Here is a 70,296-nt window from a genome sequence, read left to right on the forward strand (position 1 = left end):
TGAATCAAGCATCCACTTATCGAAGATCTTCTCAGACACCTCTGTCACCGAGAAACATTCGTCCGCCTCTTCTGACACATATCCCGCCTCTTGCATCTCTTGTTTCTCCTTGTAGCCTTCGTTCTTTTGCTTCAACTTTCTCTTTGGACAAGTCGCTTTAAAGTGGCCAAGCTCACCGCAACTAAAGCACGTTTTCTTGAAAGAGCCTCTAGATTTGGATCTAGATTTCCCGCCCTTTCCCTTTCCCCTTTCATTACTCCTCCCCCTCGTTACAAACAACCCTTGTGCTTGTTCTTTGTCTACTCCACCCGACGCCATACTGCTAGTAGCAACCTTACGAAGGTCATCCGCTAATAGCGAATTTCTCGTCTCATCCATGGTTAGACTATCACCAACAAGCATCAAAGTTTGAACAAGGTTCTCATAGGATTTAGGTAATGAAAGTAACAATATGAGGGCTTGGTCCTCATCCTCAACCTTAACATCAATATCCTTCAAATCTGAGATAATCCTGTCAAACCTATTCACATATTCCTGAATAGAAGAACCCTCTTCCATTCTACATGTGAATAATTTGGATTTTAAGTAGACCCGATTCGTTAAAGTTTTCGTCATGAAACTGCTTTCTAGTTTTAACCATACACCCGCCGCCGTTGTTTCTTCGTCTACTAGGAACGCCACGTCCCTCTCAAGACACAACATAATGGTAGCCCGTGCTTCGAGGTCTAACTCTTCCCAATCCTCATCTGACATATCTCCTGATTTCTTTCCTGTCAACGTCTTGTGTAATTTCTGCGAGGTTAACAGATTCTTCATCTGCATCCGCCAATAAGAAAAATCGTTTTTCCCATTGAACTTCTCTATCTCATATTTCCCTGCTTTGACCGTACCACTTCTCGATCCCATCTTCTCTTCGTTCAATCTCAACAAGGCTCTGGTACCAATTGTTATAACTGAAAGTCGCGGAAGCTATAGAACCTATCCTAGAAATTGATCCGATTATGAAGATTAATCGAAAAGCTAAGTCAAAATCAAATATGCGAACAGAATTTAACGAGGTTCGGCTTTAAAGCCTACGTCCTCGGGCGAACAAGAAATCTTTATTGAAGGATAGATGAAGACGACTAACACAACCCGCAAGTTCGTCCCAAGATGGTACCGTATAGAATTTAACCTTCTATACTAGATCTTCGACGACCGAGAAATTTAACACCGCTCAAAACTATGAACAAAAAATTTCTCTCTCACTTGCTCTCTCTCTTTAGCTCTCTCTAAAGAAGAGTTGTTGTTGTTTGTGTTGGTGTGTTGATTACAAAGCACTCAACCCCTATTTATATATATTATAAGCCAAAAAATTGGAAACTGCCTATTGAGCCAAAAAATTGGAAACCATCCCAATTTTTGGAAACTGCCTATAGCTGCCTCTTAAACCTCCTCTTCAATTTTTAGAAACTGCCTCTTACAATCGAGATTGGAATCAAACGAGAATTCATACAGCGGAATGCTACAATCAACTAAAATTTTAGTTACTGTGCTTCGTTAATGCATTAGTGACATTCTCTCTACTTTTAATTTTAAATTATTAAGACTTATAAAGAACAGTCTAGGAAATATGTAGTAATAAGAGAGGGCACATCAATTTCTCGATCAAAACTTAGATTATGCTGTGGGCAATAGCTTTGCTTTTTGAAGGCAGACTTTTTAGAACTATGGTCAGTGTTAGTGTGTTACAAGGTTGTGTAAGCTCAACCTTCTATGTTGGTAAGGATAGTTTTTAAGGATTTTTTAGTGAGAGGCCCAAAGAATGGAGGGTAAATAAGCATTACCTCCAGGCCAAAAAAAAAATTAGAACTCAGTCCAAATTGTCAGGACAGCTCACAGTTTTCTGGTTTTTATTTTATTTATCCCTCTTTTACCCCTCCACCGGAAAGTTCTGTGTTTTCTGACAATCTGACGGACGACAGCGAAACAATTAATTCCCCGTACATGACGTCATGTCAGAGAAACATTCAGATTTTCTGAAAATTCAAAAATGGCGCCATTTTTTGACGAAATTTCAGCCAATTTTTTTGGATCCCTCCCATTATATTTTGTTTCAACTCCTTCTTTCTTCTTATTTATACATCCAAAAATCATCTTCATCATTCTTATTTTGTTTTTCACATTTTATCTTCTTCATCTCTTTCAATCTCTAAAAACATAAATTTTCTTTTCGTTCTCTCTCTAAAAGTTTTATTTTCTTATTTTTGGATGTTCATCATTCTTTTTTGTTTCACATTTTATTTTCTTCATCTCTTTCAATCTCTAAAAACATCAATTTTCTGTTCTTACTCTCTCTAAAAGTTTTATGTTCTCATTTTTGGGTGTTCATCATTCTTATTTTGTTTCACATTTTATCTTCTTCATCTCGTTCAATCTCTAAAAACATTAAAGTTTTCTGTCTTTCTCTCTCTAAAAGTTTTATGTTCTTATTTTTCTTCTTCATCACTCTTATTTGTTTCACATTTTATCTTCTTCATCTCTAAAAACATCAAAGTACATAACCAAATGTCCAGTGCACAGAACCATTTCCGGTACAGGAGAAAATTCCCAGTTCAAAAGTGTCCAGTACTAAACCAAATGGCCAGTACATAGAACAATTCCCGGTGCACAAGAAAATTTCCCAGTACAAAAATGTCTAGTACATAACCAAATGGCGTGTACACAGAACAATTCTCGGTACACAAGAAAATTCTCACTACAAAAATTTCTAGTACATAACCAAATGGCTTGTACACAGAACAATTCCCGGTACACAAGAAAATTCCCAGTACAAAAATGTGTAGTACATATCTAAAAAATGACCTGTACACTAAATAGTTCCCGGTACACAAGAAATTTTCTTTATACAAATCAATGAAATACTACAAAAAATGAAGAAATTTGTTGAGATTGGAAAGAGATCATAAATAAATCTAGAAAAAAAGAACGAAATTTGTTGAGATTGGAGAGAGAAATATGTGTGGGAGAAAAAAAAATAAAATAAGAAATAAATCTGGAAAAAAGAACGAAAATGGCAAGTTGGTAAATTTTGTAATGGCAATTCTGTAAATTCGTGGAAAGTACAAGGTTTAATGTCAGGTGCATCAGATTATTTTTCAAAAAAATTCGCATTTCCCGGGAATTTTTCGGTGGCAATTTTGTGAATTTATGGAAAGTACACAGTCTGATGGGAGGCGTGTCAGATTATTTGTCAGAAATTTTCGAGTTTCCCGGGAATTTTTCGATGGTCGTTTCGTAAATTTCAAAAAGAAGAAGGGTGTTTCGGAAATTCCACCCCTAGCCTGATTTTTTTGGACCTGCCCCTCATTCTTTATCTGCAGTGGGCCTGATACATATTGTTGGACTGATTTTGGGCCTTTTGCCCAACCCCTCTTCTACTTTTAACACTTGGGCATTCCACAACTTTAAAAAGTGTCACATTTATCTCATTATAAGCGACACTATACTTCAACCTCCAACTAATACACGATAGCATTAGCATACATATCACCTAATTAATAAGTAGAACCTATTGTGGTAATTGAAATTTTTCTAATTTTCATATATTCATACAGTATAATCTCGATTCATGAATAACCTCGCCAAATAAATAATCTCTCCCGTACCAAATTAGGTGAAGGGGCTGAATGTATTAACCAACAAAAAAAAATTAACCTCCTTAAATGTATTAACCAACAAAAAAATTCAATTAGCACAAAAGAAAACTCTCCCACATCATCATGCAGTGGGTAGAAGAGTTCCCCATTTAAGAAGGTTTTTTGATATAATTTCTAAAAAATTTAAGTGGCACTCTAAGTGTTAGAGTTTGAGTTTCCCATTGAAGATGTTCTAAATAACCCACAAAAAAGCTTGAGTCCTTAAAAGCCCCACACAAACATAAGTAATTAATCACTAAATTCCATATACTTTAGTTTCACCAAAACACCTTCCATCTTTAATTCTTTTAGGGTTAATTCTGTTTTGGTCCCAATTTGTGGTAAACTCGTTGTCTTATGTCTCATAAATATATGATAGCTCGATTTGACCCCCAAAAGCCAAAAGAAGGAGTACAATTTTATCTACAAGTACTTCTGAGGGCCAAAATGAAATTATTCCTCAAAAACTTTAGAGACATTAAAGCCACCTCATATCTCTCTCTCTCTCTCTCTCTCTCTCCCTCTCTCTCTTTGACGCAGCGGAAAACTGATAAAAAGCCTTAGAACTCCGTCTAAAGACTATTGAACCGAAATAGATAACAAGAAAACTAAAATACTGAATTTTATTGATTGAATGAATGACTGAAACAACTTCTAAGCCCTCATTATATAGACTTAGGGTTTCCTAATCTTGGTCAAACTCCAATAGAAACTCCTAAAAAAAATAAAATACTAGAATAGTAGAAATCCTAAAAAAATAAAATACTAGAATAGTAGAAACCTAAACTGAAAACAATTACCAAAAATAGAAAAAAAACTAGTAAAAGTCCGTTTTGAGGCCCTAAACGATGGAATTTGCCCCTCAAAGTGGGCCCGTTGTGACGAAGCGACAACGAATGACCGGAACGCTATTTCGCACCATCCCTCAAAATTTCGTCCAATTCCGACACCCGTAGCTTCGATTTTGGCCGTTTTAGTCTGTCACCCTTGTATTTGGCCGCTACGATCTCATCCATGTATTTCTCGGCCAATTCCTCTACATCACTCTCTCTCTCTCTCTTCCACTTCTCACCTTTGTCTTCCATTTCTCACCTTTGTCTTCCACTTCATCTCTCTCGCCACCTCATCTTCTTCGATGAAGGTCGTCGGCCAGCTAAATTTACTAGTGACCTTCAAACTTTAATTTTATTATTTCTTCTTTATCTTTTTCTCTTCTTCTTCTTCTTCTCTCCGTCTCTTCTCGATCTCTATGTATATATCTGGCGAAAGGGGAGGAACCACTTCGTCGGAGATATATAAGAGAGAGAGAGAAGAAAGAAGATAGAAGGACAAGGAAGAAGAAGAAAAACAAGAAGAAGAGAAAGCAGCAGAAGAGAGAAAGAAGAATAAATATAAAAATAAAGTTTTTTTTTTTAGTTTGAAGGCCCCCGAAAAATTTGGTCGGACGACAACCTTAGTCTGAGAAGATAATATGGTGCGAGATAGATGAAGTAGATGAGAAGGTTAATGAAATGGAAAAAAGAGGGATAGATGAGGTGACTTTAATGTTAATAAAATTCTTGAAGGATTTCTTCCATTTCGGCCCCTAATGGTACTTCTGGAAAAAGTTAAAAATAACTTGGTTTTTGGGGGCCAAATCGAACTGGCAGACTCTATATGGCTAAAACTGTGAGTTGGTCATAAATTGAGAGCCAAGACAATAGTGACCCTTTTTCTTTTTGTGCATGTATAATTTCTTAAAATTGAAGTAACACATACATACAATGTTATCAGCGACGATCCAAAAATTGGTCATCAGTTGACTAGGTCCATAAGTCAAGAAAAATGTCAAAACCCCAATGGGTCAACACGTGTCAAGTCACCTAGGGGTGAATCCGAAAGAGCTCTACTACTCAAGCCCAGAACTGGGAGGTCAACACGAGTATCTTAGGCTCCTAAGGCCTGCTCTAACTCTAAATACAATCAGGTTTGCCCTGGATTTTAGAGAAGTAAAGGAGGTCAACTAAAGTGGATCCAATATCTTAATCACGAACCATGAGGGTAAAAGCTTGCCTATTGTTTTGCGGACTTAAGTCTTAATCTAATCCGAGATCTCGGACCAAAAATATCTTAAGTGTTTAAAGAGCGTAGGATACAAGAATTTCGTGGGAAAGAAACTTCTCCACTAAAATCTACAAGATCAATAATAAGATCTATTTGAAATACCCAATATCCTTGAACCAGGAAACTTGGTTTAATCGAAGATATGAGATAAACTCAAAGAAGCAAGTTAAATCTCCCACGCAACAAAATAGTACTAGTTTTAATCCAAGATGGCGAATTTTTGCCACCTCAACACAGTCACCAATCAACAGTCAGTCCTAAATAAAGCAACTGACACGTCTAAAAAAGGCAGAATCACGAGTTGAATCTCAAGCTAATACAATAAATGAAGATCCAATTTCTAAATTCGGAACTTCATATTCATTAATTTAACTGTAAGAACATCTTACTAACTTGAGCATCAGAGAGGTTTTCGAATTTTATGCGGTTTCACCCCCACAGTTCGTGAGGACCAATTCGAGATTCAACAAATCAGTCCCTTTATCTGAATGATAACCTAAAATCAAATTTAGACATCATCAATCAGTAGTGTCTATACATAGTACAGTGTACTTAGTCCACACCTGCATGTATTCCTAATATATAGTCTCACAGAATGATTAAGTTTTCATAAGAATTAGGCCCATTACCCTCAAAGTATATTTATAAATTAAATGTAAAAACACTAATTATAAGAAAAACATAAAAATGTAAAAAAGTTACTAGCTAAATAAATAAATATTTATTTAAACAACCTCACCAAAATGAATATTTTTTCTGTCTAGGTTTTAATTTGATACCCAAATTCTGGATCATACCACTGAAATTATCTATCTTTGACATCTTGGGATTAGAATCTTCACTATAAGTCTATAAGATAGTAGTGAATATATGTAGTTTACATGAGAGTAACTTTTCTTTTTCTTATTTTTATTTTTGTTAAAAAGCAAGTAAGTTTTTTTTTGTTGAAAGTTATAGGAGAGTAATTGATAAAGCAAAATAATTACAACTTCAGTAAAAGATGTGAAACCTGCCTGGTTAATTAAGAGTCCATTAATACCTTGAGTAGGAACCTTTGTCACCAGTACATTCTTAAAACCTCTTTCTTTTTACCAACAAAGGTACTTCATTCACATTATTCTTGTCATGTTATAAGAAAATCCTGCTTTTGAAGTATAATTGGTCAAACTGATTCATGATATCTATTTAACATAATAATAATCTTAAATTATGAAAAACCCTAGCTGTCCCGAAGAAAAATTTGAAGTTTTCTTTAATTAGAAGTAGAAACTATCTAGGGGGGAAACGTAGAAAGCTTATTTTAAGCCATACATACATCAATTTTGGGTTCATATTTCAAACTTGAACCAATATTTATTACATAATTCCTCAATTTTGGGAAAACAATAAAAATTTAGAGTACAAATTTCGAATGGAGATTATGTGTTTTGACAGATGTTTGAGAAAACAAAACTTCTTCTATCTCATCTCCACCCATCTCCAATCACCATGTCCGGCTAAAATATTCGACTACTCCTCTGGCCTCTCAATTTCTTCTCTTTCTCTTTCCTCCTTTCTCCCACCACATCGGCCATTTAGCTTTTTTATCTCTCTTCTACTCCACCTATCTCTATGATTTGTTTGTATTTCGCAAAAAACCCTCGAAGGATTTCGCCAAAAATCCTCTTTGAGGTCTGGTTCCGGTGAAGGAACACTTCCCTTTCGCGGGAACAATGTTTGTGAGAGAGAGACAATGAGAGATCGATCAAGAAACAATGAGAGATTTAGAGAGAACATTGAGAGATCAAGAGACATAGATAGTGAGAGTAATAGAGAGAGATGGTGAGAGAGAGAAGGAGAGAGAGGGTAACAATGAGTGAGAGAGCAGCATATAGGAGAAGAGAAAAGAGGTGGCAATAGTGGTTGGGATGGTAGTGGTGGTGGTGGGAAGTTGTGTTTGTGAAGGTGATAAAAAAGATGAATATTAAGGGGCAATATTTGATCAAGTTAATTTTTGAGTTAAAAAATAATATGCTCCAAAAAATTGTACAGAAAACCATTAATTCCCTAGAGAATTTATTTTAGGGAAATTATTCTTTATGTCTTAAAGCAGCAGCTAATATCTAATGCATATTTTTTCAGCTTACAAAAACAAGACTGAATTTGATAAAAAAGAGCGATCCAAAAGTATTAAATTTAATTACAAAAACAAGACCAAATTTGATAAAAAAGAGCGATCCAAAAGTATTAAATTTAATTTATTAGCAAAATGTACACAACACGCACATACTCTAGTGGATGGGTTCTTATTTTAGAATTGTATTTGGAAAAAAAAATCGTACAAAGTTGTAATTTCAAAATATAGAAAAAATTCATTCTATAAAAATTGAGATTTACCAAAAAATAAAAAACAAAATTTTAAATATTAAAATAGGATATTGTAACATCTTTTTAAACTCCATTCTATCTTTTAAAACAACAATATTGGTTGTTCATCCCATTGTTATCTAGTTTTTTTTTTTTTTTGATGAGATACCATTGTTATCTAGTTGCTTGTAGTTTATGAACTTCCCCCAAATCATTTTAGGAAAAAAATGTTACTAAAAATTATAGTCACACTACCAAAATATAAACTAATTTCCAAAATTTCAATAATTTTTTCCCAAATAATACAACAAAATCATAATAATATTTGTGGGCCAAATAAAGACATATCGATACGGAATTAAAGGCCACCGACGTGGCCTAATCATCAATCACACACACAGTAACTATGACCTTCTTAAATACTGTCCGATTTAAATTCAATATAAAGAAGTCATTTAATCTAACGGCTATTATCTATCAATCAGAAGAAATGATTGTAGGGCTAAACTTGGTGGGTGCCACAATCATTACGTAAACAACAATACCACTGAATTATGTTTTCTGATGCCAACTCATCATCATGTAAAATTATGTAAAGTTATAACTTTCTCTCTCTAGAATTTTTGGATCTTTCTCTCTCTAAACTCTCTAGAGAGAGAGAGAGAGAGTCTCATCTCATGGCCAGTTCAGTCTGAAAAGTCTTTTACTGTAAATCCCAACAGTAACTATCACAACTTTTTGACCTTAAACCCACACATATACACACACAACTCAATCAGAAACTGACCTATTTAAACACAAAAAACTTACTTAATTTTCTCTCTCTATACTTTCTCTCTCTTCTATGAAAGGGGGGTGGGTATCTATTGAACATACCTTATTCATCCTTTCTGCAACTCTCTAACTCACAATAGTTATACAAATTTCTCACTCTCAATCACAACAACCCCTATTCTCTTCTTCTTTCTCTCTCTCTAAGATCAATACAGAAAGGGTACTCCTTCTTCTTCTTTGTTGTTCTTGTTATTGTTTAGTCATGTCAGGTTTATACTCTCATAATTTTTCACCAGCAAGAGCTGTTTCTCCTCAAATAAGAAACACCCCAGATATAGATAGGTAATTCTAATGAGTTTGATTTGATTAAAACTTTGATTTCTATCTTGGGTTTTCTTTGATTTTGGTTTTAATCTTATTAATTTTGATTGATTTGGGTGTTTTTGTTTTGTGGGTGTTTTTTTTCTCTGTTTTTAGTCAGTACTTGACTGAACTATTAGCAGAACATCAAAAGCTTATACCTTTCATGCAAGTTCTTCCTATTTGTAGCAGACTGTTAAATCAAGGTAATAAATGTTTTAATGGGTTTTTATTTATTTATTTTGATTTAGATCTATATTTTAGATGATTAAATGTGTTGGTTTATAGATTAATATATTCAAGATATGCTGAATTTTATATGCATATAAACTAATTTTAGATCAGATTTATTGTGTTCATCTTAATTGATTCTACTTGCTTGAGTAGTAATTAGAAAAACTTGATGCTTAAACTCAAGGTTTTTATACTGATTAAGACTTTAATGGTAATTCATGTTACTATCCGGTGGTCGATGTCTTTTTATTAGGGTTTAATTGTCCCTCTTGTTCAAGTTTGGATTGGATGAATCAATGTGGTGTTGGGTTCAATTTTTAACTCTGTTTATAACCATAGAAAATCATTTTGTAGTAGAGGATATAAAAAAAATTCGTTAAGATGGCAACCCGTAAGTGGTAGATGGTATAGACGGAGCATAACGGGTATGTAGAAAGGATGGATTCGGACTTAGCTGCAACTAACCGGGCAGGCTGAACTAAGTTCCATCACTTCCTAGTAATAGGCTCCTGAACGATACATGCTCTCGCCTTTCAGACAGATCTTCTTCGTTCCATATAAATTGCCCAATGAATACGTAAGAAATAGAGGGAAGTAGTGTTTATAATTCGAATTAGGAATCTAGACATGTCTTGAGGTCTAAGCTTTTCTTCTTAAGATAAATTTTCTCTTCACTAGTTCTTTGATTCATTTTATGTTTTGATAATTTATTTCGTTTACTTACTCTTGTGATTTGTAGACTTACGGAAATGAGATCGTCGTTCACTTCTCATATTTTAGCTTTCTTTTCTTGTGAATAGAGATTATACGGATATCCGGAAATCAAGGGTTCAATGAGTTTGACAGGATGCAGCATGGAAGCCCGAGCCCAATGGGTTCTCCAAATCTTATGTCTAATGTTGGAGGAACAGGTTTAGGTGGTTGGAATCCCCTTCAACAAGAGGTAACAAAGTTACTTTTTATTAGCATTGCATGTGTTACAAAAGAGAATCATTTCTACCATTATCGCAAGAGAGTAGCATTTTTAGCTACATGAGTAGGTTTTATCTATGCCGTGCCTCGTATTAGAATTTATCCGGAACCAAGTGACTGTATCAGTTTGGCTGCTAGGAGTTAGTCAAGATGGTTCATATTATTACCAATTTGGATATGGCAAGGACCGAAAGGCTCAAAATCGGTTCCGTTAAAAGTAATTCTAACCTATGTAACATTGACCTTTCCTACCCTCATGTTCTAGACTAGCTATATGCGAATTTTGAGTGCTCAGGATGTTATGATATTTGGCTTTTGCTTAGTAAATGGAATAAGTAATAAGTAAATTAACCATCTATAGATATCAATATGTAGTCTCAGAAACAACATATATTTTGTTGTTCATTAGGTTGTTGCGAAATTTTGATTCCCTCTAGCACTAAATGGCGATTTCACTTGAGTTTATTTAACAATATTGGTGAAATGCTGGATATGTCATCTTCATTTTAAATTTTAATTCAGAAATTACAAATGAAGATTATTACATTGAAATATCATTACCCACTCCTCCTTATATTGACCATGATGGGCCCTGGATGGACAAGGTTTTGGTCGTAACTTATCACTGTTGCTATAAGTTATCTTATCGCTGTTTGTTTACGGTATCATTTTTACGTGCCGTCTGGAGATATTAGAGACATTAGATTTCTGTTGTTATCATTTTACCTTAAAATGAATTGAAAAGTACGACAAATTGTAAGTGTGTGGACTGTGTTTGTATGATTGAGTATACATATTTGATCGCAGTGTCCCTTAGAAGTTCTTAATTGCAACTTTATGCTTTTTTCCAAAATATGGAGGCTATATATTAGAAGGAAGTTCCTATGAAACAACGCATACTATTGTTTCTGCATTGGGTTGATGACCGATAAAATGAATCGTTTTAAACTCCAAATGTAAAACTAAGGAATTTACTTCATTCTTTTACAGAGGTTAGGTGGGCCCCAAGGAATGACGATGGATTGGCAAGGAGCGCCGGCTAGCCCGAGTTCATATGTTGTGAAAAAGATTTTGCGCTTGGAAATTCCAGTAGATAGTTATCCAAATGTATGTTCTACTAAATTCAAGCCATTTATGTCAATTTCGTGCGCTTCATACAACATAATTGATTAGTTATTAGTAAGGATTCGCTTAGTAAGCGGGGAAGCTTGCAGTTTTGAGCATCACTAGATATATTGACACACTATTTATTCAAATACACATGAGCGAACTACAAATTGATTGTCGTACGAGCACTTCAATAGACACCAGTAGTGCACAAACAGGGTGTGAATATTTGCATGAATTCTACAGATACCGAGCTAAGCCTATGTTCCATAGTCTAACCCTCTGCTTTTATTATGGATATTAGTTCAATTTTGTCGGTCGCCTCTTGGGTCCTAGAGGCAATTCACTAAAGCGGGTGGAAGCTTCAACTGGTTGTCGTGTATACATTAGAGGAAAAGGTTCAATTAAAGATGCAGGGAAGGTATTGTATCTATAAGACTTAATATTATACTACTAATTAAACGGATACAAGGACATTGAAATTTGAATTTGGAAACATAAACGTTTGATTAACTTTCAATATTCTATGTTCCTTTGTTTTGTTACTCGTAGGAAGACAAGCTTCGTGGAAGACCAGGCTATGAACACCTCAATGATCCCTTGCACATCTTGGTAGAGGCCGAGTTACCCGTTAATATTGTTGACACAAGGCTGAGACAAGCACAAGAAATCTTAGAGGAGTTGCTGAAACCTGTGGTATTTATCTGCAACCTTTCCTTTCTCTCATTAGAAACATGAAACCAATTTTTATCTGACAAGGTCTCCTGGCTTTTTATCTTTTGTCTTGGATGACTATTCTGCAACATAAAATACTTTTTGTCTCTCCGGTTTTATTTGGAGTTATTTTTATCTCCATATGTTTATTAAACAATCCTATAGGAAAAAATTTCGAACAAGGACAAGGAATTTCTATATAGTGGCAACTCTAATAGGTGACCAATCCAGGCTAAATCGTGGGTATATGGGACCTATGTTATCACGGATTCATGAAATTTGGCCTGGGTCAACCTACTAATGGTTCCGCCACTTCGTAAACCTCCTTAATTCTGTTCGTATTGTCAACCAAATGTTTCAATTGTTTGGTAAGAGGTGTCTTCTATTTTTTGCAGGACGAGTCTCAGGATGTGTACAAGAGACAACAACTACGAGAATTGGCTCTATTAAATTCTAATTTCAGAGAAGAGAGCCCTCGACCACCAAGCGGTAGTGTCTCTCCTTTCGGTTCTAGTGGGATGAAGCGTGCAAAAACTGGGCGATAGAAATCTATTACTCTTCGAGCATATCTCAAATACTTGTGCCCCAACATACACCTCTTCATGTAATGTCAATATCAAAGAAACGGGGCTTTACTGTAACTGGCAGGTGAGTTTGTTAATGGGGATGTTTTTCCATATACATGAAAATGACATATTCGAATACAGACAACCATCGATATACTGGAATTTTCATAGGCCGAATTTGGCTTTTGTGACCTTGGGTTATGTTTATTTGTTGTAAACTTCAGAACACATATTGAATTTATTTATTATTGTTATGTGTGTGAAAAGTTTGTATTGACAAATGATTTGATGCGAAGATGATCCATGTTATTGTTGGGTGTATGTTCTTTCCAACTTTGCTAGGTCAAGTAAACATTAATAAGATTTTTTGTTAAAACTTGGCATGTTATGCTGAAATTTTCTCAATGAAGTGATCTCTTTAGCTACGTTGAATTATTCTTGAGCTAATTGAGAGATAGTCTTACAAGCTGTTCAGTGTGTGTATATATATATAAGAATCATTCTCAATGAAATTATATATTTTAAAGCATCTCCCATGGGACACTGACTTAAACTTAGAGTATCAAATAAGGTACTAGTGTTTTTTTTTTGAGAAACAGACGGCGACTTACGCTAGTCGTTACAAGGCATTGATGCACCATGAAGATGTGATAAACACGATAACCGCCTAAGTTAAACTTATAATGAAAGAGGCTTAAAGCCCAACAACATGAAAGAGCTCTAAGGTCCAACAACATGAAAGAGCCCTAAGGTCCGACATTACATATTTATACTTTCAATGTAACCCAAGTTCAATAACCATGGATTCCATCTCCCGTGGAAATCGAACTTAAGACCTCCAAATTGTTAGAGTTTATCTCAATACTTTGAGCACTCTTTCACGGAGCGATGACTAACATCCAGGGATTCGGTTAGTAGAGACATGCACTTGGCTTAATTCCAACCACGGATGAGGATACATTTCATCCATCTCATCCCACACGCAGTGGCGTGGCTGAGAATTCGGGGTCCGGTGCGGGAAAATATTGGGGGTCCTTCTCCGATAACGTTAAAATGCAATTTTCTTTTCCAAATAAAATACATTTAGCAAAATTCAAATAAGCTAAGTTAGAATTTTTTTTTTAATCTTAGATGAATCTAAGTTGTGTATTTCTTTTCTCCGCAAAGTTTGTTTACGCAAAAAACACCACACATCAAAACTAAATTTATTCGATGGAAAAAAAATTAACAATAAATATAATTCTTCAAAATTAGTCTTTGATTAACTAGTGATTTATCTATAATTAATAGTTGTTGTTACTACTAATAGTTCGAGAGAATAATGAATCGAGATAATAAACAAAAAAAATTGATGAGGGGGAGTGTATCGAACTTGTGACCTCATGCTTGTTGCGCAAAATATTTACCAACTAAGCTACAATTCATATTTTAAATTATTTTACATTTTGATGTTATTAGACTTAATTTAAGATTTAGGGGTCCTCGTCTAAATAAACATGCTTATGAAATAATAATGACATGTCGTCCAGAGTCATGGTGGAACCAACTTACCCAGTATCTACCTAAATGTCTGTGTTGGGCTACAAAATATTGACATTGGGCCTTATAACATCATAGCCCATATCAAGTCTTGTTACCCCATAAAATGGATAAAACAAAAAAAAACCTAAATTGTAGCTCAAGGAACTCAACCCACGAGCTTGATAGGAAGAGGCAAGGCACTAACAAACTGAGCTAACATGATCACACATTGGCTTTTAAATTATAAGTGCGTTGCTTACTTCGATTTTTCAAATATGGGGCCCTGGGGAAGTGGGGGGTCCGGTGCCACTGCACCGGTCGCACCCCCTCACCCACACCCCTGCCTACACGGACGGATATGCTTATGCTTATTTATTCGTAGGCGTATCATATTACGCCTAAGATGCTTGCGCAGGGGGGCTTGGGTTTTAGGGAAAGTGTTTTTGTTAAGAACCCACCTTCAATAGAACCACTCTAACAAAGAGACCGTTTTGATACATATGTTTATTTCTTTGAGTTATTTCTTTTTTGGCTCCCTACCTTGTGACCAGCTTCCTTTATGGCTTCCTGTTTTTCGTTATTTCAAATGTGGCCCCGTATTGTTAACACCATCAGGCAACTTGTATGGTTAATTTTTTTATTTTCACATTTGCCCTTCTTACAAAAATGATTTTATAATTCAAAATTGACCCCCTTTTAAATTTGGGTCAATTCCCAAAAAATTATAACTACTTTAAAAAAAGGGGGCCAAACTGGAATACATATAAATGTTTTAGAGAAACACCTCATCTCTCCTTTCTCCTCCACATCATCTCTGCACACATCATCATCTTCTCCGGCGAAGGTCGTCGACTAGCCAATTTTTTGGCGACCTTGAAACGTAATTTTTTTTTTCTCTCTGTACAACTCCGGCGAATGGGAGGACAAGAGATTTGATTCATGTTTGAAAAATAACCCTATTATTAAAGACCTTTGGAATATACTAACAATTATCCAACTAAACATTATACGTAATAGTATTATACAATAAAATCCAAATATAAAAGACAAACTCCCCAAATCAGAAAGTGTAAAAAGAGAGAGAGAGAGAGAAACAAACCCTAAATTTTATCGATATCTTCCTCTTCAAATTCGATATAATTGTCATCAGTAACTTCATCTTCTTCATCAACACCAGACATTCCTTCATTAAGTCTAGTATTTTCAGGTAATTCAGCATAAGCTTTCAAATGTCTGGCTTCATCAAGCATATATTGAAGAATAACATCAGCCTTGTCATCTTGATAATCTCTTAATCCAACCAAAATAATATCACCAGCTACTATAAAAAAAAAATTATGCATCTTTCCTCTAATATGACTAAGTCTTTTTGTTCCATCCATACACATAAATTCACATCTTCCATTACCAAGCATACGAAGAACTTGTGCGTATTCTTGTCCATCTTCTTCGAAAACAACTTCTCGTTTTTCATCATCTGCTTCATTTTTTCCTCTCTTACGATTCCGACCTCCTTTCCCCTTGTTCTTCGCCATCTTATCCCTCTCTCGCTAATTAAAAAAGAAACCCTAAATTTGTTTGCTCAGTTCTTAACCCTAAGGTCATGTTTGGCGATCGGGAATGGCGTGGGGAATGGAATGTGATTCTCGGGAATCACATTCCAAATCATTGTTTGGCTTGCGTGAATGGTGTGGGCTCGGGAATGTGATTTTCTCAAAGAGGGGTAATAGCAAATCCAGGGAGGGAGGTGGGTTTGTGATCTCATTCCCCCGAAATCACATATATTAATATATATTGACAAATCTATCCCTAACAAAATATTGAATTACCAATTTTATTTTTTTGTAGGATTTGGTATTAATAAATACTATTTATATTTATGAACAAAATTTAATTTTAAATAAATTTCTATTTAGGTTTACGAATAAAATTTTATTTTAGATAAATTTTTATTAAGATATTTATTTATTATCTTTAAATTCTAACCCTTTGATGTATCTTGTTATTATTTCATATCTACGAATTTGAAAAAATAATACTGATTTAAATATATTACAAGTTGATGTGTATTTTATGTAGTTTAAGTAAGGGTAAAAGTGAACTTTACAAATATTTACATTCTTATTCCTATACGAACAAAACACCTAATTAGGAATATGTCAAGAATCAAATTCTCATTCCTGGTCAGACCAAACATACAGTAATCTGATTCCCAGGAATCACGTTACGGGAATGTGATTCTCAGGAATCACATTCCCGCGCGCCAAACATGACCTACCAGTTCTTTCCTCTCCTTTTATGTTGAGTTACCGTAGGAAACACGAAGGACAATGTTTCCTGATTTGGGAATTGGGATTGATTCTTAATCAGTGCCAACTGCCAAGTCATGGAAGTTCAGTATTTAAATGGACCGGGCTCCGAATCTTGGGCTTGTGACAAAGGGAGTTTAGAGTCTCTCTATTAGGACGGACAAACTATATAACTTAGAGTGTCACTTGACTTACATAAATTTTGAATTTAAAAGTGACATGTCTATTAAGTAAAAGTATTTAGAGATCTCCGTATGAGAGAAAAAGTTTAACGTGTTTATGTGTAACCACCTAGAAAAGAAAAACTCAATTGACACTTGCGAACTAAGGGGGGGGGGGGGGGGGGGGGGGTAGTGGAGCAAGACTTTCGCGGACTCTTGAGAGTCCGCGAAAGTCTGAGGCATTCAAATCCAGACATTTGAGAGTCCACGAAAGTCCGAGGCATTCAAATCCAGACATTTGAGAGTCCACGAAAGTCTGAGGCATTCAAATCCAGACATTTGAGAGTCCACGAAAGTCTGAGGCATTCAAATTCAGACATTTGAGAGTCTATGAAAGTCCGAGGCATTCGATTGTAGACAAAATATGTCCCAGACTTTGGTGGACTTCATAGTTTGATGAATTTGTGAAGGATTTGGGACAAATTTGGAAGCCAAAATGTCTTTCAAAAACAAGAGACATTTGAAGTCCATCATGTGATCAAACAACAATAATAATATTAAAATAATAAATGTCTACCAAATGTCCATCAATGTCCACAAATATTCACAGATGTTTACGAAAGTCGAAAAATATATTTTTGAAATGTTAGTATAAATATATTATTTCATGTGATTAAACAATAATAATAATATTAAAATAATAAATGTCTACCAAATGTCCATCAATGTCCACAAATATTCACAGATGTTTACGAAAGTCGAAAAATATATTTTTGAAATGTTAGTATAAATATATTATTTCATGTGATTAAACAATAATAATAATATTAAAATAATAAATGTCTACCAAATGTCCATCAATGTCCACAAATATTCACAGATGTCTACGAAAGTCGAAAAATATATTTTTGAAATGTTAGTATAAACATATTATTTCATGTGATTAAACAATAATAATGATATTAAAATAGTAAATGTCTACCAAATGTCCATCAATGTCCACAATATTTACAGATGTCTACGAAAGTCGAAAAATATATTTTTGAAATGTTAGTATAAATATATTATTTCATGTAATTAAAAAATAATAATAATATTAAAATAATAAATATCTACCAAATGTCCATCAATGTCCACAAATATTCACAGATGTTTACGAAAGTCGAAAAATATATTTTTGAAATGTTAGTATTAATATATTATTTCATGTGATTAAATAATAATAATAATATTAAAATAATAAATGTCTACCAAATGTCCATCAATGTCCACAAATATTCATAGATGTCTACAAAAGTCGAAAAATATATTTTTGATTAGCACAAATATAATATGCATTACACATTTTGTCAATGGACTCAAGATCTTAAAATGTTCCCAGGACATTTTGTCTATGGATCAAATGTCTTGAAATGTCTATAAAGACATTTTGTCTACAAACTCTCAATGTCTTGAAAATGTCTATGAACACATGTTGTCTATAATAACTCATCCGAAATGTCTACGGGACATTTTGTCTATGAAAGTCTGTGAAAGTCCCGCTCCACTACCCTCCTTTTAATTTTTTTTGAGTTTTTCTGAAAGTGTTCCATTTGAGATGCTCTTAGTAGGTAGTAGATCCTAGAACCTAAAAGTGAGAATTGAACGTGAAGTCCAATGCAGAACTCCTAAGTCTGATGGGCGCGGACCAACCAAGTCACATACGGGGCACGTGCCTCCACAACCCAAAAAATTTGGGGACTATTTGGAAAATAACCCGAAAAAAACTTCTTCTACCATTTATTGCTCAAACGGGCAGGACCCGTTTAGGGGATCATATGACTGGTCAAACACGCCATCCAATAGGATCAAGTAATTGAACTTCACTTGGTAGGATCTAGTAATCCTACGGTTTTGATAACATTGACTGACAGTTAATAGCATGCCTGAGAAACACCATAACACATAATCCCAAATATAAATAAAGTTTCTCCAAGCATCGGAGAGCTCAATAGCCGATTTGTGGTTGCATCAAAACAAAGTTTTTAGAGAGAGAAAGTTTTTAGAGAGAGAAGATGGGGAAGATTCCGGTGAAGATGAAGTCGGTCGTGTACAGCTTATCGCCGTTCCAGCAGAAGGTGATGCCTGGATTATGGAAGGATCTGCCTGATAAGCTCACAAAGAAGGTCACTGAAAACTGGCTCAGCGCTACTCTCCTCCTTGCTCCTCTCGTCGGGACATATACGTAATCATCCTCTCTCCCTTTCCTCTATCTATTAGGGTTTTATTTTCTGGTTTTATCTTTGTTTCGTCTGGATCGATTTGAAATGAATCTAATCCGTTAATTTAGAATCACTGAAGCTATATTTGTAGATCGATAGGTTTTCAAGAAGGAATATAAAGATCGTGAAACCCTAATCTTACGCGAGAATCTGGAAATTGATTTTAAACCTTGATATAATTCTGTTGATTTAAAATATTATATAGGATATGATTTGAAATGATGAAATCCGATTGAGATTAAAATGTTGATGTTTGATATTAGGGTTATTGCGTGTGCAAGGAATCATGTGTGAACATCATATATCAAGTTGAACATATATGTCTTGTCTGATTTTCTTCGTTGTATATGATAATAGATTATGACTTTTGTATGAAGAAATTGTTCTCACTTGAAGGAACCATCAATAAATTAATTGTAATCTGATTTTGTCTTAAAAGTGAGAGTTAAAAAAGGAAATTTGGTGGGATTTTTGGAGTTTTGTCTGTGTAACCAAAAACCCCATAACACCAAAAATTTTGGTGAAGGTTCCTTTTTAGAGTGAAGCATCAGGGATGCTCTTAGTGTCTAAGAAGATGTTGGAATTGCCCAACTTCTTTTAGCTAATTATACTTTCGTGTTGTTGCAACTATCAGTAAATGTCTTGATTTGGTTCCAGATGCATTAGACATTAGTAAATGATTTAGCTCTCTAATTAGTTTGTTTTTGATATACGGTATTGGATAAGTCGATAAGACGCGTAAAAATAACTTGCATTCCGGATCACTTATTTTTGTCCTCTAATCTTTTACGTAAAGATTTCAACTTTCCTGTTCCTTTTTTCATCCATTTGTTTCAGTAACTATCGTGTCTTTCGCAGTTAAATCATATCACTTGACTTCCGCCTACTTTAGTTTATAGGTCAGCCATATTCAGCTATATCATTGGTTCATAATAGCATATTTTCAAGTAGGAAAGGACTTCAATTTTTTTTTTTTTGTAATATGGTTTAGAGTATTAACTTACCTATCTAGTCGAATCTGAATTGAATGTTTGGTTTGTAGCCCCCTTCCTTTATCGTTCATACTACACCATAACACGGGTATTAAATCAAGTTGCAATTGCATATGTTCCTTTTCTCTTTGACTTTGCAAGGTAAAAGTGGTGTTTACTCCATTCTTTTTCAAGGAACCATCTTAGTTTTCATTCCCATTTGAACAGAACACGAAGATCTAAAATAAAATTTCAGCTCGTTTTTCTGCAATTTTGCATATACACGAAATAAGCATTTTCTTTACCCCACTGTGGAAGATCCATACCAGAGGGCATCTGCGAGTGTTGCTGTGGAAGCTCGTTTTTCTTTACCCCATACGTCGTTATTGTATGAAATGACATTTTAAACGATTTTCTTTTGACGTGTAGGTACGTGCAGACCTACCAAGAGAATGAAAAGTTGGCCCACAGGTACTGAAGTTCGGCAACGAAGCTGTCTGCACCATCTGTGATATGGAGAGATGAAAGTAGTCCGCAAAATTTGTTTTCTTGCTAGTTGATAGTAGATTCTGTTCTTCATTTGATTGAAGACTCTAATGTTACTTTCACATTACTATGTTTGATGAGGTTCTGAAGAAAACTCAGTGCTAATGCCCTACTTTAATCTTTCAATAAAGTTTTGAGTGCTTTTCATTTACATGCTCTGTTTATGTGATACCTCTTAACTGTCCGGGTCGAGTTAAACCTTCTTAGTTTGAGTCGGAAGTTATTTCTATTGATATTGTTTCTCTAGTTCTTCACTGGTAAGTTGCTAATCCTCTGAACAATAGGGGTTGAACCATGTATCAACATTTCCTGTATAAGGACACGATGATCTGGACCCTCACCAAATTTGGTAAATTTACTATTAAATCCATGTACAATCACTTAAGAACCAGTTCATTTGACTATGAACCTATTGAATGGAACTTCATATGGACGATCCCTACGATTCCAAGAATTAAACTATTCATGTGGAAATGTTGTACTAATAGCTTACCCGTTAGAGATAAAATTGGCAGATATATAGGCAATATATACAATTGTCTTTACTGTGATAGTAATGAAACGATTACTCGTATTCTTCTACACTGCCAATTTTATCTCTAACGGGTAAGCTATTAGTACAACATTGGCTTTACTTTGGCATCATTACAGAAAACTTTGCTAATATCCATGACTGGATAATTTACTGGAAAACTATGGATGTGCATAACATGACTATGATGGCTAAAATCATGTGGTTTATTTGGAAGGTGAGATGAGAAAAATGTTTTTCTTCGAAAGAACATGCGCCTATGCAGGTTATCAGAATGATCCAACGATTTACAACAACTATCAACACAACAACCCAGCGCAAAAAAAGAGCTCAACAACACTACCTGGCTCCCGCCAGAAGCTCCGTTTCTCAAGTTCAATGTTGATGCCTCCTTCAAAGAGTGCACGGAACTAGCAGGAATTGGATGGGTACTACATGATGAGAAAGGAGACTTGATCGCAGCAAAGACTGACACAACCAGGGGACAAACAACAGAGGAATGTGAATGCCTTGCAATTCTTAGTGCGGTTCAATGTGCCTCAAATTACAAAATCTCACACCTTCACATCGAAAGCGACAACCTCAACTTAATTAACTACCTCAACGACAATAGACTGGAGATCGATTGGCAATCTAACAAGCTTTTGGTCACCATCAGAGCTCTTAAATCAGACTTCGAGGGCACTAGATTCACCCACGTGCCTAGAACTCTTAATGTTATGGCAGACAAACTGGCGAAATGGGGACGACGACACAGCATACGACGACTATGACACTCGAGGACTTCTATGATTCTAGATCTAGCCAGTTAGTTTTGCCTGGTGGCATTCTCTTCAACAAAAAAAAGGAGTCCTATGTTAATTTTGCTACAGTGCTCAGTACGATTATATGATAGATGATTGATTACATGACGGTTTATTTAACTTGTGTTCAAATCTTACAAATGAAAGTTAGGGTTTGGTTCGAATTTCCTCCAAATGGTGGCAGTATAATCTGATATGTGGGTTGTAAAAATAGGAATGGTGGAAACTAAAGAGAATGGGTAATCATTTTTTTGAAATCTTTACCACAAAAATACTAACCAAAAATAAGAATACTTGTGAGCAATAGGTAATGTCTTGTTAGTTCAACAAAAAAAAAAAGGTAATGTCTTGTTTATCTCCAACTATGCAGCGAAACAGAATACTAAAAGGTCGTGATAAATATTAGAATGCTTGTGACCAGTTACTCTCTTTTCGTGGCATAGAGTAAGCCATGTTTCTGCAGATTTTAAGCAATCCGACCAATCATCAAGAAAACCCACTAGCTTAGCAAAGATTTGTTTTCAACTATCCAAACATCTTGGTTGTCAAGATATGTTTCTAGAATTGGTTGCCAAGATATGTTGAATTTGTTGCTACTAATTATGGATTCATAGGTGATTGATATGGTCTTCTTTCAAATGTTCATATTATTTCATCAAACTAAGAATTGGTAAGTATAGAATCCATGTTAGATGATGATGTGTACTAACCTACTGGGGTCTTAGTGGTGTTGTCTGCCTTTCGCTTCTGGGTCTCAAGGTTTTAAAAGGTCTTAGTTTGAGCATCCAAAATAGTCTCTCAGGATAAAGACTTAGTCAACCAAGATTGACTTAGGAACATCTTTATTTTTAGACAAAAAATAAATTTAATTGTATTGTAGTCCGAAATCTTCTTCTTCGCCTCACCTCCACCACAACTTCCGACCACCACCGCTTTCAGCCATCGATCATCACCACCGCTTTCAGCCCCTGACCACCACCTCTCCCTAACCTCCCTCCTCTCTTCATCTTTTTATTTTTCTTGTGACGGGGTTTTAGAGAGAGCAAAAAAATAGTGGTGGTGGTGGCCTGAAGTTGTGGAGGGGAGGTGTGGTAAAGATTATGAGCTAAATTACAATCCCGTTTTGAGTTAAAAATAAAGATGTTTTCTAAGAGGGTGTTTGATTTTTTGCACTTGTTAAGTGATTTTCACTTATTAAGTGCACGCCGACAATTTTATGTCGTTTGTTTTTTTCACTTAATAAGTGAAAATCACTTCTAAGTAGTGGCAAAGTAAGTGCAAAAAAGTAAGCTCTAACTTGAAGCTTATTTCTTTCTCTTATCTTGTAAGTGTTAAAAACGACATTTTTATCCTTCACCTAATATAACAATGACTAATATATCTAAAGAACTTCTTTATGACTTTAGAGAAGTTCTTTCCTTTCATCACTCGTCTTTCACCAAATCTCTTTTCTTAATTCTTCTTATCACTCCTTCACTAATTACGAAGCCACCCAAACTCCATAATCCAACTTGATTATTTTGTCTGTCATAATTCTTAATCATTTGAGACATAGAATATTCATAATATAGATCTTGGTTCTTTTTTAACTAAGGATCCGTTTGATACGTTAGAAAGTCTGAGTAAGAAAACCATTTTTTCTGATGGGAAAGAAAACGACTTTCTTTCCTATGTGAAATTCAAGTTCCAGTGTTTGGTTGGTTATGGGAAAACTTAGAGCGCCTTTAAAAAATTCCTTGAAACTTTGGTTTCTCTCATGCATCTCTGTCAGCATTTCAGAAACTCTTCATTTTCATCCATTAAAAGGTTAGTGGTATTGAGGTCCCTGTGGATGATATTGTCTTGGTTGCCTAATGATGTCGAATTTAAGAGGAAAACTAGAGAAATTAAAGATAACAAATCGAAAATTAAGCAACCTGACGTGTAATGAGGAAACCAAGCTAATATTTCACACAAGACATACAAGTAAATTAAAAGCTTTAAAACAGATAACATACACTAAACAAAAGCACTTTCCTTGCCAACCCCACATCATTTTTTTTCTCATCTTGTAACTTATCTATGACACTTGCTCGAAGTCCATCTCTTGGTAGCTCAATCTGCCAACAATCTCTTTTAGATTTAATACCAGATTGTAACTGATCCACCACCTGCAAATTCACAAGAGTGAAGTTAGTTCCTGGAAAAGTACACTCCTATGGAAACAACAATATGGAGCATAAGGTAGAGAAAGAATACAAATATTAGAAGATGTGACTAGTATTCCTCAAGCTGTATACAATTTTTTCAAGATTGATCAATTGAAACTCTATATAAATGGGAAGTAGTTTGTAGATGTGCTTGGGGTTGTTCAGAGTGTTTCTACTACAATTAGTATTGGAGTAAAAAGTGACGACGAAGTAATTCCTAAGCGTGAGATAACAATTGTGGATGAAACAAAAAGTACTGTTGTTGTATCTCTATGGGGTGCTCTTGCCACCAAAGTTGGGAAGGAGTTGCTGAATATGGTGAAAGTTCTCCAATTATTGCTATAAATTATGTTAAAGTTGGAGATGTCCAAGGAGTATCTTTGTGAACTAAGACTCATATGCCCAGATGTACCTGAATCCTATGACCTCAAATGTTGATACAAATTTGAGGGCAAATAAACGCCCATGAATACTATTGTACTTCGATCATGAACCCATATTTAACCAAGATCGAACAAAAACACAAGCAACAATGTTTAACCAAGCAGCAACCAAATTCTATAATATGTGGAAGAGGTATTTGAAGAGCTCAAATAGTTAACATACATTTAAAAAAGCTCAAGTAGTTAACATACACTTAAAAGAGCCCATAAACTTATAATGATTCAGAGGGAGGGAGTCGAAAGAGAAACATAGTTTGTACATGTGATCTGCTTCTATCTCTGTGTCAGCTCATAAACTAATTTAGATATGATGAAACAATATATGATCGCGAAAACACCAAACCTTAGGAGTGAAGATAACAAGTACATGAATGTTCAGTTTGAACAAATTTGATTCCACTTTGAAGTGAGGTTGTATAACCAATTCAACCCAACTTCTTTTGACCTATTTATTCCAGCAAACTAGCAAGTACATGAGCAACAATTAGAAGAAGTAAATGAACAACAGTTAGGGAAATCTGACCTATTCCAATCTGCAGAGCTTCCTTTAGTTGAAGAACCTGGAGAATTTCGATCTGAAGCACAAATGAAGTTTTAGATTTTATGTTCTAAGTACGGCCTAGGATTAATATGGCAGAGGGAGAGGAGAAAAGACATGTTAGTCGTGTGAGAGAAAATGATATAAGTAACATGACAGAGGAAGAAGGAGAGAGAAGAAAGAGGGAGAGAGAAGATTGATGATCGAGAGATCGACCCGTTCCATCGAGAGAGAGAAAGAGTCGTTTAGCAGACCCGTGTTTTCTTATGGTTAGAGCAACTCCAATGTATAGGGGCTGGGGCTGAATTTGGGAGCCCCTTGCCTCCAACCCGGGAGCCCCGGGGCTGGGCTCCCGGTGGGGCTGAGAGCCCCATGCTCCCGGGCTCCCAGCCCCCAAAATATGGCCGTTGGGAGCTCCAACGACCATATTTGGGGTGGATCCACCCCACTTTATTTTTATTTTTTTTAATTTTTTTTAAACTAATTTTTTTTTAATCTTCTTATTATTTTAAATACTTCATTTTTAAGTATTTTTCTCTAATTTTTAATTTTTTTGTTTTTTTTGTGTTTATCTTTTTGAAATTATCTTTCTTGAATAATATCACATTTTAATTCATGGTCGAAATCTAATAATTCATAGTCGAAATTTAAAATCAAAATTTCGCACACGTACTTCACACACTTATATTATTTTGATTTGGGAGCCCCTGCTGGGAGCCCAACATTGGAATTGAGCAAAATCCCGAGGCTCCCAAAATTCAGGGGCTCCCAAAATTGGGAACCCGAGCCCCCACATTGGAGTTGCCCTTAGAAAACCATTTTACCACCTATTCTGTGGTAAAATATTTGTAAGGGTTTTCCAACCTTTTTTTCTCATAAGAATTCGGTTTTCCCAACCTTTTGTCCCTATCAAACAGCGAAAACCCAATTTCGTAAGAAAATCTCTTTTCTCAAACTCTTTTCTCACGTATCAAACAGATCCTAAATAAAATCATGAGCTTATATTATGGACTGGTGTGAAATGCTTACATTTAAATACTTTAAGTTATCACTCATTTCTGGAACATTTAGAATTAATACAAAACTAAAATTATGCACTTAGGAGTGATGAAACACTTACAAAGGAGGAAACACTTACAATTGAAATAACTTACTAAGTGCTAAAATATCAAACACCCTCTAAGTCTATCTTGATTATATCTTTATTTCGTGGAGACTATTTTAGATGCTCAAAGCCGCCACTTTATAGAAAGCCTCACGAAGGAAGGATCCTTTAATTTCTTAAGAGGTGCATCACGCGACAAACTCAAATTTCTCCTTTTTAAATCCAACCATATAAACTCAAACGCCCCAAAGAGAATTTCAACGATATAACTTTACTAACTTGAACGACAACCTGACCCTGCCATTCTATGAGTCTCTTCCTTGCTTTCTTTGGAAGCATTCACTAATTCGAAACTTAATTCGAAAGCCATATTTCGACCTAGATGCTTTCCGGATGGCGGGGAAGTGAAGAGTACCTGACGACATTCAGAGATGGATGCTCTAAAGGGTGCTAAATTTACTAGGTGAACCAATTGCATAAACACAAGGTCCACAAATATTAGATGGTAATATCTCATCAATCCTTCTCCAAGAACTATCCAAAAATCTAATGAGTATTTCTATTCTTCTTCTTCTTCAATAAACTCAAATACTCATTAGATTTTGGATAATATTTATTTAGCACGAAAAACACAACTTCATAAGAAATTTTATCCCCTTATAGGATTCAGATTTAAATGAAAATATTCAAACTTCATTCGAAATCTAAAAGTTCCAAAAAAGTAGACATCTTGCCCTGTACTTACCTCATTTCCTAGTTAGGGTTTTGCAAATGCTGGTTTGGATTGAGTTGAACTCACACATACAAATACACATATAATATATACATATACATATGTGTATGTATATTATAAGAAAGATAGGGTTGTGTGGCGGTGGGGGGTGGAGGAAGAAGTGTTGTTGTCGTTCGTTTCATAAAGAAAAAAGACTTTCCGTATAACTTGTGACTGAAGATGCCCAACCAGTGGTTGCTAGTAACTTGGATGTTTTCTTTTTCCGATCATAATGATAATAAGCATTTCCGCATGATTTTGTCGGTCCGTGTTTAATGATGATTAGGTCTGTTCCTTCAATGGCTACTACAAATGCTACGTACTCGCGATCTGCGTTAAATTCAAAATCAATAGTTTCTTCAATCCAATTAGCACTCTTGTTTTCTTCATTGTCTTGGAGACCTTCGTGTAGTATCCACAACTTGAAAGTGTTTTTAATTCTTCTGCCAACTGTGATGTTATCCAATAGAGATACACATCCATCTATCTCCAACAAAACACACGTATTGTTGATTAAAATAGGAGTCGAGATGTATCTGAACTTTTCACTTCCAACATCAAATGCCACTATAAACTTAAATGCCTTGCCCGGTCTCATCCAAAAGATGGAACCATTTGCATAAACAGAAGAATAAGGAGAAAACTCTGGAGAAAACTCAGCTGGATTTATTTCGCCAATCCTTCTCCAAGAATCGTCTTTGCCTATTGTAAATACCTCACAAAACCACCTCCTCTGCCAATTTTTTTCTACACCCCGCATGCGAACAACTTTATATACCTTAGTAATAGGATCAAATCCGAGTTGAGGGATACCCGTCATTTTAAGACTAGTTTTGTATTTTCTCTCCTCTTCTTCTCCTGTGCCCAATTGTTTTTTTTCTCGAGTGCTAAGATTGTAAACAAAAATGTCATTGTTGCTTTCACGAAAACATATCAAACCATTTATGGGTTTCATGAAAATACAAACGTATGGAACCGTTGTCTTATGATATTGACTGGTTTGTAGGCAATCGTGTAAACGCACAGAAGATAAAGAATCTTCTCCCCCTTGTGAAGACGAAGAAATGGTAATGAATAGAATAATTGGGTTACTTTTCGACTGAGTTAGATGTGAATCACGAAAATATTGATCGTGTTGAATTAAGTAATGCCAATGTCTACATACAGATTTAAATCGCATCAGTGACTTCACTGGAAGTCTGCTCAATATATCAAATAGCATATCATAATCAAGAACGATACAAGTACGGTTTTGAAGTTGTTTGCTCTCTAGGTTCCCATCCATCTTCTTCTTTCTACTACTTCCTTTGGATTTCAAAACCCAGAAATCTGAAATTTGGGACAGCCAGTGAGCTAACCCAAACATTTTTTTTTACTTCAAACTTTGAAAGTTCTGTCAAATTAGCTGTGGTTTGATTGAGAATTCTACTTCAATTTCAGATCATCTACCTACCCATGAACAGAGAAAGGTGAAAAAGGGTAGGACTTAAAAATGGGAAGGAATCATAATCTGAGATGAACAAGTATTTTTAAACGAGTCTTTATGGATATCTATGAGGGATTTTACTTGGAACAAGTACTTTGAAAGTTTTTACTACAAAAACAAAAAAACCCTAGAATTCTTACCTTGAATCTCTTCACTTTGACTCACTTTTAGCTTGAAACGAGTTGATTTTTTAACCAAATCGGGTTTAATAAGCTTCCTCACAAACAGGCAGCTTCTTCTCCACAAGGTTTTTACATGTCTGAAAGAGAGGTAGATAGGGTTGTTTTGATCATTAAAATTAGAGGGGGGAAATTGGGTTAAGGGTTTAGGGTTTTTGTTTTGATCTAGACCGTCGATCCTGTTCGACGGCCCAGATTAAAAATAAGTACAAGGACCCAGAATCAAACTCAGTCAAACATAGGACCGCAAAGAGAAACGTTCATATCTCATCCCACGAAGAGCGCCACCTCAGTTTTTCATTCCGACGTGGCGTGCCACGTCAGATGAGGTCTAGGGTTGGTTCAGGTTTTCCGCCCTCCCTAGCACTTTTCTTTTAGGAGTATAAAATATTTAGATCGATTTACGACCTTAATTATGATTTATGCATGACTAGGGTATATCATGTATCCTCGTGTACGAATAATTGTATCAATCAAATTTGACGCAATTTTAACCCAATGCTTCTATAGGCGTTCCATAGTATTGTTTTAAACACTCTCTCCAAACATGTCACCCTACTTTACATATTTATTATTTTTATTTATTTTAGAGTAAAACCAGAATTACATTCATAAGTAGACATCAATCTACAACATTACATGGTATGAAAATATTTATTTCTCTGAGAATTACATGAGAGCTACATAAATAAAGTTCTACACAGAACTTTCGAACGTAAAGTGTCTCATAAACGGAAAGGAATTAACAAGACAAAGACAAAATGAAAAGACCCTAAAGGTCCGTAAAATGAAAAGATCATCAAGATCGAGAATGAAAAGACCTTAAAGATCATAAAATTTATTGTACTAGAACATAAATTGCCTCCAAACAAGAGAGTCACTGCCGCCGTCATCGGAGAATCGCCACCACAGAAAGATCGTCGCGACTACGACGAAACCACCATCACTACCACGGAACCAACATGACGTTCAAACCACCGCCACCACCATACACAACAAATCAAACTACCACCATCACTTTCGTTCAAAACCACCGCCACCCCCATACACCACATATCAGACCACCATCACTATCCTTCAAACCACCACCGTATATTAGAAATTGAACCACCACTATACACCGCGACCACAATTTTTTTTGTTTATTTTCTTTTGTTTCATTTTTCCTTAAATTAGTTATTTTCTTTCTAAGAAGTACGCTGTTATTTTTTTAATAGGTTATTTTATTTTTAAGAAGGACTGTATTTTAAATTTTGTGAATGACTTCTAGACAATATCCTTTACTAAAAAAGGATGTTAATTTGTCTCAGTCTGCGTTTTTCCCTTCTGTTTTATTACATTTACTATAGTATGTCCCGTGCCCCAGGGCACGGTCAGTTGTATTAATCAAATATGACGAAAGTCTAACCCAGTGCTTCCAAAGTCACCCCATAGTTTTATTTGGTGGCCAATACGTGGACAACTGTTTTTTTTATATGGACAACTATTTTCGGGCCCGGTGCGAGTCAATTATGCTTGACTTAGTTGACTTTGATTTAATAAGGGGACAACTCCATAAAGTCTTAAATACTAACAGTTACTAACTTGTGGACCATTAACAAAATAATAGTTCAAAATTGAAAACCTAAGTTGTCTTCTTCTTCATCATCTTCTTCATCATCTTCTTCATCATCTTCTTCTTCTTCCTTCTTCTTAGTCTTATTCTTATTCTTGTACTGCTACTAAAAGTAAAATATAGTTTCTATCACTTCCTTTTGTTTTTTATCAAACCCTAGATGAATGAAGAAGATAAAACTCATCAATCTCCACTTTCCTGATTTTTTTAGTAAACTATAGTTTCTACCACTTCTCTTTGTTTTTTAGTGAACTATAGTTTCTACTACTTCCCTTTGTTTTTTTTATCAAACCCTAGATGGATTTTAATCAAACCCTACATTGATGAGGTAAGACTCTAACTTTTTTAATTTTATTTTGTGTTTTTGTTTGGGTAGTTTGAAAGAATACAAAACGATTTCAAGGCAAAAAATCGAAGTGAAGAAGAAATTTCCAGAATTTCGTGGAAAATCTACGAAAATATGCTAGATTTTCGTGGCAAGTTTCCTTCTGTCTTGCCAAATTTTCGTAGGAAATCTACGAAATTGGCAAGTCAGGTTTTTTTTTTTTTTTTTTTTTTTTTTACGAAAACTCTGAAATTAAGATCTCTCGTGTTTTGTCGATTTTCCAAGAAGCACGAGCAACTCTACTTGTTTGTAAAAAAATCTAGGGTTTTGAAATTTTTGATTTCTAGATTTTAAAAGTTTAACGGGTTTTAGGGTTTTTAGATCTGATCTTTCTGGTTAGGAATATCCTTCAACAATTTCCTTCCCTTTGTTTGATGTCATAATCTTCTCCAAAAAAGTTCTCTCTCTAGAATTTTGGGTTGATGATGAAGATGAAGTAGTAGAAGAAGACCAAACTTACTTAGGGTTTATGAGAAAAGAAGGAGGTGTTAAAATAATACATCTAATTCTAAGAGGACTTTAGTGAAAATAATAGAGAGTTGTCCCCTTAGAAACTGGTGTCCATATAAAAAAGTTAATTATTTTGGTTGTCCACATAAGATAGTTGTCCATATAAGAAAAACGGTTGTCCACGTATTGGCCACCATTTATTTTAGGTGCTCACTCCAAACATGTGGCCTGACTTTCCATACTTAATATTGCTATTTTCTGGATATCCTAATTTGTTGATATTATTTTCTTTTGTTTCCTTTTCTTAAATTACTTATTATTTTATTGAGGGAGACTTTAGTTTCTTCTTTTAACCCTTTAAATATCTTTTGTTTCATTTTTTTTAAAATTTGCTATTTTTTTTTTTAAGGACACCGTTTTTTTTTTTCTTAAATAGGTTATTTTATTTCTAAGAATGACTATATTCTAAATTTTGAGAAGGGCTTCTAAACAATATCCTTTATTAAAAAAGGTAGTTTGTCACAGTCATCGTTTTTCCTTCTGTTTTATTACAGATGGTTTAGGTTTTAAATCTTGTGGGGTTTTAAATTTAAATCCTATGGTTTTTTTATTACCAGCAAATAAGAAAAAAATTGGGGGTACAAAGGCTTTGTCAAAAATTTGATCACTTTTAGTTGACTAATTATTTTCTAATTGTCAGAGGGAAACAATTTTGAGTACAATAATTTCTCTTTTCTTTTTTTTTTCTCCACAACTCCACCATCATCTGTTTTCAACTTCGTTAATAGCCGTCATCAAACGACCATTGCAGACAAGCTTCAATTTTTTTAAGATCCACCACCACCATTGTCTTTTTCTCTTCTCCCTCATTTTCTCTCTTTTTCTCTTCTCCCTCTCTCTCTTTCTTTATTCCCCCAACTCTTTTCTCAAGTGAAGAAAATACCGCAGAAAAACGACACTAGTTTGGGGATCGTCCGCTTCGTGCGAAGGGGATCTTTCCTTTCGTGCGGGTTAGATAAAGTGGTAGAGAAAGACTGAAGAGGGAGAGAGAAAGAAAGAGAGAAGAAGAAGAAGAAGGATACACGGATACATGGAGGTGGTGGTGGACAGAGAAGAAAAAAGTGGAGAAAAATGAGAAAAATGGTAGGGATGGTGGTGCCCGAATTTTATTGTGATGATGGGAGATGAAGAAGAAGAAGTGTTTGTTTCCCTTTAAAATTGATGGCCAATATATGGACAACACTTTTTCTTATGTGGACAACAGAAATTTGGGTGTAAGTAAACTTAGTTGAGGACAACCAATTTAGAAGATATGATATTAAAAACTCATTTGTGTTTTCCTCTCCACCCTCCTCACAATCTTCACCGGCGATCACTATCAATCAGGCGACCACCATTTTCTCTGACTACTACCATGTTCATATTCATCACCATCCCCCTCTTCAACGATTATTAGAAATAGGGTTAGAAAAATAACTAAATTAGATCAAGAAAATGAACGAAGAAAAAAAAGGAACAAACAAGAAAACACATTGTTTCAATCGAGTAAAGATTGAGCCACTGGGGTCGAGAATACCGTAACTCCATGGTTTTTTATTATGTGAGATTTGAGGAAAGCATAAACTTTCCGAAAGGGACATGACCTTGATAAGAATATGAATCTTTACCATCTTCCATGGTGGATAAATAACTACTGAATCCTGCAAAATTCTGAAGGAAAAATGAAATTCATTAAATTTCATCATCAAGAACAATGAAAGAAAAAAAATCTTAGGAAATGGAAGTTTTAACGATGAAAATCTAATTATCCAATCAGAAGACAAAGTCAATGGAAACTAAAAAGGGAAATTACTGAAGCCTCCGGGTTTTTAAATGCTCTTCACCAAATGAATTAATTTTGCCGGATACCATCGTTTTCCTTATTCCATTGCAATTGTCATTTGTGCATCATGAATACATCCATGAACAATCAAGCATCGAATGTCCGTATTGATCGCAAAGTTGACAAATAACCTAAACATGGTCTAAATTGAGAAATCATAATCACATAAATAAATTAAAAGATCTAGAGTAAAAACTACCTCTTGTTGTGGTCTTGCATTTTGATACACATTTGATCAACTTAAAGAAGCCATTAAATAAAGGGAGAATTACTAAAATCCCCAGGTTTTAACAAGTCAATTACTAAAACCCCCATCATTTATTAGTAATTACTAAAATCCCCACCTTTCGGTAAATTTAACTTTGATATTTTCAACATCACTTTCTTGCCCTCTTACGTTTTACACCACCTTTACTAACAGACTTCCCCCTTACGTTTTACCCCACATTTACTAATTGATTTACGTTTTACACCAAGTATTTGAAATGAAGGGACAGGATCAAAATGAAGAGCAGAGATGACACCAAATTATGACCGTTTTTTGCTCCTTTTTTAGCCAATTTTTTTTTATTTAAAACCCATGAAATCACCCTACAAACTCCACCCCTACCATCAACAACTACTACTTTTAATGGCTTCTTCAAGTTCATCAAATGTGTACCAAATTGCAAGACATCACAACAAGAGGTAGTTTTTTTTACTCTAGTTCTTTTGATTTATTTATATGATTATGATTTTTCAATTTTCACCATGTTTAGGTTATTTGTCAACTTTGCGGTCAATACGGACATTCGGTGCTAGATTGTTCATGGATGTATTCAAGATGAACAAACGACAATTCCAATGGAATTAGAAAAGTGATGGTATCCGGCAAACCTAATTCATTTGGTGAAAATTTTTTTACTTGCAAATTTCCCGAATGCGGTGCATTTTGGTGGTTCGAGAATGAACTCAAAAAAGTTAGTTCATCGTCTTCGCCAAAAAAGTCGATATTTCAAAGTGGTTGTCATGGTTGTGGAGAACAAAACCACTTTTTCAAGAATTGTCCTTGGAATTTATATCCATGTGATAAAAACGGATGTAAAGGTAAGATGAAGTTGTTGATTTCACAAAAAGTTCCCAACGATGGCATTCCATTTTTGAAATGTTTAGAATGTGACAAAATTCTTTGGTTGTCCGATGTTATATCGAAGAAAAGCAAGTCAAAATTAGGTATCACGTTAGATGATATATGCGAAGGATTTGCACAAAAACTTAAATTTAGGTCTTAATGATGTGTCATGTCTATTCTAGTTGTTATGTTTCTAGTATTTGTAATTTCATTTGATGTCTTTAGTAGTTGTAGTTTATGTGTATGTGTTTTCTTATTAAAAAATAAGATATTCCATAAAGATGATTTACATACCAATCCAACCATTAAACTAACATCCATTTCACAAACACTACCATCCATCCGACAAATAACTAACACCCATTCAACAAAAAACTACCATCCATTCCACAAAAAACTAATAGTTAAATGTAAAGTTGTTGAACCTTGCATCTCCTGTTATGGTCTGTTTAACAGACACTTGAGTGCCATGCCTGAACATTTTTGTCTTACATTTATCTTTGTCAGCAGCTTTGGGCAATGATGTGCTACTTGATGCTCGTGATGCTGCTGCTATTGCTGTTGTCCGTAATGATGCTAATTCATAAAGAGGGCGTAGTGGTGTTGTTGCTCTAAGATTACCTGTTTCCCATGATTGTGAAGTATAATGTGCAGATGGAGTTGGAGTTGCAGACTCTCCAACTTGTGAAGATTCCCTACTACGGCAGGTGTACTCTTCTTTTAGTTACTTCCAACAACATTTACAGCTCCTCTACAGACTAATAACTATTCACCTATGGTTTACCCGACTGCCTCCTCAATGGAGGTGCATTCACTGTTTAATGGTAAGTTGCATGTTCAAAATAGGATACAATAAGAAATTAAAAACCCTAACCTCTTTATAAAAGAAGAAATCCTAGCGGCATGACGTAATAAACATCACAATATAAGACATTCATTCACATAAAAGGGCCCCCACATAAAACAAAAGTCATTGAAAAAAACAAATTAATATTAAAAACCACATTTAAAACAAAAGTCATTCTCTGCATCGCAAACCATAACTGCCAACGGGTACAAACCCCCCATAGCATCTAATGCGGTGGTTGCTAACAAAGTCCCACCATACCTACCTTTCAGAAATCATCCATCTAGACCTATTATAGGTCTGCAAGAGTTCCCAAATCCATGAAGTGAAAATTTGTATGTCACACAACAATACCTGAACTGCCTAGTTACCATATCTATACCATATTGTGCAACACTACCAGGATTTGTTTTTAGAATTTTTTCACACAACAACGGTACAAAAGCAAATAACTCTTCAAAACTCCTGTAGATCCTATCTTAAAGAAGACAACAAACTCTATAATCTATCGTGTAATCAATTTTCACTTTGTAATGCTTCCATATATATTTTTGGACATCTTCTGAGTTAAACCCAGACGGGTTCTCCCTTGTATGTTTCTCCACGACATCTGCACAAAATCCTCACTGGGTTTGGTGGAGAGGCTAAACATGATCTGCATCATCTTTCTTTCATTTTTAAACTCTCTTCGTTTTCTCCGTCCTAACCTATCGTTTTTCTATATTCTCTCTAATCTCTCCTCGTCTTCTATCTTTCTCTAAATCTAAACAAAAATTTGAGAGAAAAAAATGTTGAAAGAGATAAATAAAATCGAAATCAATTTGATCAGAAACTCTAAATCTTTTAGCTCACAATTGTGACATCTCTCTAGCAATCCATCCACCATAACACACAAATTGTTTTCAGTCATCATCATCATTATCAATCAACACCATCACATTTGTTACAACATCTTAAATGATATGTAACTCAATCCAATCCTTAACAACATCAGAGCCGACCTTTGATATTAATTTAACTGATATCAGATGCAAGATCAAGATTAATTGAGCAAAATATTGAATACGAAGCTGAAAAAGGGGATTGATTGAGTAGTCTGAACGATGAGATATTCCAATAGTTATTGAACGAAGAATATCGAGAGCAAAAACTGCATGACAGGTTGAAGAGAGTTGAGATCTAAGAGAGGGTTTTCTCTTTTGAGAGCTTTAATAATTTTTTATTCTCTCTGGAAAGACATTATCTTTTGATAATTACAATCTCTCTCTTTAAAAATCTAATTGAGATTCTCTATACCTGTAAGATTATGTTAGAACTTCAATTTTTTTTCATTACTTCATATTATCTATAGATTAAAATGTTTTGTTAGTTAGATTTTTCTAAACCAAGAAAGAAAAAATATCTTTTTGAAAAAAATATTGATTTTTTAAGACTCCCATTAATAAAGTATGTTGAAGAAATAAAAGGATAAAAAAGTAGTAGTTGATGGTGACGATGAAGAAGAAATAAGAGAAAATGGAAGAGGGAAACAAGAAATAGATTAGAAAGGGTACTTTGGATATAACAGAAAAAGTACAGTCAATGAACAGGCAATGTATGGAAAGTTCAAAAGGGAGGTCATTTGGTTATTTTTGTAAAAGTAGGGGGGTCAGAAGGAATCAGGTCATAAAATAGGGGGTTAAACAGGAATTAACCCTGAAAGATAATCCAAAAAAACCGACACTATCCCTTTTTTTTTTTTTTTGAGAATAAACCCATAACATTAAAACTGGAGTACATTACAGCCCAACAGGGAAACATGGAGGACTAAAAACCAAATGTTACAACATAGGGACTAAAAGCGAAACCGCCAACAAATGGGCGTCCTTATTGTAGACTCTATTACAATAAGACACCTCCACGTTCTTTTCCAGGATGATAACCCTAATCCTTTCAAACTCCCTGATTAGGCGCCACGGGATATCTCCATCAACGGCTGAAATTGCTTCTATCAAAACCCTGGAATCCCCCTCTATTATAAAACCTTCTAGCCCTAATTCATTTGCCAGCTCCAAGCCGCACTTCAACCCTTCCATCTCACTATAAATTGGGGATTTTGGTTGTAAAAGCTTTGATTTCGAATACATGGCTACTCCTTCACTGTTCTTGGCAATGGCCGCACACGAAGCCATGTTTTCCCTATATGCTCCATCGAAATTTATTTTGATCTTACCTATCGGAGGGGGAATCCATCGATTAACCTGCAACAAGTTGTTAGAAACCTGATTTGGTTCAAGGTTAGAAACATACCTTATTTGATCCATTGCTTTCCAGAGGCATCTAGCCAGGTCGATCTCTTTGTTTTGGAAGTGAGCTTCGTTTCATGATTTCCACCATTCCCACAGTAGGTATGTGATTTTGTACCATTCTGAATCATCGAGTTGGTTTGATGTGATGGTATTTGATAATAAATTAATGGGTTCTCGATCTCCTTGGTACAGGTAATTGATCCCAGCCATCGATGCAAGCTCTCTGAATTTAGGGCAGTCTCCAAACAGGTGAAACCTATCTTCCTGTTGATTTGTGTTGCATAGTTTACAAGTTTGAACTATATGATTCACCCTTTTCCCAATGTTTACCAACGTGGGTAGACCATCATGCACCATCTTCCATATACTAACCCTTTCTTAATTCGAAAACATCTTCATTTGTACTATAAATACAGTTCTCCTGTTCCAGTTTCTAACTTCATCGATTTAAATAATTCTTTATGTCCTGCGATTCAATTTTGAAGTTTTCTACGTAATCATGAAAAAGTTTTTAGGTTATTGTTTCTGTTGCTCTGATTATAAACCCAAGGAGGAAGTATCTCCTCCTCCTCATCATCCTCCTCTTTCTTCCAAGTTGACGATTTTTGAAAGTAAAAACAAAGAATCAGCATTGTCATTATCAACATCATCACCAAGAACAACAACAAGGGTATCATCTAGATTATCAATTCAAAATAAAGAAGTAAAAGTGGTGATATATGTTAGTCAAGAAAGAAAGAAATATGAAGTTCCTAAAAGTTATCTATCTTATGCATCATTCAGAGCACTACTTGAACATATAGAAAAAGAAAATACTAGAGAGATAACAGAAGTTTTCGAAGAAGGATCGATAACTATTACTTCTTGCTCGGTCGAGTTGTTCGACGGAATCTCAAACTTGTGAAGAATAAAGAGAAGGAAAAAATGTGTAAAGCATCAAGCTTCTATGATCCTAGGTTATATGAGCATATCTCTGATAAGTAAAATCTGAATACGAATATATGTCTATATTAGATATATAGGTTTTTATAAACAGTAAGATTTTGGGTTTCTTTATAAAATACTGTTTATTTGATATCTATTTTTGTTTAATGTTTTATTCATTAATTTAATATATAGGATTGCTAGTTCTTCATATTCTACTCCACGAATCACTTCAATAGAAGCCTTTCATTGCATATATGATATATTTCCTAATTTGATCAACTTAAATAAATAATGAAGAAGAAATTGGTGTGGAGTATCCACAGTGAAAGGACTCATGGATGAGCCATTGAGGCCGGATATGTCTAGATAACTATGAGTATAGTTGTGTATATCTTGTCGCCTCCTTTGAGTGCGGTGTACCGACTAAACGAGTTGACTCAACGAGTCTCTTTACCAAGTCCTTGATGAAACTGAGTCTTACTTTGATTTTATCGGTAGATCGAACGAAAATACTTTCGCTCCAAATTATTGGAAAAGACTAAGGAAAATACAATTCAAAATATTTCATCTTTCTAACTGATAGTGTCCATTGTCAAGAACAAGATGATTCGTTGTTGAATCTCACTATCGATTTAAGATTAGAAAGATGAATTGTATGGAATCTCAAACTTGTGAAAAATAAGGTGATGTACATGGAATCAAGCTTCTATGATCTTAGGTTATGGGAACATATTAGATAAGTGAACGTGAGATACGATTTTAGGCTGTGGACTCTTCTAATTACAGTGTTTTATTTTTGGAAACAGTTGATTTTGTTTCAATACATGGGTTTATAATTAGAGATTTATTTTTATTGGTTTATTCAAGTTCATCAAATGTGTATCAAAATGCAAGACATCACAACAAGAGGTAGTATTTTTACTCTAGTTCTTTTGATTTATTTATATGATTATGATTTTTCAATTTTCACCGTGTTTAGGTTGTTTGTCAACTTTGCGGTCAATACGGACATTCGGTGCTAGATTGTTCATGGATGTATTCAAGATGCACAAACGACAATTACAATGGAATTAGAAAAGTGGTGGTATCCGGCAAACCTAATTTATTTGGTGAAAAATTTCTTACTTGCAAATTTCCCGAATGCGATTTTGGTGGTTCGAGAATGAACTCAAAAAAGTTAGTTCATCGTCTTCGCCAAAAAAGTCGATATTTCAAAGTGGTTGTCATGGTTGTGGAGAACAAAACCACTTTCTCAAGAATTGTCCTTGGAATTTATATCCATGTGATAAAAACAGATGTAAAGGTAAGATGAAGTTGTTGATTTCACAGAAAGTTCCCAACGATGGCATTCCATTTTTGAAATGTTTAGAATGTGACAAATTTCTTTGGTTGTCCGATGTTATATCAAAGAAAAGCAAGTCAAAATTAGGTATCACGTTAGATGATATACGCGAAGGATTTGCACAAAAACTTAAATTTAGGTCTTAATGATGTGTCATGTCTATTGTAGTTGTTATGTTTCTAGTATTTGTAATTTCATTTGATGTCTTTAGTAGTTGTAGTTTTTATGTGTATGTGTTTTCTTATTAAAAAATAAGATATTTCATAAAGATGATTTACATACAAATCCAACCATTAAACTAACATCCATTTCACAAACACTACCATCCATCCGACAAATAACTAACACCCATTCAACAAAAAACTACCATCCATTCCACAAAAAACTAAAAGTTAAATGTAAAGTTGTTGAACCTTGCACCTCCTGTTATGGTCTGTTTAACAGACACTTGATTGCCATGCCTGAACATTTTTGTCTTACATTTATCTTTGTCAGCTGCTTTGGGCAATGATGTGCTACTTTATGCTCGTGATGCTGCTGCTATTGCTGTTGTCCGTAATGATGCTAATTCATAAAGAGGGCGTAGTGGTGTTGTTTCTCTAAGATTACCTGTTTCCCGTGATTGTGAAGTATGATGTGCAGATGGAGTTGCAGACTCTCCAACTTGTGAAGGATTCCCTACAACGGTAGGTGTACTATTTTTTTAGTTACTTCCAACAACATTTACAGCTCCTGACATTATGACCAGTCTCCTTGTATCTTGAACACTATCTAAGTTTGCTTGTTGACGTTAGATTAGGTTCCCCTATAGACTTATAACTATTCACCTATGGTTTACCCGACTGCCTCGTCAATGGAGGTGCATTCACTGTTTAATGGTAAGTTGCATGTTCAAAATAGGATACAATAAGAAATTAAAAACCCTAACCTCTTTATAAAAGAAGAAACCCTAGTGGCATAACGTAATAAACATCACAATATAAGAAATTCATTCACATAATAGGGCCCCCACATAAAACAAAAGTCATTGAAAAAACAAATTAATATTAAAAACCACATTTAAAACAAAAGTCATTCTCTGCATCGCAAACCATAACTGCCAACGGGTACAAACCCCCCATAGCATCTAATGCGGTGGTTGCTAACAAAGTCCCACCATACCTACCTTTCAGAAATCATCCATCTAGACCTATTATAGGTCTGCAAGAGTTCCTAAATCCATGAAGTGAAAATTGGTATGCCACACAACAATACCTGAACTGCCTAGTTACCATATTTATACCATATTGTGCAACACTACCAGGATTTGTTTCTAGAATTTTTTTCACACAACAACGGTATAAAAGTAAATAACTCTTCAAAACTCCCGTAGATCCTATCTTAAAGAAGACAACAAACTCTATAATATTTCATGTAATCAATTTTCACTTTGTAATGCTTCCATATATATTTTTGGACATCTTCTGAATTAAATCCGGACGGGTTGTCCCTTGCATGTTTCTCCACGACATCTGCACAAAATCCATAAAAGGCACTACGATTCTTCTTACCAACTCTCTTTCCGCATGTATGCACATCATGTACCCTCCTAATTTTCCTTATTTTTGTACCAAAAACTTGAGACGCATACATATGCCACGGTCAAGGTTTTACATCATGAACTTCATGATTAGGTTTGGGTTTTCCGATGCAAACACACAGTATCCTATCACCATCATTCTTTGGAAGTCTCATTTCAAAGTTATTCAAGATAGCATATTTTCTAGCCATCTTTCTAAATATGCCAACAGAAGAAAAAACTATACCTTTTTTAAATGCAACTGGAACTTGGCTTTCATCAGCGAATTCCATTTCGAAGTCATCCAACACCTCTGTATCCTGAACAAACTGACCAAACTCTTCATCTTCTTGTGCTTAATCAAATTATAGTAGAGGTTCCGGTTCATCTCCCTCATCTACATCAGGTTCTGGTTCATTTCCCTCATCCACATCAGATTCTGGTTCATCTCCTCACCCAAAAATCCATTGTGACCCCAAAACTATCTTCATCTTCCTCGTCTACACGAATATCATCTAATCCCATTACATTATCAATTATTGGATCTCTTTGAGCCTAAAAAAAACCAGAATAGGATCAAAAAGATAATCTACAATATAGTCATCAAGTGTTAACATAGTGTCGCTGAAAGTAGTACTACCACCTATTAAAAGACAAAGACAATCATTTTCAAATAATCTCATTAAACAAAACTATAATGAAATTGTAGAAGGGGAACAAAATCGATTACTTAGTGGTGGTGGAGGTATTTCAGCCATTCGTTTACGAGTATCCTTACCCCCAATTAGGTTCCTGTTAGTCAAGTATGTTAATAAACATCTTCTCACATGAATAAACTTACATCACAATTCAAAAAAGAAATTTACATTTCGTTTATCGAGTTCATAATGTCGTCGCGAAGCTTTGTCTGAAATTCTATCAAATGGACTAAATTCAATGCTAAATTTACTGATATGCTATAATTCAATGAAATTGAGAGCTTCAATGGAGTACACACCAAGCAATTTCAGACAAATCAAACAAATTTCAGGAAAATCAAACATCAATTTACTGATATGCTATAAGGCTAACTCAAACAAATTTCAGCAAAATCAAACATCAAGTCACTGGTTCATTGGAGTTCTAAACAGAGATAAATCAAGCAAATTACCCTAGCTTATCAAGAGAATCAAGTCACTACTTCGAGTTGGTAATTCGAGAGAGATGCGGGGAGACATTAATTACCCTAGTTGTTCTAACTAGAAATTGAGTACCCTAGACAACAATTCATCAAGCAATTTCATTCAATGGATTTCTGTTGAAGCAATTTCAATCGAAACCTCTAGCTTGAGTACCTTAGCTGTTCTAAACAACAATTTCATCAAACTTTAGTAATCAGTAATTACCCTAGAAATGATCCTAGCTGCTGTGAACAGAAATTGCTCAATTCGAAAAACTTGTTTGAGTTCCCTAGAGTTCTAATGGAGTACAAGAGAGTACAAGAGAGAGAGAAAAAAAAACGAACCAAAAAAAGTGGGTAGTCGCATGGAGAGAGAGAGAGTACTTTGTAGGAGAAATTTATCACTATTGGCGAGAGAGAAAGATGCCTTCATCGTTAGTTCATCAAGACTTCATCGTTAGTTCATCAAGACTTCATCGTTTCCCTTGTTGATTTCGTCGACTGGAATTACTAGTTGGGACTTGCTGGTTTCGTGAGGAAGAAGAGGGGTAAAAGTGATATACGCGCCCCAGGTTTCAATCGAAGACGCCCATTTTCTGGTTACTAAAAATCGGGTTATTTAATAAATGGGCAAGAATGTTATTTCCTATTCACTAACGGCGGGAATCTGTTTAATCTAACTAAAGGTGGGGGTTTTAGTAATTACTAATAAAAGGTGGGGATTTTAGTAATCGACTTATTAAAATCCGGGGGTTTTGATAATTCTCCCTTAAATAAATGTCAAGTTATGGTTGTTGATGCTAAGGAATGAAACTTCCCGAAATTTCACCGAAATTTCGCGAAACGTTTCCTAAAATGAGATTAGGTGCACGAAATAACACTTACAACTATTTCCTGCATAGTTTCCACTGACATGATCGAAATTTCCACCGAAGTTGTTGGAGATATCGAAATTTCCATAGAAATGATGGAAATTTCAACCAACATAGTAGAAATCTAGCAAAAAAAACGGAGAGACTAATACAAGAAACATATTCCTTCCTTCATCTTTTTTATCTTCATTTCTCTTAGATCTCTCTTGATTTTTGTGTTATGTTTTCCATGGTTTTTAAATCTATTTGAATGATTTACGCCTTGACTTAACTGCCTAAATTGATTTTATTTTAGTAACACCCTGATATAACTATGTAATTGACGATACATTCTCAAACTAACATAGTTTGTTAACTATTAACTATTATAAGTAAGAATGTTATTGTTTGGGTGTTATAGCCAAGAAGTTATTTAATTTACTCCCGGAAGTAATTGTGTAATTGTTAATACTCCTTTAAACTAATAGATTAATGTTAAACATCATTTTTATGCTTCATTATGGTTTAATAATCTTGTTATACATAATTGCATCATATTTCTATCATTTCTGTAGATTTGTAAGATTTCCACACTGACCGAAACATTTCTTCGAAACGTTTCCACTTTTGGACCGACCGAATTTTTTACCGAAACCGAAATTTCATTCCTTGGTTGATGGTAGGGGTGAAATTTTAGGGTGGTCTCATGGGTTTAAATAGGAAAAATAAAGCTCAAAAGGAGTAAAAAACGGTCATAATTTGGTTTTATCTTGTCCCTTCATTTTGATCTTGTCCTTTCATTTTGAAAACCTGGTGTAAAACGTAAATCTGTTAGTAAAAGTGGTGTAAAATGTAAATCTGTTAGTAAAGGTAGTGTAAAATGTAAGGGGGCAAGAAAGTATTATTCAAAATATTGAAGTTAAATGTAACAGAACATGGGGGGTTTATGTAATTATAAAAGAAACATGGGGATTTATGTAAAGAGCATTTAAAAACTCAGGGTTTCGGTAATTCAATAGAAACTAAAAGAACATAGTTAGTGTTTCAACAAAAAGAAAAAGAACATAACTAAGGGTTTTGCCTGACCAGTCGATCATGGAAGTCAAAATGGATAATAAACAGAGCAATAAGAGAGAAAATTGACAGGAGATGATGTGTTGGTAGTGACGAAGAGGGAAGTCGTAGTTGCTAAAGAAAATGGAAGTTTCCGATGAGGTTGGTTTGTTATCTGTGAAGATGGATCGGCACCTGTGAATATGGTGATGAAGAAGAAAAAGAGAAGATAGTTCTTTAGTTTTAGGTCCCCCGATTTAGTTGCCTCAAACTAAATTTACTTCCACCAATTTTCTACCCAAAACTTTTTTGTCCATCCTCATCACATTTTGACTTTAAGGGTGTGTTTGATATCACTTATTTCCATGGAAATAGATATTTCCACCGTTTGATACGAAGTTAATTCCATGATTTTTATTCCACAAAGAATTTATTTCCATGAAATAGTTCACTTTTAATTCCTTGCTCCTCCCTAGGAATTTATTTTCGTGGAAAATCAAAAATCAAAATAAAAATATTTTAATATATTCGGATATTTGAAACTTGATATTTATCTCTATATATATGTTCAAAATGACATTTTTACCCACAAAATTTAGCAAAATACACCTTTACTTTTACTTAGACATTGGGCAAATGACATATTTGTCCTTCTTACGCAATAACATGTTACTAAGTTGTCAAAATGACTGTTTGGCTTTATGTAGCCAAAATTACATTTTTAACCTTTCATAATATCAAATTGACGTTTTACCTTTACTTGGTCTGAATGACATTCTTACATTTATCTTGTAAAAATGGTATATCTACACTTTTATATTAAAATGATAATTATACCCTTTTGTATTAGTAAAATGTTTTTTATCCATACGTTGTCAAATTTACATTTTTATCTTGTTTTATCACTTGACATTCTTACTCTTAAGTTAACAAAGTGACACAAGGTTTAATAATTTTACAACATAGGGGTACAAATATAATTTTGACAACATAAGGTTAAAACTGTCTTTTGTAGAAACATAAGGATGAAAATGTAATTTTCGCCACACAAGGATAAAAATGTCATTTTGGCTATATAAAGAGTAAATAAAACTCTTAATTGAATATTCTATTCGTAGAAATTAATTGTCAACCAAATAATACAGTAAGGAATGATATTTCGATTTCAGTGGAAATTCTGGTCGGTTCAAAAGTGGAAACGTTTTGATTAGTGTGGAAATTTTACAAACCTGCAAAAATGATCCAAATATGATATATTATGTATAACAAGACTCCTTAACTATTAAGCATAGAATAGATGTTACTACAATCACGTAGTTAAGTCGGAGGGGTATTATTGAATATTTCATTGACAATAGTACCCAAAATGTAACATTTTTTTACTGTTAGCAGTTAATAATAGTTGAAATAAGGAGCAACCGTGAACTTTTTTTTATTGTTTTGTAACAAAATCTGTTGGTATGGGGGAGTAAATACAATTACACAATTAGGTTTCGGAGTAAATTAAGTATATCCAACTTGAATTGTTACATGAGGAGGTAAATTACTAGACTAAAATATTATTTATACTAAAAGTAAACCCCATGAAAGCTCTATAGGCACCTCACATTACTGCCATAAGCACCCTCTCAAAGCCAAAAGGTTAGAGAGTTTCATCCATTAACGGGGCGCTTATGGAAATAACTTGGGGCGTCTTTGTAACTTCCCAAAAATAAACTCTAAATAGATTAGGATTTTCCACTTTGATCGCCAACTCCCTTTACAGTTTCATCACTTCTGATGTCGTCTCTTTTCTCTCTTTAGGTTTTAGTTTGATCTTGAAATCAAAATTTCGTTAAATCTTCTTAGGGTTTGGATCGTGGAGATGAAAAATGGTGAACTTAACATGAAATTTTGTAGAAAATTGAAGAAAATAATCAGGAAATTTGAAGAAAACACTGAGAATTATAAACTTTAATAGAGTTCTATAACTAGTTCGAAATTTTTGATATTTATTGTTGTTTTTATCCTGTTAATTTTTATATATTCAGTTAGTTTTAGATTTTGGCCGAAATTTAAAATTGCGTAAATTTCGGCCGAAATCTTGCAAGAAATATTGGTAAGTTGCTTTTCGTGTCACTTGTTGCTAAAACCAAATTCGATATTTTAGTCCTTGTCACAGAGTTCGTAATTCCTCAGAATAACAAATGATTACCAAACAAAAAAACTCTTATTTCCACGGAAGGAAGACTTTCTATGGAACTCTTTTATTTCCATAGGATTATTTCCTAATATCAAACTCTTTTATTTCCTTAATATGAAACTCTTTTATTTCGATATGACATGACTACTGGATTCCTAACTACTAACCGCCAATCGCAAATGAAAACAACTGTCCCTTTGAGAATGTGGCTCAACTTATTACTAACAATGCATGGAACATGAATTTACTAAATGTCTATTTCAATAGTGAGTTATGCAGGGCAATCAACAGTATCAATCTGCAGGCTCATAAAGACGATTCTATGAAATGGTTTTAACTAAATCAGGTAAATTTACCATAAAATCTATATACTATCATTTGAGAACCAAAAACTATGATTATAATATTAAAGAATGGAACTTTATATGGAAACTACCAACGATCCCGAGTATTAAACTATTTCTATGGAAATGTTGTAACAATTGCCTTCATGTGCGAAGCAAAATTGGCAAATATATACGTAATCTCAAAAACTGTGTTTACTGTGACAACGAAGAAACTATCACCCATGTCCTGCTTAACTGTTGTTTTACTCGACCCGTATGTTTCACTTTGGTATCATTACAGATAATATAACTAACATTCAGGACTGGATCCTTGAATGGATTAATTTTGAACCAGAACAAGCAGCACTTTATGCCAAAATTTATGGTTTATTTGGAGAGCTAGATGTGATAAATGTTTCTCTGCTATAGAACAATCCCCTATGCAGGTGATCATGAACATACAAGGAGCAGCAACCAGTCTTACGCGCAAGCAAACAGACGAAAAACTTGACGCAATTTGGACTCCTCCAACGAAGCCTTTTATTAAATGTAATGTGGACGCCTCCTTTTCGACGCTCTTAGACCCGGCGGGTATCGGTTGTATCATTCATGATGACCAAGCAGGATTTATCATTGCAAGAGCAGACACTATCAGAGGGCAAACAGCGGAAGAATGTGAATGTCAAGCTATTCTCCATGCAATAAAATGGGCTGAGGACCTTAAGATATCTCACTTGCACATTGAAAGCGATAACCAGAATCTCATCCGATTTCTGAACCAAGATGGCTTGACTATAGACTGGCAATCAGAGAAACTTATGGAGAATATCAAATACCTTAGCCCCTATTTCGAAGAAATCAAATTCACTTATATCTCGAGAAAGCACAATCAGATGGACTTTCAACAAAAAAAAAAAGCACAATCAGATGGCGGACAAACTAGCAAAATGGGAAAAGAAGAACCTCCTTCAACGCACGTGGCACTCCGTTCATGAGCTTAATAATGATCTTGATGTGTAGTTTTTTTTCTTCATGTTTTCTTTCAAAAAAAAAAAAAAATGGTAGCAATCGTGGTTACACATATAGAGAGGAAAACCCTACAAAGAATAATGCTACCCCAGGGAAGAAGTCTGGATGGACCGACAGAAATACTCTATCCAAAATTCAAAACTCAAAAGGACCTAAAAAGGGCGCGATCTTTCCAATTCCCCACTCCCTGTGTACTTGGAAATAGTCTTCTTCTTCCCTCTTTCTTCAGTTTCAATCGATACTTCCACCATGGCTAAAGACAACAACAACAACTCCTATGAAGAAGCTCGGAAGCAACGTCTTCAAGACAACATGAAACGATTCGAAGTCCTCATCTCTCTCTCTCTCTTTCTCTCTAAAAATGATTATCTGTTTTGCTACTCTCATGTTTATCTCCTCCAGATACGTTTTTTCTGAAATATTTTTCAGTTGTTAATCTGTTTCTTTTGATGTGTTTTGGGTTTCAGGATTTGGGTATTGCAAAGATGTCCAAGGGTTTAATAGAGGCTACAAAATCATCTGAAAACAAATCTCCTGTAAGCTGGTTGAGTTTTTTGTGGAACTTTTCTTTAACATTAGAGTATCTATCTGGTTGAGTTTTTGATTTCATTATTATCCTTTTTATTTGTATTGAAAACTTTAATTTTGTAGAAAAATCAAGTCAAATCCAGATCAAGGACGGTCCCAACAAGTCCAGAAGCAGTGAGACGTTCGTCACGTCCACGCAGCTTAGTTACTTCTTACCAGGATGAGGTAAGGGTTGATCTATCTTCTTAAATTAGGATACGCTTAAACGTTATGTTAGAGCTTAAATTAGGGATAAGCTCGTTTTTGGGGCTTTATGCAACCTAGAAAATGTATTTTTGTGAAAAACCCTAAGACCATTTTCATAACACAAGACCATAACAAGTATTAGCACAAAACCAATTAGCAGCGAGTAATCGAGCTTAGATATTATTTAGTTGGTCGTGAGAATTTCTTGCCCATGTGAGGCTATCCTCACAAGCTTCCTAACATGCGGTGTTCTTTGCGTGTCTAATGTGTAGCACATGTGATTGTTAGACCTATCATGTGCAGGGCTCGTGAAGCCTTATGCCAGGAAGAAATCTCGTAGCAATTGGGCTTGAGCATGGGTGTCAAAAGCGGGGTAATATCAATAAAATTTTGGGGTTTGGGGTCTGCATACTTATATTTACATTAATCTAACGCAACTCTGAATGATATTATAAGTTTTAGAGTATGTTATAATAAGACGATCTACTTGATGGGTATCATCTTCACGCATTTACTCTAATAGTCTAAAGAGTAAAAACATGTTTTAAAATGTGGTAGCTGCATGTGCCTCAAGGCAAGGCGGTCTATTTCCACCTCGAGACGTACACAACTACAATAAGAAACCATACAAAACAAAGCAAAACTTAGAGCATCCTTTAGGTTTATGCAACATAAGAAGTAACAACATTTATGTTTCTTGTTTGTTAAACACTTAAGTCTTTGTATGATTGTAGCAAAGATAGAAAGACTATATTATCTTATCTTTCTACATAAATGGTATCATTTTTTCTAAATGAATTGGTGTGCGCCTATTGTGCATCGAGACATATGACTCAAGGCAACACTTCGCTTCTTCGTAGCAAACCACACTGAGGCTTCATTATGTGTTTTAGACATTGGCCTAAAGCATGTTATGCTATCCTATCTAATCTGGAAAACTTCGTAAGAAATTGAAGTCTCCTGGGTAAGGCGAGCTCAGTGGCATAGACCAGTATTCATAATTGTTGCTAATGGGTAACCAGTTGGATCATGAGCCTTGTAGTAGGTTATGGTACATCTTCATTCAAGAAACAAACTAAACTTTTCTTAAGGTGGCAAGTGCAATGTATTTGAAGGGATGTGCCGACCCTGATTTAACAAATGAGAAGAGTTAAAAAGGTTGTGCTAATCGTGGTACTATAAGTCGATCAGACAGTGTTCAAATCCTTCACCAAAATGGTGTTATTGTATAAATAACCATAGGTTATGACTACGATTTGGGTACTATGTTTGAAACAAAATCAACTAATCCTTATCATACGTTACAGTTTCATGAAGAAGATCGTCCTCTCCGTAAAAGGTCAAGGTCAACGTCAATGTCATCAACAAGGTAAAATCTCTATCTTATTTAGCAGAACATGTCCATAAAATCCATTTGTTAGCTACTTGAGTTGCTAATAGTAATTTGATTTTACTTAGTTACATAGCAAGACCACTTGACGAAATAAAGGTTGCAACTTATGAAGAACGAGCTTACGCAATGAAACGCGCTGAGATTTTTCAGAGTAATTTAAACTCTGGACATCCGTCTTGTATTAAATCGATGGTCCGTTCACACGTCTACAGCTGTTTTTGGCTGGTAAGTAACATAATAATATGAAATCTTTCAGTTTCTTTCTCCATGTAGACAGGAAATGTAAACAGTAACTTACCGCTTGTAATGATCCTAAGGGTCTTCCAAACACATTCTGCAAGAAACATCTTCCGTCAAAAGAATGGAGAATGGTGTTAGAAGATGAGACTGGTTTGGAGTATGATGCTGTCTATATTGGAAGCAGATCAGGTTTAAGTGGTGGTTGGAGAGGTTTTGCTTTAGATCATAAGTTGGATGATGGAGATGCAGTTCTATTTGAGCTCACAGAGCCAGCCAGATTCAAGGTAAACTTCCCATTTGAACGCTAACTTTTATTAACCTTCTAAATACAATTTGCTGTGAGCTCTTCTCTGATATGAAGCTTAAGGTGGTGATTAACTTTATTCGATCGCCTGAACTTGTCTGAATACTTGTTTTGCCCAGAGGTACAAGAGGCACTTCAAAACGTATAATTCAGACTCGAAATCAGTCGGAATCAGTCATTTCGACGAGTCGGGCAAAAACAAACATTTAGAAATCAACTCGAGTCAGATCTGAGTTTTAGTGAATATTTTAATGAATACTGATTCTTTTACTTTCTTGTACAGGTCTATGTTTTTAGACCATATGATGATGAGGTTGGAGATGTTGCAGCAGCAGAACTGAAACAAGCTAGAGAGACAAAATCTCTCAACTCAAAGAAAGCTAAAAAGTCTGATTCAGACGATGACATGGATGAAGAAGATGTTGCTGAAGTTACCGAAGTTAGAAAGAGGAAAGCTTCTAAACCAAAGAAACCAACAAGAACAAAAACTACAGATGGGTCTGCTCCTCCAACGCTTCGACAGACTCGAAACTCAAGAAAGACAGCTACAGTTGATGAGAACAATAGTGTTCCTATTTCTCAGGAACTATCATCAGAATCCGAAAAGGAGACCAAGGAAAGCGACAAAGAGGCTGAAAATGTTAATGAGATGGCTAAAGAAGTCAAGGAAGAAGCTGAAGAAGCCGCTAAACAAGTTGATTCCAAATCAGTTCGAAAGACTCGAAAAACAAAGATGTTTAGAAGGAGATATTAGTAGCCTGGGACGGAAAGGGATGTTCGGGGAATTGGTCCGATGCAATTTTGTTTTCCAAGTAGAGGGGAATGCGTCTCCCCATCCTGTTTTCTAAGTTCAAGTAGTTCACTCTTGTCTAGTTACTACACTTATGAGCTGCAACTATATATAGTAAGATATATATATATATATATATTTTGTTGTTCTCATTCCCTTTTTCTTTATCTACATTTAACCTCAGATTTGATACATATAGGTTTACACAAGTTCCTTTAACATATCAAATGAGACAGACACCTTCATCAAAAAAAAAAAATGAGACAGACACATTATTTACATTTTGGGCGTACTTGTCGTATGACCTGTGTGGCTGTGTCAATTACTAGGGTAGGCGTCAATGGGTTACCAATTACTAGGTAGGTGTTCGATGGGTTACTGACCTGTGTGGCTGTGTCAATTACCAGGGTAGGCGTCAATGGGTTACCAATTACTAGGTAGGTGTTCGAGGGTTACTGATATTTCCTACTCATCCAAACTGAACTAAACCTAACCGATAAAGTGCTAGATTTGGTTCATTTTTTTCTGCTTTGGCTCGGTCCAGTTGATCGATCTAAATACTAGACCTACTATATTATGTAATATAAACCAAATTGATCTAAATACTAAGTTAGGCGTCCACCGAACCAATATAATGCTTAATTCGGCCAACCCATCCTTACTCAACTAAGCGGAACCAATGAAAAGAAGTGCTAGACTTTATCGGTTCAGTTGATCGATCTAAGCACGTTTCGCCCCTAACAAGATTTATGGCGGACTATTTGTATACAAGTATACAACTGCAATCTGAATGGTTGGACTCACGGATTCAGATTCTTTACAAAGTACAAACAAGGCATTCAGAGTAAAAAAGAACTCTAATATCCTACTCTAACCAATTCGGACCATGAATCGAATTAGAAAACAACAATACCCAAGACTGCAATAAAATCATGAATGATACCAGTGGTTTGGAATTGTTGCAAGTTTATAGGGTTGCATATCTTCCTGTAGTTGTAAATCTATGAAGTTCCAATATTAGTGCAAGAATAAGAGATACATTCTTCTCATAGAAATAAACAACTTAAATGTAAAAATAACATAAAACTCATGTCTTATAAACGAAAGATCAGTCAAGTGCTGCATTCTGCTCCCATTGAATCCAAAACTTAAATAGTAACACTAATTGGTCCACAAGTACTTCAAATAGAGAAACTAAAATTTTATGTTCTTCTCTACTAACACCAAATGAGTTGTTCTAAGCCACTGCATCCAAAAAAGCTTGTCCCGGCTGACGGTTTGCCAATCGTCCATGGCATCCAAGAAGCTGCACATATTGAATGAGAGTATCATTAGTTTTCTAGTTCATTTGAATATATTATTATTTAATTGTAGCTGTATAGATGAGGTTTGGCTATTTTAATAACATTAACAACTCGAGCCAAACTGGAATTTAAGTTTCATGGATATTTATGATGATTAGTGAATCTAGAACATATACATCAGTCTTGATGGATTTTGGTTCATGTAAATGAAGTGGTTCTCGAGGGAAGTATAGTTTAATGCTACAAAAGCATATCGAGTAGGGTATAAGACAATAATGAAAATCTATGTTGGAAAACAAACCTTGGCATTGACACCATCTGAAACAATTCTGTTCTCTGACTTCCATTTCACGTAATCAGTTCGGCTGTACTTGGTGAATCCCCTGAAAACAAGTAGAACAACAAGAATAAGTTAGTGACCAAAGTAATTCACCCCTACACAGATCTCCATTGATTTAGCTTTCGAAGGAAATAAAATATTCCAAAAAGAAGTCCTAGAATTTTCTAGGAGTTGTATCAATTAAAGATTTAGCATGTGTAAATGGCGTGTCCTATCAATCGTCCAAACAAAATGACTGATAATCTAGCATAACCGAGCAGATATCTTGCCCACTTATGGATAACAATGAACAAATAACAATATCAACATATTCCTTCCAACTAGATAAAGATCCATTTCATGAATTCGTAGACAGAAGAAATACTAAAATTCGTACCATTTCCTGCTGACAATAATCTTTTGACGACCAGGGAATTTGAACTTAGCACGACGAAGAGCTTCTTGTGCATTGTTACCGTTTGTGTCCTTGCAACGAACAGATAAGAGAACCTGACCAATGCTAACCCTAGCACAAACACCTTGTGGTTTTCCAAAAGCACCTCTCATACCAGTCTGGAGTCTATCAGCTCCAGCGCACGAAAGCATCTTGTTAATACGAAGAACATGGAAAGGATGAACCCTAACTCTCAAATGGAAAGCGTCCTTTCCAGCAAACTTGGTCATGTACTTGTTGCAGGCAATACGAGCAGCCTCCAAAGCCTCACTGGAGACATTTTCCTTCTCCCAACTTACCAAGTGGACACAGAAGGGGAACTCATCAACTCCTTTCCTTTTCATGCCGACATCATAAATCCTGATCTTTGGGTCAGGAACACCACGACAGTACCTTGATTTTGGGTACGGCTTGTTCTTGATCTGCCTGTAGCACCTAGCTGGTCCTGTAATTGTGAAGACAACCCAACCCATTAAACTCCATGAAAGTTATTGTGCACAGAATCTATAGGTATACAATATAGTTAAACAATCTCTGAAACCCGAGGAATCTATATGTACGCCAAATCGACAGAAAATGAGAAACAGGTGAAACAATTAAACGAACTTGCATTTAACGACAATCATTTTCTACATTCTTCATCCAATCTTTGAATCATCAAAAATGTAATGCATAAGTATTAGAAAATCTGAAAGCTGAAACCATTTTTCCCAAAACTCAGAATCTATTATACTTAATGGGTCAATACACAGACAATCACATGAATCCAGGTTTAGGTCGAGCAGAACGGATTCAAATGAAAGATCTGATTATGCCTAAAACTATAAACTAAGCTCTTAAATAATCAAGATAGTCTCCTAAAATACCCATTTTTAGAACATGTATAGATTAGGTTTAGAAGCAAATCTGAACATAAGAAAATATATAACTGAACACAAAAATATCATCGTCACGATTGATAGTCAACAAAAACGAAAGGGTAATTTATCATTATCGACACGATTACGAAAGAGAAAATCTAAACAACAACATCATTAACGTCTAATCAGAGAAAACGAAAAAGTAAAATCTAATAAAGACATGGATTAACTCACTTCTACCCATGGCGAACTCCTCCTTCCTCTTACGGTAGCTAGGGTTTCGTTAGAAATGGAGCGAAATCGCTGTAACCCTAGAAAATTGAGGTTGAGGCTGTTAATGAATTTATATAGGGTTTACTATTTCAGAACCCTAACGGCGAGGGCTTATTTGATTGAAACATCGTGTATTGAACCGTTATAAACACAATAACGCCGTTAGTTAGATACCCGTTTACCGTTACTTAACTAGCCTGGAGACCCGGAGTACTTCTAACCCGATTACTCGATACTTAACTAACCCGGAAAGCCGGAGTAGATTTTCTCTGTCCTGGTTTTCTGACCAAATTAGCCCGGAAATAACCAACTTCTAACTCGTGCATAATTGTTCGAATTTTTCACGGTGTATTCTCCTCATAACCAGAACAAGCATTTACTACAGTCATTGCATCACCCTCAATAACACAAGGAGATTGAGTTAATTTGCGAGCCATTCGAATAGTAAGAAGCGCCGCTTTAGCCTCAGGTTCTAAGTCATTCCTGGTTGTGTCGTGCCTCGTATATGCAAATACGGAATCACCATTACTAATTTACTATAACGACAAATCAACCCAAGAGCTTCTTTCCCGTCTTTATAAGATGCATCAAAATTAATTTTGATCCCTCCATGCTTTGGGGCCAGCCATACCGATGGGTGTAGAATGTTCTCAACTGTCTTTTGCTCGGTCGTGGTAGCCTTAATCCCCTCAAGTCCTGCATCATTATCATTGCTTTCTGTACAATCTTACGACTGTTTGGAGGTATATTCTCAAAAACCATTTTGTTTATCGCCTTCCATATGAACCAAGAGGTATATAACCGCAAAAGTATGACACTTTCATTTTCATCACTAGAGATCCATCGACATAATATACTGGAAAACGATTCCTCATCCTCGAATCTTACTCCTATTGGTGGTAAAATCCATGTTTCTTTTGCCACTCTGCATCTTCGAAATATATGGTCAATATCCTCCTCGTCCTCCATGTTACAGACCGAACAAACCTTCATAGCATGCGGGGTAAACCTTAATGCTATCTTTTTTATGGGAAGCACATTTGGAGTAGCTCAACGATCTTGTCACTCTTGTGTGTGAACTGTATTCCTGTACCTCTTAGCAACATCAATTTTTTCCCCTACCAATATATATTAGTATAAGTGTATAACTCAGATTACCGACCTTCTCTTTTCAACAATGGTATATACACATTTAACTCGTTAGATGAGTGTGGTTAAAGGTAAATGTTCGGGAAACATAAATCTATTCTATTCTTTTTCCTTTTAAAATGAGCAGACTCCAACAAAATACATACAAAGTTAAATATATAGTTTAGTGGTTATTTAGTGTGTCTGGACTTTACGTAGTCTGAAATTCGAGACGTTTTCCACACATCTATATTACACGGTTGTTCCATCCGTTAGCAAATTTTTGTTGTTTTCAACAAATTATGATCATATTACATATCTAGCTCATTTCAATACTTTAAATGAGGTATGGGCAAAATCGATAGTTGGGCTTGTGTACGTGACAAATGTTCAAATCTTCTTCAATTCATATGTTTGATTAGTTTCGGTGGATATATAGAAGTCTTCGAGTATTGAGTCACAAACATTGTCTTCACAATAGGTAACTAATTATCGGGGCTACTTTATTTGCAGTGCTAAACTCTACTAGCATCAAACTAAAATTAGAAAATAAGTACTTCGGTCAAAAGAAGAAAATAAAAGAAAAGAATTAAATTCAATCAGTCACACATCTCTTAACTCGGTTGAGACCACAAAAATGTCAGGGCGACCACGATACTACATGAGATATTGACATAACCACTTTGTATGAAGGCTAGAAGCTATGTCATGATAAAACTAATTTTTGAATGATATATGAGTCTTGGGTTGGTTATATAGATCTGGTGAGAAGGGCCATCTTTGGCAGAAGCCAGACTTTAGAAAGTGGTATAGAAGGACTATAGTGCAACTAAATACTGAGTTGAATGATACATGGCTGTGAATCTTTTAATAGCCAACCTCATCACATTTTTAAATCATATGTTGCCCTATCTAATCATGTTAGTTTTTTCAACGTGTCGATTATATTTATACTTGAGAAATTTATTATTTTTGACACTATTCAATGTTTATATTTCTATATCAAATCTCTAAATCTAGCTATGACGGATTGAGACCCATTTTCTATTTCCTACTCCGAAAAGCATATCTTTTACATCTTATAGACAAATGCTATCATATCCTATCATCATTTTTATTCGAATCTAAAAAAACAACCCGAAATAAGACCGAGTTCAATTCATTGAGAGAGAATATAAAAAAGCATACAAGTTAACCATATACTACAAAAAATTCATCATTATCAGAGCATTCATATTCCCTAGCTTCAAAAGCAGTTAGGCTAGCTGAAAACACGGTTGGTCATATGCTTTAACGACCCAAGACCTGATCTAGCATTCATGGAGAATGAATGCCCATTCTTTATTACCGATTGAGCATAGAATAGTTTGATTTTCATCACGCACCCACCTTTCCCATGAGGTGCTTCCGGATCTGCACGCATAGAAAGAGGCGAGTTCACGTTCAAGTTCAAGGAAATGAAGTCTCATTTGAATACGAACTATGAACGAATCTTATGGTATGTTGGACTAAGGAACATTAGTTAAATATATATCCTTTGGCCAAACGGAACTGGTATTATGGTTTTTGAGGAAGTACTACCTCTGGCAGCTTCTTTTGGAAACAAACATCCAATCTCGCATCGAGGGTGTTCTCACATACAATTTTCCCATCTTGTGAAGCTAATACCACTCCTCCTGAGCTATTAACCATTGAAAGAAACACGAAACTTAGAAGCTATACCCACTGAGTTTTTAGGTTCTAGAATCAAGAAAATGAGTATCTATTTAAGAAGTAGATACAACAAATCTAATACATAAATCAAATGTAAGATAATAGAATGTCAAATGTACTATTACCAGAAGTTGCCATGAGAAGGCTTGTCCTTTGGTGGTGGAGGTGGGAGATAAACGTTATCGAGTGTAACTTTTGGGACATGAACTTTAGCCTTTTGAGCATATTCTTGGGTTGCTTTCTCCAAAACAGATTGTACAAGCACGCGATCAACTTCTCTACACCGTAGCAACGCTGCCGGCTCTTTCAACCGTAGCAAGCTCTAGTAAAACAACAATTCTACATGTTACCAAATGAGTCATAATCGTGTTTTGTGAGAAAATAGTCCCACATGGACCATTTACGTCTTCTGGTCATGTATATAGTATTACTTGGTCATAGATCAAAAGATTAATGCAGTACCTTAAACTTGACCATTGAGACTGACTCTCCTTAAACACTGGCTCATAAAGAAAAGGTTGGGCTAGACATATCTACTTAGGTCTAAAGTTACACACTCCAGACTCTCTAACACTAGCTGATACCATACACCATTAGGTCTAACTCTCTTTAAGCCCAACTGGCACAAAATGAAAGAATTGCCGAATACATTCACGTTTACACATTCTAATGCCCAACACTGTGGGAAACTATATTAGTTTTTTTTTTGAATTGGTAAGCGTGTGCCTCGAACCCTTGACCTCTAAGTTGGAAGACTTACCTCTTACCACTTGAGCCAAGGGTTGTTGGCGGAAAACTATATTAGTTAACATGTCTTACTTGAACAATCAAGTCTTTGAGAAGTTTGGAATATCCGTTCTTGTCGTTAGTAACCTTCAAAAGATCTTTCGCAGCTGAATCCTTCATAGAGTTCACCAAATCATCTTGTGCTTGAAGAACCTTAATACGCGATGCGTTCAACTGCATCGAATATTCGCTACATGAAAATATCAATAATTAGTAAGTACCAATGTAATTAACAAACTTAAGAAGAAATTTGGGCACAAAATGATCATTGTGTCTCACATTTTTTTACGAACTTCGACTTGCTTTGTCTTACGCTCAAACTCTTGTCTAACTTTCTTCTTTTCAGCTTCAAATAGTTGCAGTTTTTCGATGTTGAATTCCTATCAGAAGGAAAAAAAACTACTGTATACATAACTACGTAAATTCATAATTACCATACATTATAAAAGAAAAATGAAGAAAGAAAAAAAAAATGTTCATTTACGAAATCACAAAGCTAGTTTCTCACTTTCTCCTTTGATAAACTTTATTCTCTTCAAAAAGAATAAAACCTAATGGCTAAAGGTTTTATGTGTAGTCAAATTGTTGCCTACAAATAACTGCATCTAAAATTCATACGTTACCCACATACGAAAACACACGAAAACCTAAAAAACAGATCCGTCCCAATAGCGAACGAACGTCCCAATAGTGAACGAACAAGACTAGCATCCGACAGGGCTCTGGCTAATGAGTTCTCTCACATCCATATTCATATCATCTTTTCTACGAACACCATTACCTAATTATGTTGATCAAACTCATCTCTTTAATTATTACTACATGAATTTTAGAAGGTGGGATTGTTCATTTTAATGTTTTCCAACAATGTGGGATAAAGATAATTATATAATCTGAAAATCTATTTAAACCTAAAAATTTATGGAACCATTATGAGGGACAGAGATGGGGGGGGACCTCTTCAGCAGAGACAGAGATCTCATTTGCTTTCTCTTCAGCTTCTTGCCTAATGAATCTGACCATCTGTTGAATCTGCTTTGATACATCTGCATCATTCATCTTTCTCTCTCTACTTTTTTCTTCTCTCTAACTCTAGTCTTTGATATTCTCTCTTACCCTTTCTGGTTATGTTTTTGTCTTCAATGTTCATTTTTACCATGAGGTTCTGATATAGAAATGCAACTTCTTACATGATCCGAATTTGATGCATGAATTAAAGTTGAATATGTTAGAACAAGTCACATTGTCCTTACATGTCATATTTGGGAGCATCATTAGGTCCCTCATTTTTACTTGGGGAAGTTTTATAGGGCTCCCCATTCTTGTTAAAAGGGACCCTTCTTGTGAATTCGGTACGAGCCCACTGAATTCACAAGAGACCATCCGATACGAGGCCACTGAATTCTCAAGAGACCATCTGGTACGAGCCCACCGAATTCACAAGAGACCATTCGGTACGAGTCTACCAAAATTCAATCTAGTAGCATAATTTTGAGAATTCGGTGGATTCGTATTGAATTCACGAGAGGGGTCGTTTTAACAAGAATGGGGGTCCTTTTATCAAGGAGGTGGACTGATACCGAATTTCACTTGCTTTCTCTCTTCGCCTCACGTGGACTAGGCAAGTCCGAGGGCAGCCATGCTGGGCTTAATCTGTGTTGGGCTTGAGTAACACAGACTGAGGATCAGTCCGAAGCCCACGATAAGTGCCAAGAGTAAAGGTGGCCTTGAGTAAAAAAGAGGTACGCCTATGGAGGCACCAGTCATATGTTCACTAGCAATGCACACAATGACTAAGTTCCTCACACCACTAGTTTTAAAGCCCATAACTTTACACCATGGACTTGGGCTCCCCATTCAAGTGGACACTCTTCTAGCCCAATTCCAAGATGGGCTTTGGCAATCGGCTTGGATATGTTGGGTTCAAGGTTGATCTTATCATCTAGCCCAACACCTCGAATAGACCCACACCTAAACCCAAATAATGGGTGAACCAATAATGTTAGGCAAAAGTAATGCTCCAATCAATTCTAGAAATCAAACACCCATTCTACCATTGTTGATTAAACAAGATAACAATATTAGGGCCTACCTCTTAATGATTTAGGTAACATCAATATTAAAGTTAATAGTGACAACCTCCTAACCCACGAACAAAATTTTTCATGCATCATTCCAAAATCCATCTCTCTTCCATACCCATCAAGGGCCGAGTCCCCCAACCATGGATTTTACCACAATAAAAGGAAGAAAAGGAAAGACTGTCACCCCATGTGAGCCATTTAATTGTTTTGTTTACTTGTTTTGGTTGTACCCAACTAGTGGTGGTGGATTCACAATTACAGAAGGGTTCATGTTGTGTCTTTTACTTTTGGCCAAGAGTGATATCTCACCGACTTTTGTAATTCACTTTTACAAATCATTACTTTCAACATAGATGCAGTTTAGTTACTATTTGTAGATATCAAATATAATAAAAGTAATGATCTCATCAAAAAAAAAAAAAGTAATGGTAAAATTAGTTGAGTCAAGTAGAAAGTAAATCATCTTGTGGATTATAACTAATTAAGATCATTGCCGCTAACAACATTTTGGGTCCCGGTAAACGCATCTATAAAAATTAGTCGCGCTCCTTCTTTATCTGCGCTCCGAATGGTTCTGCAAAAGGCACCCTGAGCGCCGTCTCTCTCACACTCTCATCTTTCACTCGCTCTATGCAAAGATCCTTCTATTTCTTTCAACTAAATAAGAACAAATCTTGCAAGAAACCTTGATCTTATACACCATTAAATCAATTAAATCTTCTTTCTAGATTTTTCACGCACTTTTTGAATAAAAACATATCATATTCTTATACACCATTAAATCAATTACAACAAACCCCTAGATCTTGCAAAAAAAAAAACTCAAGGTTTTCAAGCTTGAAGAGAGCTTGCTTATGAAGATTGGGGCCTTAAGCACGGTTATGCAAAAGGGTCTGATGTCCTTGCTTGCTTTTGAAGATTCGAGCTTGCTTATGAAGTTCCAAGACTTAGGGTTTTCGCACTCGAAGAGAGCTTGCTTTTAATGCTTTCAATTTGTAAGAAGGATTCTACAAAAGGGTCTGATACTCTTAGACTGGCCCAGTCCGAAGCTTTGAATTGGCACTCAGAATGGTTCAAGTTTGAAGTCTTGCTTTGGCTTTCAGATTGGTTAGTTCGAGATCTCTCGGATTGTTCGAGTCTAAGACCTTGCTTTGGCTCTTGGACTGGTTATTTCGAAAATAACGCATATAAATGTCAGAGATCAAACGAGATTGACTAGACTGAATCATGATGATTCACAAAAGATCATCAGTTGAGTACGGTCAATAAGTCAAGAAGGACCAATATCTTAATGGGTTAACTGGTATCAAGTCAATAATGAGGTTGAATCCGACCCAGAAGTGGGGGGTTGGTACAATCATCCTAGGCGCCTAAACCATGCCTTGGCTCGAATGGAACCAGGTATGCCCTAGGATGTAAGAGAAGACTAGGGGTTCGCGTAAGTGTAAGTGTGGTCGATACCTCAATCCTTAAATATGGGGGTAGAAATGTGTCTAATGTTTTACCAACTTAATCCTGAATCCTATCAAAGATCCCAGTCGGATGACCTTAAGTATTTAATAAACTTGGCCTTCAATTGTCCCAAAAGGAGGAAACTTCTCTTAAAGAATCTATAAGATCGAAAACATGATCTATCAAATATCCTTGAAAGAGATAAATTCTATCTATCAAACAGACAAGATAATCCCAAAGAAAAATTCTAATATCTCATAATTACGAAATAATAATTCCAACACGTCCCAACACGTTGGATCTCAACCGGCTCATCAACACCGCATATCAACAGTCAGTCAAAAAAATCTATAAAAAGTAATCAAATCGCTTCGAAGAAGATACGAACCAACACAACGAGTAAGTCACAACTCCATAAACTCAGATTCACTCAATATTCAATATTTTAAATGCAACGACAATCTGACTGTCTTGAGCGTAGGAGCAGTTTTCGAGTTTCTTGCAGGTTTCGCCTTTCAGATCGCGAAGAATAAAACGAGATTCAACATAGCAATCTCAACATCATTGTCTGATTTCAGAAAGAAAAATTTTGACATCAACAAACCCCTTTACTAGAACGTAAATAGCAATTTCGAAGACCGCATTTAGCGGCTCCCCTACCATCATGTTCATCTTGGTGGGAGACTCAAAAGTGTAAAGGTGCAAGTAAATTTGAGAAGGTTGGGACTGATGTAGAATATTTAGAAATTAGGATAATCTTTTCTTAAATCCATATATACATGGAAAAACAGGTGTAAGAAGGTTATTTGCTTAGAAGAGTCCTCATAGGATTACACAGGGGGACACACCATGAGAAGGAAAGGAGGATAAACAGCTAATTTTGTCCAAATAGAAAGGTGAGTTGGCAAAACTCTAACCAAAAGATTTGAAGTTGGGTTTGTTAATTTTGTTGGGGAAGTCAGAACCACAAAATTGTGTGGTAGAGACATGTCCATTGGAGGAAGAGTATGGAGGCTGCTACTGGGGTACCGTGTGAAGAAGACTCGTACTGAAATTCATCATGGACACTCTCTATTTCTCTCGCTTCCCTCTCGGCGGCTTATTTAGTTAGTTAGCCAAAAACTCATGACTTTGTTTTCGTGGTATAGCTTGGCAGCTAGTCTCCGGCTAAGCTTCTAACTTTAGAAGGAAAATTTTGGACCAATTTTCAGTCCCAACTTTTTATCACAAGTATCTCATCAAAAACTTTCTATAACAAGTACAGTCATTATCTAAGGTTGGTCGTCTGATGGAATCCTATCCAAAACTCTCAAATTATCCTAACTTTTCATGATTTTCTACTTTTTGAAAGAGATGAGAAAAAGGGACCGAGAGAGAGGGAGAGACACAGTGAGAGAAAGATGCAATTGATGATGGTGGTTGCCGGATTCAGTGATCGGAAAAAGAGGGAGGAGAGAAAGATTTGCAAAAAAAAAAATTAAGGTCGCCGACAATGACAGTTTACCGGTATAGAGAAGAAATCGTGAACAAAATTTTATTCCCCATAACAATTAGAAAATATACTGGTCAACTAAAGTTCACAAGTTTTTTATAAAGCCTTTGCACTCAAATAACTTTCTTGTTTCCCTAAATGACCCGAGATTATCTTCTAAATGACAAAATCGAGACATTAAATTTTTTGTTTCTACAACGAAGATCTCTAAAATAACTTTATTTAATACACATGTCAATCCTAAATTTAACAGAAAAAAAAATAGTAAAAAGTAAAATCTCTGTTAATTTAAATTTTAAAGTTTGATAAAGTTAGCATTAGATGTCTTCTTCGAAATTTCTAGAATAACTATCTATACATCATCATTGAGTACCTACCTAATAGAGTATTTGAATCAATATGATTTTTTAACTAATTTCTAAAAAAATCTTTTGTGACACTTTATATTTTGGAATTTGAGTTCCCTATTGGAGTTGGTAACTTTTAGATGTTTTGTATCTTAAGTTTAGAATCACAAGCTTTCAACAAAAAAAAGTTTAGAATTAGATGAACAAGATCTAAACAAGTATAAGTGGCTAAGCGGAGCCAAGCCAAGGATGTCTATATTTAGTCAACTAAGTCAAGGATCACCACTTCCTTGAGTCCAAGTCATCTAGTGGTAGCATGAAAAGTGTAACCATGGTTATCCTTAAAGTTAGTGAGAAAAGAAAAGTGAAAAAATAAGGATAATTGACATTATTACATCTTATAAGGGTTAATGAATGTATCTATATAAATCAAAAGGGATCATCTAAAACTCATTAATCTCTCTCTCTCTCTCTCTCTCTCTCTCTCTCTCTCTCTCTCTCTCTCTTTCACACACAAACACAGACTCATTCTATCTCTACTACCATCATTCCATGTATGGATAACCTTGTGATGAACAATAATTGCAGACTTTCTTTAGCCATGGAGAGAACTGGACAATGGTAATTGTCTTCTGAAATTATTAGTATTATTTTCAGAATTTTGAGTGTTTAACTCTACATGTTTTTTCAACAAAAAAAAAACTCTACATGTTATTTACTTATGAAATTGATATCTTATTTGCTAATAAAATTGCAGGGTTTCTTCTCAAGAAATCCCAACAGATATTATTGTGGAAGTAGGAGAAGCAAGTTTCTCTCTTCATAAGGTATTTTCTTGTTTTTCATCAAATTGAAATAAAAAATCTTTAATTATTTAAGTAAAACTTTGAAAAAAATTAAACAAGAAATCATATTTGAAACACACAAAAGATCCATGTAGTAGAATTTTTCAATTTCATAGAAGTAGTTAAAATGGTGAAGCAAATTTCTCTCTAAGTTTCTCATGCATATTTTAAACAACTAAAAAAATATACTTAATATTTAGTAAAATAATAATATGTTTGAAGTTTACTATTTCCCAAAAAAGAGTAGTAATTAAATTTAAATAAAATTTAATTATCAACCATGATAGGAAAAAAAATTAAAAGTCAAAGCATACTTCAGACTTAAACATAATTAACGGTTTTCATTTTCGAGCCAACTTTCTCTCTGTCTGGATGGGAGTTCTCGCACTGATTAAATTAGGATAGTTGATTCTCATTTAAGCGTTTTTATCATTTTCGTTTAGTTATATCTTAATTTTTTTTTTCTATCGAAACAGTTTATGTTGGTCGAGAAAAGTGGATTCATAAGAAAAATGATAATGGAAACAAATGAACCAGATTTATCAAGAATAGATCTATCAGATATACCAGGAGGACCTGAAATATTTGAAAAGGCAGCAAGATTTTGTTATGGTGTAAACTTCGAAATAAATATTCAAAATGTAGCAGCCATTAGATGTGCAGCAGAATATCTTGAAATGACAGAAAAATATTACGAAGGAAATTTGATCTCTAGAACTGAGGAATTTCTTGCTCATGTAACAACAATGGGACTTCCCAGTGTTGTTTTAGTATTGAAATCTTGTGAGGATCTTCTTCCCTTAGCTGAAGAGTTACATATTGTTCAAAGATGTGTTGATATTGCTAGCTCTAAGGTATGTTTAAACTATTGATATCTACTATTGTTTTCTCATTGAAGATATTGTTAATGTTATGAGTCTGCTACTCGAATAGAACAATGAGTCAGATTTACATTTCGCCCTTGAGTCGAGGTACTGGATGCGGGTTGCTGACCACGAGTCGTCCCAACGAGCTTAACTTTTGTCCTGATCGAACCACAATTTTCAGTTTGAGGAAATCGATAGAAAAAATGAACATTATTTTGGATCTGAAATTGTTAATTTCGTCATTTAGATCAAAATCAATTGCCATTAGTGGAGATAACTTAAATGTGACGGCCTTTCAAATTGAACACATGTTTTGTTGAGTAAGGTCACAAGAGGTTGTTAGACCGATCGTATATGCTAACTCTGTTACCATATTATTTTTGTGGACGTCAAAAAAATAACTAAATGATAGTGAATGAAGAGAACTTAGGTATAATATTTCTAGTTATGAGTACTTTTTGTTTAATAGAATTGTTTTCACGTGTCCCCGACCATTTGATGTAGTGGTTGGATATCCCTCTTGAGTTCATGAGGTCTTAGTATCGAGTCTTGCTGAAAGCAGTTTATCACCAAGATTTATCCCATGTAATTTAGGCAATAAATAAAGTAGATCTAGGAACAGACTCCCTAGAATGGCCCTAAGGGTCTTTTTATGTGGCCTTTAGGGTCCAAGATGTCTTAATACGGCGGTTATAGTGCTCATCCAAATTCACGATGTATTGCATTTTATATTCATCTCTCAACAGTTCAAATTTAGTCAAAATTTCAAACCACAACCGCCACATCAGCTGGACAACTTCTTTTGTCAAAATCCTTGTGATTGTTACTTTGTTAGTAGTTGAATATACAAAGGGTTATTGTAACATGTGCTCCCAATATATGCAGGTATGCAATGAGGCAAATTTCCCAAGCCGTTCACCAACAAAATGGTGGACAGAAGAACTCACAATTCTCGACATCGATTCCTTCAAGAAAATAATTTCCTCCATGAAATCCCGCCGCGCAAAAAGTCATACAATTTCTAGTGCCTTGATAACTTACGCCGAGAAAAACCTATCAGATCTCGTCCGTGATCACTCGGGTACTAGAATCACCATGTTGTCTGATTCTAGCATCGGCGATTTCACCGACATTAATAAACTGCAAAAGAATCTTCTAGAATCAATTGTCTCTCTTTTACCTTCAGAAAAATCAGCATTTCCAATTAACTTCCTCTGTTGTCTTCTCCGCTCCGCAATTTATTTAAACGCTACGACTAATTGCAAACACGAGTTAGAGAAAAGGATTTCGGCAAGTTTGGAAAATGCTACCATTGACGATCTTTTGATTTTATCGTTTACTTATGACGGTGAACGATTATTTGACTTGGAAAGTGTTAGAAGGGTAATTTCAGGATTTATGGAGATTGAGAAAAGTGTGTCCACTTTTAATGGTGGTCATTTTGATGAGATTTGTTCATCATCAATGAGTAGAGTTGCCAAGACAGTTGATGCTTATCTTGCTGAGATAGGAGTTTATGGGGAATTGAGTATTTCCAAGTTTAATGGAATTGCAAATCTAGTGCCTAAAATAGCAAGGAAGGTTGATGATGATCTATATAGAGCAATTGATATCTATTTAAAGGTTAGTTTCAAAGTTCTGAATTTTATTTTAAGAGTCCATTTTTTTGTCTTATTATGTGAATATGTCTTTGCCGGTTTTATTTGAAATTAAACTGTTTGACTTAGACTGCCAGTATCAACTATTCAAACCAGTCAGACATTACGAGTCAGAGACAAACAAATATTCAAATCTGACTTGAGTCGCTTCAGTACCTTAGGGATACTATAATTTTTTATCTTACCTAATGATCCCATGTTTCAGGCTCACCCAGATTTAGATGAGATCGAGCGGGAAAAGGTTTGTAGCGTCATGGACCCACTCAGACTGTCATATAATGCGCGAGTTCACGCCTCACAAAACAAACGATTGCCAGTTCAGATCGTCCTCCACGCACTCTACTACGATCAACTCAAATTAAGGAGCGGTTCTGATGAACGGGACATCAAAGATGATGCTGGTTCTACTAGGATTCAACTGCAAGCTGATGTTTCATTAATGAAAGAAAATGAAGCCTTGAGAGCAGAACTTATGAAAATGAAAATGTATATTTCAGATACCCAAAAGAAAGATGGGCCTTCCTCAATTAAGCCCACCTCGAAAAAGCCCAAGTTCTTCTCGTCGGTTTCAAAAACCTTAGGGAAACTGAATCCGTTTAAGCATGGATCGAAGGATACATTACATATTGATGATGGTACTGAAGAGGTAGTAAAGCCGAGAAGAAGAAGATTTTCCATTTCGTAGTTTCAACAAAATTATACAGTATTGTTTACGTTTTCCCGTTGATTGTTGATGCGTGATGTTTTTTTTAAAAGGAGTCTCTCATTTGACTAAAGTGTGATGTTTTATTGTACATTATGTTTTTTGAATAAATCTAATATTTTTGCTATCTTCTATTTCATGTGTGTTGATTTCTTGATGGTGAATAGGTTTTTTGTTGAACTGTATTTATTCGACGAAAAACAAAACTACATCAATATGGCACGAGAGTACTTATGGCATAGAATAGGTAGATCGAGTACCATATCCTATCTTAATGTTCTAGTCTACCTGTTTTGGATATAGAATCTCCGATATTATTACAAAACCTGCAGAACTAAGAGAAAGAGATAGAAATGGAAGAGGGTCGATCTATGATTTCTTTTATGATAGGTTGGGAGTGCCAATAGTGGGTGACTTTACGTCTTTGTAGACCTGTGATGGGCGTTTGGTTGTCACGTTCTTTATGATAAAATAATTCGACCCATAGGGGTAATGAACCATCTCAGCATGGTTTGAAGAAGGTTGTTTGTTCGATGAGGCGATCTCTTAAATAGTCTATGTTTGATGTAGAATAATGTCTTGAGAGAAGGGAAAGAGATTCACGAAATTGAGAGCAGTGCCAAGTGTTGGGTCCATTTGATTAAGAAGACTCACATTCAAGCAAGTCAAACGAATCACATTGAAACAAAAAATTCTTATTTTGCTTGACCAAAGCTAATGCCTCTCTTCAATAGAATTGAAAGAAGAGACGAAAAGAACTTCATGTGTTTCCTTAGATGGATAGCCAATGGAGTGATAATAAAGTTTCCAGACATGACTAATCGACTAACTTAAGCACGTGCCTGTAAAATATCCCACTGTAGTAGTATTGGGCTAATATAGGACCTATAATCTATGTTGGACAAAGTGTAAGGTGCAGAAGGTTCTTATAAGAGGTATTTTTTTTTTGTTGAAGGTTATAAGAGGTATTTCTAATTTTCTATTTTATACTTGTACCTGTCACGCTCACATTCGAGTTGACTTGGGAAATAGCGAAGAAGCAATAGCAATCCTAGATGGTCTAGTTTGGGCGAAAGAACAGAATCACAAGTATATAATCGTAGAAAGTGACAACTTAAATCTCATCAAGCACATCCATGACAAAAGACACTCAGTCCACTGACAATCGTTGAATCATATCCGCAGAATTCGAGAAATCAGAAGAGATTTTGATATAGTTCAATTCAAATACACCAGAAGAGAACTCAACTCGCAAACAGACAAACTAGCTAAATGGACAAGAATGAAAAATAAAAATAAAATGTGACATAATGTTCTATCAACGCAATAACGTTTATTCCAATTAATGATAGAAAAAATATTGGTCGACTATTATTTTTGTTAAAAAAGTCAAAGCTAATTACAATGGAGTTATTTTAGAAGTATCTATGGGAGGCATAAAAATTTAGAAGTTCTCAATTGTAGATGCTCTTATGATGCAGGGGCACCCGGCGTGGACGCTTTTGCCGTGGCCTAACGGCCACGTAAGCCAATCGGCCATAATGATTAGATTTAGGAAAGTCCCAGTTTTAGTATGATTCGTATTGAATCTAGGTTTAGGAAGTTACATTATTTCAGTATTTCCGTTAACTGGGAAAGTCTAGTTTGAGTCTATCTATTTAGGAAGTTGCAGTATTTCAGTATTTCCATTATTCAGGAAAGTCCAGTTTGAGTCTAACTAGGAAAGTATGATATCCTATAAAAGGAGGTCTAGTTTGTCTTTTATTTTCATGTTGAAGAGAAAACCCAATCAAGTTTAATCGAGTTTACAATTATTTAGAGTTATTTAATCGTTATTTTATCGTTCTTCGTTCGTATTAGTTTATTTTATTCTTCAATTCCGCTGCGTTCTACATCATCTTAGGCCAAAGAAGGCCCAGGTCGGCCCGCTCCAAAATATCACCTACAAATTGAACAGAAGGTCTCACTGATTGTGTTAGATTTCTTGCGAGCTACTCTCTCTCTTTTTCTCTGAAAATGGCATCGGCCATGGTTTTAGATCCCAAACCAGTCTCCGAACCACCACCCTCGTTTCCATGTTCGAGATCTGACCTACACAATCTCTCCGATCAATCATCTTCAGTTTCCGATGAAGATGATCTCTACGGTCGTCTTAAATCCCTAGAACGACAACTTGAATTCATCGATATTCAAGAAGAATATGTTAAAGATGAACAAAAGAATCTTAAGAGAGAACTTCTTCGAGCACAAGAAGAAGTTAAACGAATTCAATCTGTTCCTCTTGTTATTGGACAGTTTATGGAAATGGTTGATCAAAATAATGGAATTGTTGGATCAACTACTGGTTCTAATTATTATGTGCGAATTTTAAGTACCATCAACAGAGAACTTTTAAAGCCATCTGCTTCTGTTGCTTTACATCGTCATTCTAATGCCCTAGTTGATGTGTTGCCGCCTGAAGCAGATTCTAGTATCTCTTTGTTAAGTCAGTCGGAGAAGCCGGATGTTACCTATAATGTAAGTTCGATAGTTTTTTACTTTTTAAAATTAGGGTTTGGTTTTAATTTTTCCCCTAATTATTACTACAATATAGGTTTCTGTCGGTTGGAGTCTATTAGGGTTTTTAGGTTTGGGTAATTTTTTTTTATTCGGTACTAGTTAGTTGTCAATTGATTATTTTGTTAAATTTTGGGGGTTTTCTATCTTCATTCAGTTGGTTGTTTTGGGGGATTAGGGGACGGAATTAGGATACTATGTAGGATTGAAGAGTATGAAGTTTTCTGATTTGGGAATTTAATCTTTGAGATTAAAGGTGTCCTAGTTTAGTACAGAAATAC

The 70,296-nt window shown here is 35.2% G+C and overlaps 9 protein-coding genes and 1 long non-coding RNA gene across 12 annotated transcripts in view; 5 read left to right on the forward strand and 5 right to left on the reverse strand.

The window, feature by feature from the left end:
• Window positions 1-8,706: 8,706 nt before the first annotated feature.
• LOC147549835 (KH domain-containing protein At3g08620-like) lies at window positions 8,707-13,174 on the forward strand. The gene is made up of 7 exons (XM_086666704.1): window positions 8,707-9,242; window positions 9,378-9,466; window positions 10,295-10,437; window positions 11,457-11,573; window positions 11,878-11,994; window positions 12,126-12,269; window positions 12,683-13,174. Exons 1-7 carry the CDS (start codon window positions 9,163-9,165, stop codon window positions 12,830-12,832), a joined length of 840 nt encoding a protein of 279 aa, XP_086522830.1. The 5' UTR covers window positions 8,707-9,162; the 3' UTR covers window positions 12,833-13,174.
• Window positions 13,175-15,474: 2,300 nt separating this feature from the next.
• Window positions 15,475-15,909, reverse strand: LOC147549836 (eukaryotic translation initiation factor 1A-like). The gene has a single exon (XM_086671075.1). The coding sequence runs from the start codon at window positions 15,907-15,909 to the stop codon at window positions 15,475-15,477; it is 435 nt and encodes a 144-aa protein (XP_086527201.1).
• A 2,921-nt stretch (window positions 15,910-18,830) lies between these two features.
• LOC147549837 (cytochrome b-c1 complex subunit 8-like) lies at window positions 18,831-20,773 on the forward strand. Its single transcript, XM_086671197.1, has 2 exons — window positions 18,831-19,068; window positions 20,506-20,773. Exons 1-2 carry the CDS (start codon window positions 18,899-18,901, stop codon window positions 20,552-20,554), a joined length of 219 nt encoding a protein of 72 aa, XP_086527323.1. The 5' UTR covers window positions 18,831-18,898; the 3' UTR covers window positions 20,555-20,773.
• Window positions 20,774-23,843: 3,070 nt separating this feature from the next.
• Window positions 23,844-25,345, reverse strand: LOC147549838 (uncharacterized). The gene is made up of 2 exons (XR_015238615.1): window positions 25,113-25,345; window positions 23,844-24,107 (listed from the first exon to the last, which is right to left on the reverse strand). It is a non-coding gene; the product is annotated as an uncharacterized LOC147549838 (long non-coding RNA).
• A 1,558-nt stretch (window positions 25,346-26,903) lies between these two features.
• On the reverse strand, window positions 26,904-28,784 carry LOC147549839 (putative F-box protein At1g32420). The gene has a single exon (XM_086671800.1). The coding sequence runs from the start codon at window positions 28,368-28,370 to the stop codon at window positions 27,144-27,146; it is 1,227 nt and encodes a 408-aa protein (XP_086527926.1). The 5' UTR covers window positions 28,371-28,784; the 3' UTR covers window positions 26,904-27,143.
• An 18,921-nt stretch (window positions 28,785-47,705) lies between these two features.
• Window positions 47,706-51,327, forward strand: LOC147549840 (AP2/B3-like transcriptional factor family protein). The gene is made up of 7 exons (XM_086666721.1): window positions 47,706-48,001; window positions 48,142-48,210; window positions 48,326-48,427; window positions 49,756-49,817; window positions 49,907-50,066; window positions 50,159-50,365; window positions 50,669-51,327. Exons 1-7 carry the CDS (start codon window positions 47,924-47,926, stop codon window positions 51,137-51,139), a joined length of 1,149 nt encoding a protein of 382 aa, XP_086522847.1. The 5' UTR covers window positions 47,706-47,923; the 3' UTR covers window positions 51,140-51,327.
• An 838-nt stretch (window positions 51,328-52,165) lies between these two features.
• Window positions 52,166-54,568, reverse strand: LOC147549841 (large ribosomal subunit protein uL16-like). 3 transcript variants are annotated; one of them, XR_015237072.1, is made up of 4 exons: window positions 54,347-54,484; window positions 53,196-53,697; window positions 52,602-52,862; window positions 52,166-52,514 (listed from the first exon to the last, which is right to left on the reverse strand). XR_015237072.1 is itself a non-coding variant. In XM_086666723.1 (4 exons), the coding sequence occupies exons 1-4, from the start codon at window positions 54,354-54,356 to the stop codon at window positions 52,413-52,415; spliced, it is 663 nt and encodes a 220-aa protein (XP_086522849.1). In that variant the 5' UTR covers window positions 54,357-54,568; the 3' UTR covers window positions 52,166-52,412. The 3 variants fall into 3 exon arrangements, 2 of the variants coding, with proteins under 2 accessions (XP_086522849.1, XP_086522848.1); XM_086666723.1 differs by having other exon boundaries at window positions 52,166-52,481; window positions 52,781-52,862; window positions 54,347-54,568; XM_086666722.1 differs by having other exon boundaries at window positions 52,166-52,481; window positions 52,781-52,862; window positions 53,196-54,109; window positions 54,165-54,425.
• Window positions 54,569-56,613: 2,045 nt separating this feature from the next.
• LOC147549842 (V-type proton ATPase subunit E-like) lies at window positions 56,614-59,180 on the reverse strand. The gene is made up of 6 exons (XM_086671502.1): window positions 58,970-59,180; window positions 58,292-58,392; window positions 58,046-58,202; window positions 57,352-57,548; window positions 57,095-57,194; window positions 56,614-56,926 (listed from the first exon to the last, which is right to left on the reverse strand). Exons 1-6 carry the CDS (start codon window positions 59,069-59,071, stop codon window positions 56,891-56,893), a joined length of 693 nt encoding a protein of 230 aa, XP_086527628.1. The 5' UTR covers window positions 59,072-59,180; the 3' UTR covers window positions 56,614-56,890.
• Window positions 59,181-63,611: 4,431 nt separating this feature from the next.
• On the forward strand, window positions 63,612-67,586 carry RPT2 (Phototropic-responsive NPH3 family protein). The gene is made up of 5 exons (XM_086669209.1): window positions 63,612-64,008; window positions 64,145-64,214; window positions 64,709-65,086; window positions 65,984-66,721; window positions 66,962-67,586. The coding sequence occupies exons 1-5, from the start codon at window positions 63,944-63,946 to the stop codon at window positions 67,439-67,441; spliced, it is 1,731 nt and encodes a 576-aa protein (XP_086525335.1). The 5' UTR covers window positions 63,612-63,943; the 3' UTR covers window positions 67,442-67,586.
• A 1,759-nt stretch (window positions 67,587-69,345) lies between these two features.
• LOC147549844 (26S proteasome regulatory subunit 6B homolog) overlaps window positions 69,346-70,296 on the forward strand; it is a 3,698-nt gene continuing 2,747 nt past the window's right edge. Inside the window, exon 1 of the mRNA XM_086667453.1 lies at window positions 69,346-69,976. Coding sequence (XP_086523579.1) covers window positions 69,476-69,976 — 501 coding nt within the window. The 5' untranslated portion in view covers window positions 69,346-69,475. The remainder of the gene's footprint in view (window positions 69,977-70,296) is intronic.

This window comes from Eschscholzia californica, unplaced genomic scaffold (assembly GCF_041429995.1).
Source record: "Eschscholzia californica isolate CP2 unplaced genomic scaffold, dmEscCali1.0.p SCAF_3, whole genome shotgun sequence".
Taxonomy (NCBI): Eukaryota; Viridiplantae; Streptophyta; class Magnoliopsida; order Ranunculales; family Papaveraceae; genus Eschscholzia; species Eschscholzia californica.

Excerpts from the sequence above, each read along its gene's own strand:
- LOC147549835 (XM_086666704.1), top strand. The coding sequence starts at position 9,163 with ATGTCAGGTTTATACTCTCATAATTTTTCACCAGCAAGAGCTGTTTCT. Across the intron at positions 9,243-9,377 it reads AACACCCCAGATATAGATAG|TCAGTACTTGACTGAACTAT; the intron begins GTAATTCTAATG and ends CTCTGTTTTTAG. Across the intron at positions 12,270-12,682 it reads AGGAGTTGCTGAAACCTGTG|GACGAGTCTCAGGATGTGTA; the intron begins GTATTTATCTGC and ends TATTTTTTGCAG.
- LOC147549836 (XM_086671075.1), bottom strand. The coding sequence starts at position 15,909 with ATGGCGAAGAACAAGGGGAAAGGAGGTCGGAATCGTAAGAGAGGAAAA.
- LOC147549837 (XM_086671197.1), top strand. The coding sequence starts at position 18,899 with ATGGGGAAGATTCCGGTGAAGATGAAGTCGGTCGTGTACAGCTTATCG. Across the intron at positions 19,069-20,505 it reads CCTCTCGTCGGGACATATAC|GTACGTGCAGACCTACCAAG; the intron begins GTAATCATCCTC and ends TTTGACGTGTAG.
- LOC147549839 (XM_086671800.1), bottom strand. The coding sequence starts at position 28,370 with ATGTTTGGGTTAGCTCACTGGCTGTCCCAAATTTCAGATTTCTGGGTT.
- LOC147549840 (XM_086666721.1), top strand. The coding sequence starts at position 47,924 with ATGGCTAAAGACAACAACAACAACTCCTATGAAGAAGCTCGGAAGCAA. Across the intron at positions 50,067-50,158 it reads TCTACAGCTGTTTTTGGCTG|GGTCTTCCAAACACATTCTG; the intron begins GTAAGTAACATA and ends AATGATCCTAAG. Across the intron at positions 50,366-50,668 it reads CAGAGCCAGCCAGATTCAAG|GTCTATGTTTTTAGACCATA; the intron begins GTAAACTTCCCA and ends TTTCTTGTACAG.
- LOC147549841 (XM_086666722.1), bottom strand. The coding sequence starts at position 53,725 with ATGGGTTGGGTTGTCTTCACAATTACAGGACCAGCTAGGTGCTACAGG. Across the intron at positions 52,863-53,195 it reads ATTATTGTCAGCAGGAAATG|GGGATTCACCAAGTACAGCC; the intron begins GTACGAATTTTA and ends ACTTGTTTTCAG. Across the intron at positions 52,482-52,780 it reads CAGATGGTGTCAATGCCAAG|CTTCTTGGATGCCATGGACG; the intron begins GTTTGTTTTCCA and ends CAATATGTGCAG.
- LOC147549842 (XM_086671502.1), bottom strand. The coding sequence starts at position 59,071 with ATGAATGATGCAGATGTATCAAAGCAGATTCAACAGATGGTCAGATTC. Across the intron at positions 57,195-57,351 it reads CCTTCTCATGGCAACTTCTG|CTCAGGAGGAGTGGTATTAG; the intron begins GTAATAGTACAT and ends AATGGTTAATAG. Across the intron at positions 56,927-57,094 it reads TCCAAAAGAAGCTGCCAGAG|ATCCGGAAGCACCTCATGGG; the intron begins GTAGTACTTCCT and ends CTATGCGTGCAG.
- RPT2 (XM_086669209.1), top strand. The coding sequence starts at position 63,944 with ATGGATAACCTTGTGATGAACAATAATTGCAGACTTTCTTTAGCCATG. Across the intron at positions 64,215-64,708 it reads CAAGTTTCTCTCTTCATAAG|TTTATGTTGGTCGAGAAAAG; the intron begins GTATTTTCTTGT and ends CTATCGAAACAG. Across the intron at positions 65,087-65,983 it reads TTGATATTGCTAGCTCTAAG|GTATGCAATGAGGCAAATTT; the intron begins GTATGTTTAAAC and ends CAATATATGCAG.